The 67,442-nt window shown below is 40.2% G+C and overlaps 2 protein-coding genes and 1 pseudogene across 2 annotated transcripts; 2 read left to right on the top strand and 1 right to left on the bottom strand.

Annotated features, from left to right (window-relative positions):
- Nucleotides 1–17,802: 17,802 nt before the first annotated feature.
- LOC133758727 (glycine cleavage system H protein, mitochondrial-like) lies at nt 17,803–36,107 on the bottom strand. Its single transcript, XM_062189890.1, has 2 exons — nt 36,026–36,107; nt 17,803–18,532 (listed from the first exon to the last, which is right to left on the bottom strand). The coding sequence occupies exons 1-2, from the start codon at nt 36,105–36,107 to the stop codon at nt 18,039–18,041; spliced, it is 576 nt and encodes a 191-aa protein (XP_062045874.1). The 3' UTR covers nt 17,803–18,038.
- On the top strand, nt 18,513–18,635 carry LOC133758989 (U2 spliceosomal RNA; annotated as a pseudogene).
- A 429-nt stretch (nt 36,108–36,536) lies between the features above and the next one.
- NPBWR1 (neuropeptides B and W receptor 1) lies at nt 36,537–37,487 on the top strand. Its single transcript, XM_062189592.1, has one exon. The coding sequence runs from the start codon at nt 36,537–36,539 to the stop codon at nt 37,485–37,487; it is 951 nt and encodes a 316-aa protein (XP_062045576.1).
- The last annotated feature ends 29,955 nt before the right edge of the window (nt 37,488–67,442 follow it).

Raw genomic sequence — 67,442 nt, 5'->3', positions numbered from 1 at the left:
AGAGACAGAAATCCTCATTTACAAATGCTTATTGACTGGATCCTCTGTTCCTCTTCTACTAACTTGTGTAATTCAAAGAAAAACAAATTATAAATCGATTTGGGATTAGAAATGCATTTAGTTCCTTTTCCTCAGAATGAGTATATACTCTCTTAGGAGACAATAATGTATAATCTATTAAATAATTTTGATCAAGATACATGGAGAAAAGAACTTGGCTTACCTTTCATCCAAGAAGCTAGGTAGCTTTAAATTATTTTTCTGAGAGAATTATTAAATCAAAATGAGTGGTAAGGAAATAATAAAAACCTCTACCCACACATGCACTCAGACATTTTGAAAACATTTCAGACAAAAGCCTAAAATTCTTCCTTCTGTAACAGAGTACTGTCTATGAAATCAAGTACTTTTGTGAAAAATTTAATACTGCAAATCTCATTTGAACACAAATTAGTAGTTCTTTTCCTACATGCCAACTGATTTCTTTCTCTAATTTTTGTTCATTATATACTTCACAAGCATTACAAATTATTGGACTAAAAATTAAAGTCTTAGCTGTTGAAGCTATAAAAACTGTTCTCCAAACTGATATCATACACAGGCAACAGTTGTCCTTTGCCTTTAAGAAATGTGGATGTACAAATAACCATTTCCCCTGTGACCTAGGAAGGTGAAAACTTTCATGAGCTTCTGTAGCAGTCAGAGAAATTCAAAATAAGCAGCAAATATGAAGATGCCTTGCTTGAAAATGTTGGCAGTGGCCTGATTAGGTTTCAGGATGGATGGAATTGAGATTATTTCCTAGAGTGTAGGTAATCTCCCTACATTAAAAGATCACCATTTCTATAATTTCTTCACTAAAATTTCCACAATAAATATGATGTAAATGTTAATGAGTTGATACATATTATCTATATATTTAATATTGTTATAGACATCTTGAATTGCAAAATGAGCATTTTTGTACAACTTGGAAATGGGAGAAAATATAGGTTTAAAAAGGGAAGCTATTTGGTACTAGTAAGATAAAGGATGAGAGAACAAAAACACAGAGCGTGAAGGCTTTTACCCCCCAAATAGTGCAAGAATTTGTAGCATGTAAACATTTCTATAAAGTTTAGCCCTGTTAATTTTTTATAACAAATTTTATTTGAGAGGCAGACAGAATTCCCATTCACTGCTTCAATCCCCAAATGCCCACAACAGTTTAGTGCCAAAGCTAGGAGCTAGGAATTCAATCTCATTGTAGCAGGAACTCACTTACTTGGGCCATCACTACTGCCTCATAGAGTGCAATTAGCAGGAAGCTGGAATCAGGAGCTAGAGCTAGAAACCTGGGTCCTCCAGTGTGGAATGCAGGCACTGTAGCCAGCCTCTTAACTACTAGGTCACGTGACTGCCCTAGCCCTTAATTAATTTCATTGAAGATTTAATTGTAAAAAATGCAGTCACAACTTGATCAGCTCTTGTCCTGACTGTTAATGCACAATGCAATCTTTATCCATTTTAGTATTTTTTTTGTTCTACTTAATACTATTGGTTGAACTCTATAATGAACACACAATTATTCTTAGGTGTTTAAATTTTAACTGAAAAGTGATCCCTGTTAAATATGAGAGGGGAAAAAGAGAGGGAGGAGATGTACAATTTGGGACATGCTCAATCGGACTTGCCCCAAATGGTGGAGTTAGAAATGTGTCAGGGGATTCCAATTCAATCCCATCAAGGTGGCATGTACCAATGCCATCTCACTAGTCCAAGTGATCAGTTTCAGTTCACAATTGATCATAATGATAGGATTAAGACTCAAAGGGATCACATAAACAAGACTAGTGTCTGCTGATACTAACTGATAGAATCAAAAAGGGAGAGAACTATCCAACATGGGAAGCAGGAGACACAGCAGACTCATAGAATGCAGATGTCCTAAATAGCACTCTGGCCTCAGAATCAGCTCTTAAGGCATTCGGATATGGCTGAAGAGCCCATGAGAGTATTTTAGGCATGGAAAGCCAAGACACTCTGGAAAAAAGAAGAAGACCTAAATGAAAGATCTCTGTGAGTGAGATCCCAGTGGAAAGAATGGGGCCATCAAAGAAGGAGGTACCTTTCTCTGAAGGGAGGAGAGAACTTCCACTTTGACTGTGACCCTATCGGAATAAGATCGAAGTCGGCGAACTCAAAAGGCTTCCATAGCCTTGGCAACTCATGACTAGAGCCTAGGGAGATTACTGACGCCATAAACAAGAGTGTCAAATTATTAAGTCAACAACAGGAGTCACTGGGTACTTAACTTCTCATGTGAGATCTGTCCTTAATGTGTTGCCCAATGTGAAGTAATGCTATAACTAGTACTCAAACAGTACTTTACACTTTGTGTTTCTGTGTGGGTACAAGCTGATGCAATCTTTACTTAATATATACTAAGTTGATCTTCTGTATATAAAGAGAATTGAAAATGAATCTTGATGTGAATGGAATGGGAGAGGGAGCGGGAGATGGGAGGGGTGTGAGTGGTAGGGAAATTATGGGGGGGGGGAAGCCATTGTAATCCATAAACTGTACTTTGGAAATTTATATTTACTAAATAAAAAAAAAGAAAATATAAAAAGAAAATGCAGTCACAAAATTTTTATTTGGTTTTTATTTAGTCTTACATTTTTCTCAACACATTCTACTGGATGCACAATAACGAGATCCCTAATATTGAATGCTACAACTTTCTAATAATTGCTGCCATATTTAATCCAGTTAACTTCTACAGCCACTGAATATGTAGCCCAGGCAACACAGAGTGACAAGTGAAGGGGCCTTTATCTTGGAAGGATTTCACTTCCAGGATTTTCGCCCTCCCCACTCTGGGGGCTGAGAGACTATTTACTGTATATTGACTTGTTGGTTTATATATGGCAGGAATAGCAGAAGGGAAAAGGACAAAAAAACTTCAGATTTTAATTCATGACAAATATTTTTTGGAATTTTCATAATGCCACTTAAAATATTTAGTTGTTTATTTTCATTTACTTGAAAAGCAGAATGACACACACACACACACAGAGAGAGAGAGAGAGAGAGAGAGAGAAAATTTTCCATTTGCTGTTCCACCCCCTGAATGCCAACAACAGCCAGAGCTGGGCAATGCTGAAGCTAGGAGTCTAGAACTCCATCCTGAAATTCCATGTTGGTGGCAGGGACTCAAGCATTTGAGCCATCATCTGGTACCTCTCAGGATACATTAACAGGAAGCTGAATCAGAAAGGAAGCACCCAGAATGCAAAACCGGCACTCCAATTTGGCTGCAGGTGTCCCAAGCAGTGGTTTAACCCAATGAGCCACAAAAGTCCACCCAAATAATAACACTTGTGAAAGATTCTTTTAGGTAAACATCATGTTTGTGGAGTGGACTTATTTGCTTTTTTTAAAAAAAACATACTATTTCACAGACACACAGAAACTTGTCTTTGTGTCTTCCAACAATCAGGAAACTGGTAATGTTCTGGACAGAGAGGAGTCAAAGGTATTGAGGAAGGCTGTCACTGTTTCATATGGTCTTTGCCTGACTCAAGCACTAGGGCAGTGCCCTAGTAGACTAACAAGAACAAGTGCCATCACCCTTCTGCAAGGAGCTCTAATCTTTCCCCAGATCTTTCACTTTGGAGGAGAGCTATTATTTCTTTTAAAAGTTTTTTATTATTTAAAATTTTGAACTAACATGCAATAATTGTACATTTTTATGGAGTACAGGGCAATATTTCCACATATGTACATGCTATAAACCTATCAAGCCAGGCAATTAGTCTTTAATTTCCTTATTCTTTATTTATGCTTGAGACCTACCAGCACTTCTCTTTCTTTCTTTTTAAAATTCAGTTTATACCACATAAATATATTGACTTGGATGTGTCATAAATGTTTCAACAGAGTGGCCAGCATTGTGCTGTAGCAGGTAAAGCCTCTGCCTGTGATGCTGGCATCTCATATAGGTGCAGGTTGTTGGTGTCCTGGCTGCTCCACTTCCAATCGAGCTCCCTGCTAATGGCCTGGGAAATGCAGTGGAAGATGGCCGAAGTGTTTGGGCCTCTGCCACAGAGTGGGCAATCCAGATAAAGCTCTAGGCTCCTGGTTTTGCCTAGCCCAGTCTTGATTATTACGGCCACCTGGGCAGTGAACCAGTGGATGGAAGATCTGTCTCTCAAACTTCTTCAAAATAAATAAATCTTGTAAATCTTTTCTAAAAGATTTCAAAATAATATATATTTTAGCTTCCATTATTAGTAACATGTATGTTTTGTTCAGTTGATAATTCTTTTCTATTGTACTGTCTAATCTTGCTATCATATAATTCATAACTTCTTAAATATAAGACAATTCATTTTTGTAAAAAAGAATTAAGTAAATATATTTCCTATGTTTACTTTTTAGGAAGGTCCTGAAGAATAAAGAGTCTAGTTTTAGAAACATAAAAATAAATGGTACAGATTTTAAAATTTGAAGGACATAGCACTGAATAAAGTATATAAAATTATGTCATGTAAGTATTCATAATTTTTTAATGATGACCATTAATTTACATCTGATTGATGTGGATGTGCAAAATACTTAAGATGCTTGGAATTGAAGGAAGAAAAATATAATGGTTTAGATTATGAGATCCTAGAATAAGTTTTTCAACATCAGCCTTCTGACTTTTGGGGCATGAATAAAATACCATCCTTGTGACACTGAAAAGTAGAAAGGGAATTTGTAAAAAGATCAGGACAATAGACAATTACAGGTCTGAAAGCTCTTTCAGTCTGTCTTCAAAGTTAGTTCACAACAATTACTGTAAGGGTTCTATTTATTGCTTTTCTTCTTATTTTAATAAAAATAGGAAGGTTGGTTCAGAATTATCTTTCTGTCTAGCATGCATCTTGCCTATCATGATTATAGTATTTTTAGCTAGAGCATGAATATTGACAATATTTACCAAGTTACCAGATACCTTTTAAATTCATTTGAGAATTGCATAAATTACCACTCTACCAGGAGGCTAGAGCTAACATAGTTAAGGATGAAATACTTATAATTCCTGTTTTGGAATTAGTTTTATCATCATTGGCTCCTACTCCCCTCAAAACAGCAAGACTTTCCTTTAAGAGCCCAAAATTAAACAACTGAGAATATTTTATTTAACAAGAAAAATAACTCCAAGCGAGGATAATCCTATGTAGGAAACTTATATGATTGTCATAAATAGAAACTCTTTCCCTGATGCTTGCAAACCACCCTGGTCTTATGGTCAACTTGGAAATATTATAAGGACCCCATTACCCAGTGACTTTTCATTGAACCCTAGTTGGTTCAAGCATTTCAAAACATTGGTGGAGGATAGCAAAAATTTTGAAATCTGTATATATGAGAAGTCTGAAAAAAAAAGTACATGAAAAAAGTGGTGAAAAAGCTATGTGTGGGGCCTGGTGCTGTGGCTTAGTGGGCTAAAAGCCTCCACCTGCAGTGCTGGCTCCCCATATGGCCACCGGTTCAGGTCCCAGCTGCTCCACTTCCGATCCAGGTCTCTGCTATGGCCTGGGAAAGCAGTGGAAGATGGCCCAAGGTTTTGGGCCCCTGCTCTCATGGGAGACCCAGAAAAATCTCCTGGCTACGGCTTCATAATGGCTCACTCTGGATGTTGCTGCCAGTGAACCAGCAGATGGAACACCTTTCTCTCTGTCGCTCCCTCTCTCTGTAACTCTACCTCTCAAATAAAAAAATAAAATCTTTAAAAAAAAGCATTATGTATGGATTGCAATTTTTTGCACCAAAATAAATTGTCTTAATTAAATTTTTAATTTTAATTACATTTCTTCTAGGAACATTGTGAAGCATCCTGATGTAGGAGTCCCTCACAGGTCTCTTTGATCTGGAAGTTAAAACACAGAGGGCCTTGCACTGTGGCATGCAAGTAAAGCCACTGCCTGTAGGGCTGGCATCCCATACGGGTGCCGATTAGCGTCCTGGCTGCTCTACTTCCAATCGAGCTCTCTGCTATGGTTTGGGAAAGCAGTAGAAGATGGCCCAAGTCCTTGGGCCTCCACACCCACGTGGGAGACCCAGAAGAAGCTCCTGGCTCCTGGCTTCAGATCAGCACAGCTCCGGCAATTGCCGCCAATTGGAGAGCGAACCAGCGGATGGAAGACTTTCTTTCTCTCTCTCTTTGCCTCTCCTTCTCTCTCTGTGTAACTCTGACTCTCAAGTTAAATAAATAAATCTTTAAAAAAACACAGAATTACTTGATATGCAGAACTTAAAATGACCCTTATTGGTCAATTCTATCACTCAATCACTTAGCAGTTTCTGTCTAGAATGAAATGTTGCAGCTCCATTACCATCAAAATATTCTACCCTCTACTTCTAGTTCCCTTATGGCTTTAGTGTTTCTATTTAGTCTTCAAACTATCTTTTCACCATTCATGAAATACTTCTTGAAATTATAATAGGAGATAGTACCATTCAGGCATTTCAGGTTTAAATCTTGATTATCCATACAATTTATGCCTTAATTTGGTACAGATTCTTGCATCACAATGTTTCTGTTAGCATCCTTTGATTGTGATACATTTTCTTATTGAGTTTAGCACTGATGAAAAGCGCAGTTAATGTGATTATTGAATATCTATGTGTCTGGATTCAGGATTTTTTCTTACATCTTTGAAATAACAATGAAATACAGCAATATATGATCAAAATAGGTCCAGATGTCTGTCTCTTTCATCGACTTTTTTAGGTGTCTGGTGACAACTTTTCATCTGGAAACCCAGATATTTTCACTTTCACTTTTCTAATGGCTTATCTACCTTGAATCACGCAATAGATGGAATGATGCGGGATTCAGGTTGTTTGAGGGAATTATTTGCGAAGGATGAAAACAGCATTAGAAAATACTATCCATGTTTACTAATGTTAAGATGGGCAAACAAACATATAAAAGTATAAATGTTTACTAATGATAAGTATAGGCAAATAAACTTTGTTTATGATGAATACAAGTGCACTCTTATTTTTACTGTCAGTCTATCTCATTAAAGATCTCTCAGCCATAGTATTTGATCGTCAAGGTATTTGTCCTTTTTCTGCTAGGCAGCTTACATATTCCTTTTGATTCAGGGACTCTGACTTTCTTTGTATTAGCTCAACAACTAGATAAAGTGTTTCCTTTGCAAAATTGTTGGAAATTATTGCTATAATTACTGGCTAAGTTAAAAATCATGAATTGAATTCCTATTGTACTCTTGCTAGGATATGATACCCACTCTCAAAGAATTCACAGTTTGGCCATCAAGTCAGACATACAAATAAGGTGCATCCTATGCAATGATAGCACCAGCACATCAGACAAGAAGTGTGATCAGGGAGGCATCAGGACCACTTCCTGCCAAAGCAGAGATGTCTTGGGCCTTACACATTTCTGTGTTATACTGCTCAATTCACCCATTCATTCATTCAGTTTTTATGATGATTATTTATTTACTTGGAAGCTGAGGGGAGAGAAAAAGGGAGAGGGAAAGAGATGGGGGAAAGATAGAGATGGAGAGGGGGAGGGATAAATGGGGGAGGGAGAGATATGTAGAGCGAGATCTTCCATTCCCTGGTACCCTTGTCCACTCCCTAAATGTCCACAACAGCCAGAACCAGGCTAGGCAGAAGCCAGGAGCTAGGAACTCCATGCTGGTTTCCCACATGGGTGTCAGGGGCATCCAAGTGTGGGCATCCCACAGAGAAATTCACAACATGAATGGGTCAAAGAGTTCCCCATACACTAGAGAGAAGAGAATAACTAGAAACAGTACCTGAAATTTGCAAGGTCTGTGGGAGAACTGGCAGGCAGGAGTGGAGAAAAGCTCTGTTCCAGCACAGGAAAGTCGGGAGCAGAGACTTTTATCTTAATATGTGGCCTTCTCCCAGATGTAACAGATGCATCATGGGGAGGCTGGAGTTTTAATTGGCAAGTAGAAGGGTATATGGAGGCAGGGGAGAAGAGGGTAGGTTGTGACTCCCAGTTGCACTAACTTGGTGGTGACTCTGGCCCTTTGCATTCCCACATGAACCAACAAAAACAAAACCAGCAAATCTGAATTAGAAACGGCACCAATTAGAAACCACCAATCAACTTCTAACCAATTGAAATGTTCTTCTTTGTCTTTATTTAATGAAAGGTTTCCTTCTCGCCCCTGTCAGGGGAGAGTGCTACCCCATTCATGAATTACTGAATGCTCAAATAAACTCTTTAAAAATGAATAGGCAAAGTTTTCCTTTTATCAATTGCTATCTTTCTTCTAACATGCATTTCAGATGTTACTTTTTCTACTTAAGTCAGTTTTGGTATTTTTCTCTCTTGACTTAGAGAAGGAAGGAATTAACAAAATGATTTAGGTACACCAAACAAAATGTATTTTTTAATTTATTTGACAGGTAGAGTTATAGACAGTGAGAGAGAGACAGAGAGAAAGGTCGTTGGTTCACCCCCCAAATGGCCGCCACAGCTGGCGCTGTGCTGATCCGAAGCCAGGAGCCAGGTGTTTCTTCCTGGTCTCCCATGCCGGTGCAGGGGCCCAAGGACTTGGGCCATCCTCCACTGCCTTCCCCGGCCACAGCAGAGAGCTGGGCTGGAACAGGAGCAGCTGGGACTAGAACTGGCGCCCATATGGGATGCCGGCGCTGCAGACGGAGGGTTAACCAAGTGAGCCACGATGCCGGCCTCAAAATATTTTTTATAAATATTTTCACATATGTCAACCTAGGATTTGCAGAATTATCTTGATTGTGAGCATAACTTCAGAGCAAAATGAAATTAGAAGAGAAAAAGAGGAAAGATAATTTAAGTGATTATTTTTTTCATTAATGTTTTCAACTATAGCTTTTCAGAGTCCCCTCACACTACCTAATTCAAGTGTGCTGTTGGATTACTCCTGGGATTGAAACACACCCCACAGTATATTTCAACAAAAATCTCTGAAGAAGAGCTGTCTAAAATATGTCTAAGGGTAACATAAGCAAACTTGAAGTTTAAGCAGTTATATGTTTATTGATTTTGAAGGGTATCAGAGGGTACATGTTTAGCCAAACAGATGAGATCCCACTCCCTTATCAGAATCCCTGACTCCAAATTTTTGCTTATGCAGACCCTGGAAGATAGCAGTGATAGTTCAAGTAGTTGAGTTCCTGTCACCCGTATGAAAGACCTGGATTGAGTTTCTGGCTCCTGATTTCACCCTGAACCATCCTCTGCCCAGCCTTAGCTATTCTGGAATTTGGGGAGTGAATGAGCAAAGGGAACTTTGTCTGTCTGTCGCTTTTTGTTTGTCAGGCAAAATAGAAAAGAAAGAGAATTAAAAGTTGTCAGACTAAAAGAATAGACTAACTATAATGGAGAAGTTCTATTTCCTTAAAATTTGATTCTTTTACAAATCTATATATCAGAGCTTCTATTTTAGCTTCACTTAAGTTTAACATAAGCTTTATTTACAAACTTTGTTAGGAATGTCACAAAATATGAATGTAAAAATTATATCACATTGTGCTAATGTTGGTAACTACAAGTGATCATATCAGAATGCCTGACACTTAATAAATACTTATCAAATGAGTATACTGTTCATAATAGAAAGGACATATGGTAATTAAGTAAACTGAATGCACGTACAAAAGAACAAAACCATCAGAAAATTAAATTCTGTCAGAATTGAAAATAAATATGATTTTTTAGGCAAATTTCCTTCTGCCTACAAACTTTCAGGGTTATCTCTGACCAGAGATTTGAGGGGGAAACGGGCAGTTTAATTGGAAAACAGGTGATTACAAAATAGCTTCATAGTTTTCAATAATAGTTATTCCTTGACTTATTCCAGTTGATTGGGCACAATCTGGAGGCAAGAGGGTGAGTACAGTGCTGACATTTTAAGCACTATTGTGAACTAACATTTTAAGCAGCATTTTAGTTGCCAAACAGAAGTATTTGTCACATGGAAAAATAACTGGCAAATTGGTCAGCCTTATTGAATCAAATTCTATTGCTTATTTATTTCAATTCCAAGAATTTACCCTGTGCTACCTATTTATAAAATTCCTTTGACATCATATTTTGTTCCTGGGTCTCCTATGAGCACAACATAAAGGGAGATAGAGTTTGTAGGAGTAATTGGGTGTCAGGTCCTGGCACTAAATGGCCTATGAATTCTTTCTCCTCTGCTTCCCACTCTGTGACCTTAAACAACTGACTCCCCTTCTGCATGCCTCATTGCGCTCAGTCACAGAATGAGGATGGTAAGCACAGCACCAGTCTGAACATTAAATGAGTTCAAATAGGTATGCCACTTAAAACAGCACCTGGCACACTCCACGAGCTTTCAGTAAATAAGATCTTTCCCAGAAGTGATTTTTCTGCTAGTGCATGTCTTATTTCTCTGGCTATAACAGGAGGTGAAGTGAAAATATTCATGTTTTACCAGGCAAAAATGCAACATCTTTCGATCATTTCTTTAACATGAGTTAGTCATGAAATAAATCAAACTTTATAATAAGGTATCTCGGGCCGGTGCCATGGCTCAACAGGCTAATCCTCTGCCTTGCGGCGCCGGCACACCGGGTTCTAGTCCCGGTTGGGGCGCCGGACTCTATCCCGGTTGCCCCTCTTCCAGGCCAGCTCTCTGCTATGGCCCGGGAGTACAGTGGAGGATGGCCCAAGTGCTTGGGCCCTGCACCCACAAGGGAGACCAGGAGAAGCACCTGGCTCCTGGCTTCGGATCAGCGAGATGCGCCGTCCGCAGCGGCCACTGGAGGGTGAACCAACGGCAAAGGAAGACCTTCCTCTCTGTCTCTCTCTCACTATCCACTCTGCCTGTCAAATAAATAAAAATAAAAAAAAATTTAAAAAATTATAATAAGGTATCTCACAGGCTACCTTGATTCAGTTTGCCCAGGACAACTATGGTCTGAAACTGACATGCTGGAGCTCTCCCCCTACATGACATTTCCCGTTCCATTCCAGGGAAGAGCACTTTGGTTTTCAGAGCACTCTGGAGTACTTCTAGAATGATGTTGTCTTAGGACAAGACGCTGCAGTGTCTGGAGAGGAGCTGGGTCTTGTGTGTGTGACACCATTGTTATTTTTGCAAAACCTGTGCAATATTTTGAAAGGTGAAGGTCATCTGAAGAGAGCCTCCTCAGAAATCACCTCAGCAGGACTCTCTCAAAGCTCAGCAAAAAATGGGGCAGGCTGCTCCTTTGAACTGTTGCTTTCTATATCAGAGGTCCTGGAGTCAAGTTCTGCTTCTGATCCAGCTTCCTGTTAATGTATCCTGGGAGACGGAGGATGATGACTCAAGTTCTTGGGCCGTTGTAAGCGACATAGGAGGCCTGTATAGAGTTCTTGGCTCCTGGCTTTGTTCTGACCAAGCCCCAGCTGTTGCAGGCATTTGGGGGAGTGAACCAGCAAATGGAGGACTGATCCCTTTCTCTGTCTGTTTCTCACTGCTGCTCTGCATTGTTAAGAAATAAAAATAAATAAATAATATTCGAAAAGTATGGCAAAGAAGGGGAGACAGTGCCTAGAGATGGTAAAATCTGAGTGATAAGTTACTATGCAGATATTGCAGTTATTATGCCATCTTATATCTGTCCCAGTTCTCAAAGTAACTAAATGAAAACCTCTGTAGAATATCAATATTATCTCTGCGTTGCTATCATAGGGCCATTAAAGAAAGTAGGCAAATGATAATAGCTTTTAGCCTTTTATTAAAGTTACAAAATCTTGGGCCATGCATAAAATGCCAGCAAACCAAACTGACCTGGAAACAGAGTTAAGCTGTAAAAATGGCCAATTTTAAGGATAATCTTGCAAGTGACTTAGCTGGCCAAGAAGGATGATAGAGAAACCAGGAACAATGAAACACAGCCAGGATCACCTCTAAGTGAACACACCATGGGCAGCAATACATGGTTTGATTTGGGAGCCATCGAACCTTGCTTGCAAATATTTCTCCATGAGCCAGCCCAGTAACTGCAAATCTAAAGGCTTTTTGGAAACTGAAACACTTTTTTTAAAGTACTTGAAACAAGAAATATAACCAGACAGGGTCCATCACTAATTCACTAGTATACTTCAATATCTGAGTTTATTGGGTCATTTGTTAGACTTAATATTTTTTATTTGCCACTTAGTAATAATAATCAAGTTATACACATGTATGGAGTACAGTGTGAACATTCAATACAGGTATACAAAGAACAATGAGCAACTCAGGGTCAAGTAGCCTTTCTATCTTCTCAGACATTTCTTGTTGATCTATGATGGGAAACTGAACTCCTCTCACCTAGTACTTTATAAAATACATAATAAATTGATTAAACTATGGTCACCCCATTGTACTATACAACAGAACTTATTGCTCCTAATAATCTGTTTTGGTCTCCACCTTTCAGCCTCCCTCTAACCCCAATCCTATCTGATCCTCTTCTTAGCTTTTAGTAGGCCCTAGTCTAATCTCTCCTTTAAGGAAATCAATCTTTTTGAGTGACAACATGCAGTATTTGGTTTTCTGTGTTTGCCTTACTACACTTAACATAATGTCCTCTGGTTCTATCCATTTTCCTGCAAATGTCAGGATTTCATTTTTATTATGGCCTAATAATATTTCATTGTATACATGTTTTCTTTTTTAAAGTAATTTATTTATTTCTATCATTTATTTGCAAGGGAAGGGGAGAGAGAGACAGAGAGAATTTGGGGGGATATCATCCATTCATTGGTTCACTCTTCAAATGCCTACAACAGCTAGTGCTAGGCCAGGCTGAATCCAAGAGCCTACAACTCAATCAGAGTCTCTCATGTGGGTAGCAGGGATCCAACCACTTGAGCAATCATCTGCTGTTTCCCAACGTGCACATTAGAAGGAAGTTGGAATCAGAGTGGAGCCAGCACTAGAAACCAAGTCTCTCTGATATAGGATGCAGGTATCCTAAGTGGCATATAAACTACTATAACAAATATTTGCTGCACCTCACCCCAACACATTTTTTTTTACCAATTTATCTCTCTATGGACACTTCGGTTGATTCCATATCTTGGCTATTGTAAGTAATGCTGCAACAAACTCATTCATTAAACATTTAGTGAGTACTCACTATGTACTTGCACTGAAAATACATAAATGAAGATTACACTCATATTTCAGTCAGCACCCAACCTAGTTGGGAACCTGTAAGGGTACCAAACAGTGTAGGGTGAGAAAGGCCATGGAGAAGGGATTCAAGTGTCGAGAGGACACGGGGTGGGGCCCCTAGACCTGGACAGAATTAAGTATGGCTGCTGGGTTAAAGCATATGAATTCTATCTTACAAGTAATATGACTCACTTGAAAGATTTTAATCAAGGAACAATATGATCAATTTTGGGTTTGAGAACTATTGCTCAATTTAAAGTAGGGGGCAAAAGAAGTAGAAATGAAGAAATCAGGATCACCCTGCAATTTTCTGCAATTTACTATAATGATGTGATGCCTTGAACTCAGTTGCATTCATAGGAATTTAAAGGAAAGTTTGGATTCAAGAGGTATTTAAGAGTTAAGATCAGCAGGAGTTCAGCTGAGAAATTTAGGGAAAAGAAATGCCATTAGTGCCACTCACAAGGAGAACATGACAGTTTGGAGGGATAGAAAAGGTTGTGTGCGTGGCTGTGAAAAGCTGGATGAGAGCAGCCTCTGGATAGCAATAGCAGGTGACCATTAGGGACCTGGGCATGGATGTGTGGACCTGTCAAGAGAGGTCTAGACTGAGGGACAGATGTGCGTGTGTATCACCAACACAGAGAAGTGGCTGGAGCCAGGTCATTTTCTAGTTGCTAGGTTACCTAGAAGATGGTAAAATCTGGGTAGCAAACAATCAGGTGCTACATTGCAATCATAGCCATGTTATGTGCACGGACAACATGAAAGTACCGACGCACTGTGTCACAATACCGAGTTTATAGAGCATCATATTCTTTATTTTAAAAAAACATAATAGCTTCAAAATGACAAAAATCCAAGATTTGAGGGGAAGATTATAAGCCTGTTCTTATGGGTTCAGCAAAGTGTTTTCTGATGATTTTGCTAAAGTTATCTAAGTCTTCTTTTTTTACTTTTTAAAATCTTTTTAATTAATTTTATTATACACACATATGTGTATATACATATGTATGTATGTATATATATGTGTGTGTGTATATATATATACATATATATACTTACAACTAACTAGTCTAAGTGATTCTAGCTTAGCTACCTCTTTAAAAATTTCTTTCTGTTCTTTAATATTCTCAGAAACCAAGAGAGCTTATACTTCATCTAGTTATCAGGACTTCTGATAGAAACAGCTACTTCTAATTTAAGAGTATATATAATTGCAAGACTCATTATTAATGGACCATTTTTCTTCTTGGAAAAATGTTCTGTGTCAGCTCTACTGGAATATATTAAAAAAGAACAAGTGCTACTTTACAGAGTATTGCAAATGTAGAAGTTACAGACTTTGCCTTTTGGTTATTTGTGTGTATTTCTTGATATGACTGTGAAGCAACATATACAATCAGTGTGCCTGTGGAGGTAAAATTCAGTCATCTGAACTTATTTGGCTATATCAAGATCGTGATCAATATGAAAGAAAAATATAATTTAAAAGTTTTAATAAAATTAGAAAATAAAGTTTCTGAAAGGATTGTTTTTGGATTAATTCTTTACTTTGAGAATTTTAGAAAGACTCAGCAATTTGAGATGGATTATTTACACTGGTGTTCTCACTCATAGAGATAGAAACATGCTCTTTCTTGTTTTTATGGTGAAGACATGGGATTTTGTGCAATTCCCAGAAGAACTGGATGAAACTGGCTTTTGGAGAATCTGTCCTCAAATTGTTTGTATTTATATTGAACTTTGTTAGTTGCTATCTGTTAGTGCTTTCATCCTTGTAAAAATATCTTCACATGTAAAAACAATATATTCATAAATAATTAAGGAACTAAAATGAAATTCAGTTGAAATAGAATTGCAAAATAAAATAATAGAATAATAGAAACAAGTATTTCTCCCAAAAATAGAATTCATTCTCCTTTCTGGTTATTTATTAGACTTCTCTTTCCTTTAATCCTCATGATAGGCATCAGATCCTCATTAACATAGTTAAAAATACACAGATATGATTTGTATTTGAATCTGAACGTTGATTTGGCACTGAAATGGGATATAATAAAACTTTTTGAAACTTCATCTTTGATAATTCTTGATTGATCAATAAATTTAAAATATCCGCTTAGAATTCATTCCTTGGCTTATCATTACAATGCAGTAAAATTGGTGAAACATTAACAGCATACATGATCCAGACTGCTTTTTATCTTATTATTATTTTTTTATTTTTTGCCAGGCAGAGTTAGACAGTGAGAGAGAGAGAGACAGAGAGAAAGGTCTTCCTTTCCGTTGGTTCATTCCCCTAATGGCTGCTACAGCTGGCGCTGCGCCAATCCAAAGCCAGGAGCCAGGTGCTTCCTCCTGGTCTCCCATGTGGGTGAAGGGACCCAAGCACTTGGGCCATCCTACGCTGCCCTCCCAGGCCACAGCAGAGAGCTGGACTGGAAGAGGAGCAACCGGGACTAGTACCCAGCGCCCCAACAGGGACTAGAACCTGGGGTGCCAGCACCGCAGGTGGAAGATTAGCCAAGTGAGCTATGGCGCTGGCCCCGACTGCCTTTTTATGTATTTGAATATAAAGTCATTGTGCAATTCACTAATGTAATTACATTTGGAGATTTCATTGTTTTCTTTTCTTTTTTTTTTTTTCCTAGAAATGAATTTAATGACAACACAACATATGAAAACCTATGGGATACAGCAAAAGCAGTGTTAAGTTTAGAGCAATTAGCACCTACATCAAGAAATTGAAAAGGCATCAAATAAATGATCTAACAGTGCACCTCAAAGACCTAAAAAATAAGAACAAACCAAACCCTAATTAGTAGAAAAAAGAAATAATTAAAACTAGAGAAGAAACAAAATTGAAACAAAAATTAATAAAATGAAGAGCTGGATTTTTGAAAAAATAAACTAACCAGAAAAAAAAGGGAGAATACTTAAGTATTTTTTTAGAGGTATTTATTTTAAATTTTAAATTGAGACACAAAGAGAGCATGCTCCCATCCGTTGGTTCACTACAGTCCTGAAATCCCCACAATAGCCAGGAGGCCAAAAGTGGGAACTCAATCCAGGTCTCCCACATGAGTGGCAGGAACTTGACAACTGGCCTGTGTCTCCCAGGGAGACAGGAAGCTGGAGTTGGGAGCAGGGAGTCAAACCCAGGCACTCTAATGTGGGAACCTAATTTTCTAAGTGCAGTGCCAAACACTCCTATTTAATTTAGAGTAACATATGCCTAGGGATGATAAAGAGTAGACTAGGAAATGTAGCACTCCACATTTAACATGCAACTATTAAATCACTTACTGTCCCCATCACCTTTCTGAGAAATGGTGGTAGCAATGGATGTCTTACCTAGCTTGGGCAAAGCAATATAAGAGATCACCTTCAAAACAAAAAGGTAAATTTATATAATTATTATGCTGATTTTGGGGACAGATTATGTGTGACTTGTGTATTTCTAAAGCAGAGAGATTAGTTAACCCAATTAATAATTGCTCAAATAGGGAGACAATTATCTGGATACTCTATTGTTAAGAGTACAGATGTACAGTCCAGCTGTGATGTGGCCATTAGGACACTCCTGGAAAGATGCTTTCTTTTGCTAAAGAGCTAAGAAGATTGCATGTTATTTACCTTCCTACTTCCAAGTTCTCATATTTGCTGTTTGTTTACCAACAGAGGTAGTAATATCTGAATATTACCCTTTTTCTATAGTAACTAGGAAAATGATACAGGAGTTAGCTCCTGCTTTGTGTGTATGAATATCTATTTATTTGTACATGTATTTAACCCAGCCCCTAAAACTGTTATGGTTGACTAACTTAGAGACAGTAAGTATGCCCTACATATTAACCACTTGAAAATAACATTTGGCACCCTAACTAAGCAGGGGTTGACTAGTGTTGCAGCTCACAGGCCTTTGCTGCATGGCCACCTCTGTTCCCATGACTTAAGTAGAAACCTGCATATGGTTTCACTTCTTAAGAATACCATGTACTATGCTGATCAAAAAAAAGGTTCACATTTCCTTGTGTTTCCTCTTCTCATTTCTAATCTAGCGTGATGAAAAAGTCAGTGATTTCTTTTTGCCTGTATTAAAGATGACAAGTGTTTGATTCTACCAGAATTAATTTGCAACTAAAAGGAAACATTTCTTGGAAAATTTCATTGTTACAGTTTAATCTTTCTTTTAAAACATAACTTTCTATAAGTTAAAATTAGCATCTTCATAGATACTAGCCAAGTCACTTAACCAAATATTAACATCAAAACATGATATGAGGAAGTTGAAACTTTATTTATGTTTCTTATTTTGCTGTAGAGCTGCTGCTTCACTGCATAAAACAGCACCAGCAAATGTAGTATATTGCAAAAATTAAGATAGTATTGTTCTTTCTCTGGCACTGTACAACTAACAAAAACTGTTGTGTATTCCCAGTTACTTCCAATGGAAAGATCATTACATATTTTGACCCCAATCCAGGGATGAGTATAAGCAAGTTACAATATTACATAAGGCTTACGATAACAATGTTATCCTTGAATTAGATTATTTGTAAAACTAGTTTTTACCACAGGTAACTTCATGGATTCTGAATACCAGTGCCTAGGGCCTAGTATAAAAATCACAAGGTACTGTGAAAAAGATGCATATTGAGTTTTTCTGCAATCATTACAAAGTTAGGGTATATTTTCTTCCAGGAGCAGAGTTGAAAGTAGTATTTCTTCCATCAAGATTGCTAAAAGTTGCTATTTTAAGTCCTGTCCGCCACTAATTTAAGAGAAAACTGTGCTGGATTAAGTTATTCCATACTAGTTCATGTAAGGGTTCCACTGTCATTCCTCAATAGATTTTATGTATTTCTCATAGGCTTCTTCACTCATTAGTTCATCTAGTTCTGAAGGGTTACTCAGTGTCATCTTGATCAGCCAACCATCTTCATAACAAGATTTGTTGACAAGTCCTGGGTTTTCTGCAAGGGCTTCATTAATTTCAGTTACCTCTCCTGATAGAGGAGAATAGAGTTCACTAGCAGCTTTCACACTTTCCAAGGCACCAAAATCATCTTGTTTTTTCAATTTTGTCCCAACATCAGGCAGACTACAATAAACAACATCTCCCAAAGCTTCCTGTGCAAAATTGCTGATTCCCACTGCTCCAATACCATTTTCTGTTGTTATCCATTCATGTTTCTCTGTGAATTTACGCACCGAGAGCAGAGCGGGTCCAGTGCGCAGCGTCCGGACGGCGCCCGCCCGCAGCCGCCAGGGCAGAGGCGAGCAGGGTGCAGCGGGCGCCGAGGCCGCGAGCAGGCTTCTCGGCCTTTTGGCTAAGATCAAGTGTAGTATCTGTTCTTATCAGTTTAATTTCTTTTTTTATTTAGTAAATATAAATTTCCAAACTACAGTTTATGGATTACATTGGCTCCCCCCCCGCCATAATTTCCCTCCCACTCGTACCCCCACATCTCCCGCTCCCTCTCCCATTCCATTCACATCAAGATTCATTTTCAATTATCTTTATATACAGAAGATTGATTTATTTTATTTATTTGAAAGACAAAGTTACAGAGAGAGGTTGAGACAGAGAGAGAGAGAAAGAGGTCTTATATCTGCTGGTTCACTCCCCAAATGGCCACGATTGTCAGAGCTGAGCCGATCTGAAGCGGAGAGCCAGGAGCCAGGAGTTTCTGCTGGGTCTCCGACATGGGTGCAGGGATCCAAGGACTTGGGCCATCCTCCACTACCTTCTCAGAGGCATCAGAATGGAGCTGGATCAGAAGTGGAGCAGTCTGAACTCGGACCAGCACCCAAATGAAATGCTAGCGCTGCAGGCCTAGGCTTTAACCTGCTGTGCCACAGTGCTGGCCTCATTTTATTTTCTTTTTAATAGACTATAATTGAGCACAGAATACAGATAATCTCATATATACCCCTTCAACACCCTCCCATATTCACACACAATTTCTTCTACTATCAATGTCTTGCATGAGTTTGGTACATTTGTTACAATTGATGAATAAGTACTGATACATTATTATTAGCTAAAGTCCATAGTTTATATTAGGATTCATTCTTTGTGCTGTAGGTTTGCAAGTCTTAGCAAGTACAAAATTACATATTCACAGATACAGAACCTAACAGAATAGTTTCTCTGTCCCGAACACCTGTGTATCACTTATTCATCTTGCCTTGCTCCCCACCTCCCCACTCCCCAAAAGCCTGGCATTCACAAGTGTTTTCTCTGTCTTTGCAGTTGGATTCATACAGCATGGAGCCTTTTCCAACTAGCTTTTCAATAAGCATAACATTTAGGTTTCCTGCACGTCTTTGGGATATGGCTCATTTTGAGCTATTTTTGTGAAATATGCAAGGTTTGTATCTAGTTTTTTGTTTGTTTTTTTGGTATGTGAATAACTGTTGTTGCAAAGCATTTGTCAAAAAGAATACCCTTTCTCAGTTGGATTGTGTTTGCTCTTTTATCAAAGACTAGCCAACTATATTTGTGAGAGTCTCTTTCTGGGCTGTTTATTCTGTTCTATTGATCTGCTTGTGTGCACATTTACCAGTATCGGGGTAACTTGATTGCTGTAACTTTACAGTAAGTTTTGAAGTCAGTATAAGTATTAGTCCTCTACTTTGTTATTCCTCTGTTTTGTATTGACTATTCTGGGTCTTTTACCTTTCTATAAAACTTTAGAATCAATCTGTTGATGTATACACACACAAACACACACACACAAATCTAGCAGGGGTTTTTATTTGAAATTGCCTTGACTTTATAGGTCAACTTGGGAAGAACTGACTTATTAACAATATTTACTCTTCCTATGCAGGAACTGGACTCTCTTTTATTTATTTAGCTCTTCCTTGATTTATTTTATAAGTTTTGTCGTCTTCCTCTTATAGATTTTATGCATATTTTGGTAGATTTATGCCTAAGTATTAATTTTTGATGTTAATATATCAGTAAGCCATTTTAACTTTTTTTCAAATTCTAGTTGTTTCAATTGCCAGCGTATATGAAAGAAATTAACTTTTAAATATTGACTTGTACTTTGCAGCCTAGCTATGACTGCTTTTTTGTCAGTGTTGTTTGGAATTTTAATTATATTATCATGTCATATGTGAACCAAGGTAGTTTTAGTTTTTGTTATCAACATACTTCTGATTTTCTTGTCTTATTTCATTACTTGGGATTTCCAATAAGATGCTGCATAGGAGGAGTGGTAGAGGGAATATTTTTGCCTTTTTAGTTATCTTGTGGGTGAAGCATGTAGTTTCTCATGATGTTTACTGTAATTTTTTAAAAGATTTTTTTTTTGAAAGGCAGAGAGAGGGGAAGAGGGAGAGGGAGAGGGGAAGGGAGAGAGAGAGAGAGAGAGAGAGAGAGAGAGAGAGAGAGAGAGAGAGAAAGTGATCTTCTAGACTCTGACTCATACTCAAATGGCTACAATAGCCAAGCCAAGGGGCAAGCCAGATCCAGGAACTGTATCCTGGTCTCCCACGTGGGCAGCGGAAGCCCAGGTGTTTGGATCATCATTAGCTGCCTCCGCAGATGCATTAGCAGGATTGAAATCAGAGTAGCAGGACTTGAATTGGCATTACAATATGCGATGCTGGTGCTAATACTGCGTCACAATGCCAGCCCCTGAGAATTTTTAAAAAATAAACATTCCTAATTAAGTTGTTGAAATTTTCCACTGGGAATTATTCCTGCTGAGAATTATTATCACAAGTGGGTTTCAGGGTTTGTGAAATGTCTTTTCTGCATCTGTTGTTATGATCATGTAATTTTTGTTCTTTGGCCTATTCATCTGATGAATTGCTTTAATTGATTTTCAAATGCTGAACCAAGATTGCATATCTGGAATAAATCCCATCTATTCATGGTGTATAATTCTTGCTATACTGTGAGTATTTTGTTGAGGATTTGCATATTTATATTTATGAAAGGTACTGGTCTTCTGTTTTTCCTTTCTTATAATGTCTGGTTTGGATTAGGGTAATGCTGGAATCATAGACTGAGTCATGAAGTGTTACCTACTTCTATTTTCTGGAAGAATTGTAAGAAATTGTAGAGAATTGCTACCATTTCTTTCTTTGGCTTTTGTGTTTTCAATTTAATTTTATTTTATTTGGGTTCTGCTTCCTTTGGGTCTTTGGGTTTAATATGAATATATTTATTTGAAAGTCATAGTTACACAGAGAGAGGAGAGGCAGAGAGAGAGAGAGAGAGAGAGAGAGAGAGAGAGAGAAAGGTCTTTCATTCACTGGTTTATTCCCCAATTGACTGCAATGGCTGGAGCTGCGCTGATTCGAAGCCAGGAGCCAGGAGCACAGAGCTTCTTCCATGTCTCTCCACACCGGGGCAGGGGCCCAAGGACCTGGGCCATCTTCTACTGACTTCTCAGGCCACAGCAGAGAGCTGGATTGGAAATGGAGCAGCCGGGTCTTGAACCGGTGCTCATATGGGATGCTGGCACTGCAGGTGACGGCTTAACCCACTACGCCAAAGTGCTTTTCCCCCTCCTTTCCTAAGTGGAAACTTACATTGTTGACTTTAGATTTTTTTCCTCACATATACATTCAATGCTATAAATATACCTCTACACACTACTTTTATTTCAAGATTTATTTATTTATTTATTTGAAAGGCAGAGCTACAGAGATAGAGGGAGAGACAAAGAAAGAAACAGAGATATTCCATCCACTAGTCTACTCCCCAGATGTGTGCAATGATGGGACTGGGGCAGGCTGAAGTCAGAAGCCTGGGACTCCATCCAGGTCTCCCAGGTGCGTGGCAATGACCCACGCACTTAGGCCATCTCCTGCAGTTTTCCCTGGCTGGATCGGAAGTGGAGCAGTCAGGACTAGACCTGGGATGCATATGGGTTGCTCAGGTCACATGCTGCAGCTGCAGTTATACCACAATGCCAACCGCCTTAACACTGCTTTTACAGTATTCTACAAGCTTGACAATCTGTATTTTCATTTAGTTTGAAATATTGTAAAATTTCTCTTGAGGCTTTTTTGATCCATGTGTTGTTTTAAAGTGTGCCGTTTCATTATCAAATGTTTGGGAGTTTCCAGCAAACTTTCTGATACTGACCTCTAGGTGAATTCTATTGTGGTCTATGAGATACCTTTGAATTATTTATACGTTAAAAATTTTTCATGCATGTTGTAGGGCCCAAAATGTGGTCTTTCTTGATGAATATTCCATGTGAGTTTGAGAAGAAAACAGTCTTCCTTTGGATAAAGAATCCTGTGAAAGCCAATGAAATCTGGGTCATTGTGCGTGCTGTTCAGCTTGACTACAGCCTTGCCGATTTTTGCCTGGTGATTCTGTCAATTACTGAAAGAGGGTTTTTGAAGTCTCCAACTGCATTAGTGGATTCATCTATTTCTCTTCGTTGTTCTATCAATTTTACATCACACGTTTTTATACTCTGTTGTTAGGTTTATACATATGCAGGATTGTTATTTTCTTAGAGAGCTAACCTATTCATAATTATATAATGCTTCCTTTATCTGTGATCTTTTACCTTGCTAAGAAATCTGGTTTTTTTGGTTTTTTTTTTTGAAATTAATGAAGCTCCCCAAGCTTGTTTGATTAACACTAGCATGGTGTATCTTTCTTCATTCCTTTACCACTTCACTTTACACAGATACAATAATCTGTATTTTTATGATTAAATGAGTTTCCTGTAAACAATATACATTTAATGCACTCTGAGAGTTCATTCCTTTAATTGGTATATTTTAATCATCTACATTTAAGTGATAATTGATATAGTTGGGTTAATGTCTACCATGTCTTCTACTTGTTGCTTTTGTTCTCTGTGGGATTTTGTTTTGTTTTATTTTCAGTCTTTTCCTGCTTTGTCTGGCTTTAATTTTGCACTTTATGATTCCATTTTCTATCCTCTTTTAGCATATCAAGTATTGTTGAAAAATATTTAATGGTTGCCCTAGAATTGGCATGTACATTTATAACCAATCTAAAAACATTTTTTTCTTTTCTTTTCTTTTTTATTTTTATTTTTTTTGACAGGCAGAGTGGAAAGTGAGAGAGAGAAACAGAAAGGTCTTCCTTTGCCGTTGGTTCACCTTCCAATGGCCTCCGCGGCCGGCACCGCGCTGATCCGAAGCTAGGGGCCAGGTGTTTCTCCTGGTCTCCCATGGGGTGCAGGGCCCAAGGACTTGGGCCATCCTCCACTGCACTCCCGGGCCACAGCAGAGAGCTGGCCTGGAAGAGGGGCAACCGGGACAGAATCCGGCGCCCCGACCAGGACTAGAACCCGGTGTGCCGGTGCCGCAAGGCGGAGGATTAGCCTAGTGAGCCGCGGCGCCGGCCCAACCTGAAAACATTTTGAAGTTATACTATATTCCTTTAGTAAGCAGTATATTTGCCTTATAATAGAATATTCCTAATCTCTCCCCTCTCTTTCATCCTTTAGATAACTTGTTGTTAATTTTATTTATTCATTAAGCTATAAACACCCAGTACAATGTTGCAAGTATTGAGCTGAACAAATAGTCTTTTGTGTTAGATCAACTGAACATGAGAAGAAATATTTTATTTTAATTTAATGCATTCCTTTTCTAATGCTTTTCTGTTATTTATATTAACCCAAGTTACTGAACTATATCATTTTCCCTCTCATTGAAGAACTTCCTTTAACCTTTCATGCAAGGTAGCTCAACTGGAAACAAATAGCCTCAATTTTGGGAAGAGTCTAGTTCTTCCCTTTTGAAAATAGTTGTGCTAGATGCAGAAACCTAGACTTTGCTTTTTACTTTAAACGCACTACATCTTCCTGCTCATGTGGCTTCTGAAAAGCAGAAGCCTATTGGCATCTATTGGCAAGATTTTTTTTTTTTTTGCTTTTTTTATTTCCTACTAGGTTTTCTCTTTTTTTTTCCTGTAGTTTGAATACTATATACCTACATAAATATATTTACTATATACCTACATATTTACTCTACACCTACATAGAAATTTTTGGATATTTATGCTACTTAGTGTTCTCTGGAATTTCTGAGTCTTTGGCTTGATGTCTATCATTAATTTTAGAAAATTCTCAAACATTAAACCATTAAACAAACACTTGAAATATCATTTCCCTCTTTCTTTTCTTCTTGACATTCCTTTTATTCATAGGTTGTGCCGTTTGTCATTGTCCTGAAGTTCTTGATTATTATATCCCATTCCAAAAATGCCTCTTGCTCTTTGCTTTTAATTTGGGACTTTTATATTAACATGTCTTTGAAGTTACTTATTTCACTTCTTGGTGATATCTAGTCTATTGATGCCCGTCAAAGGCATTCTTCATTTCTCTTACAGTGTTTTTGATTTATATCATTTCCTTTACACAGTTTCTTAGTGTTTCCATGTCTCTACTTACTATTATTGAGGTACTATTCTAAATTCTTTGCATATATTTCTATTAAATTCTCAAAATGGCTTGTGAGATAAAATATGTGAGACACAAAAGATGAATTTAATTAAAGTTCATTAGAGGTACATACTGTAAAATCCTTCCAGTAATTCATAGGAAAAATCATATAATGATAGGAGTGAAGAGTATCTTTGCCAGAATAATAAGAATCACTAATTTATTTATAGCTCCAGATAGAAACTGAAATTGTTAATTTTCCCTTTTTTGGCATTATCTTGGGTAGGCAAAGGAAACAACTAAAAGTGAATAGACAACCTCCAGAATGGGAGAGGATACTTGTAAACTATTCATCTGACAAAGAAATAATACCCAGAGTATACAAAGAGCTAAAAAAATTCAGCAACAACAATAACAAGAAAATAATCTAGTTTAAAAATGGGCAAACGATCTGAATAGACATTTCTCAAAAGCAAAAATACAAGTAGCCAGTATGTATATGAAAAAATACTCAACATCGCTAGCCATCATGGAAATATGAATGAAAACTATAATGAGGTATCTCATCATCTCAATAACAATAGCTGTTATGAAAATGACAAAAATAAATGCTGGTGAGGATGTAGAGAAATGAAAACTCTTATACACTTCTGGTAGGAATAAAAATTATTATAAGCATTATGGACAACAGTATGGAAATTCCTCAAAATATAAAAGTATATCTACCATATGGCCCAACTATCTGACCTCTGGATATCTGAAGGAAATAAAGTCACCATATGCAGGAGATACTTGCACTTCCATGCTTACTGCAGTGTTAGTCACAGTGGCCAAAACTTGGAGTCAATCGGTATCTTTTGATGAATTAATTGATACAGAAAGTGTGCCATAAATGTTCAATGGAATATTATTCAATAATAAAAAACGAAATCCAACCATTTGCAGTAAAATGGGTGGAATTTGAGATCATTATGCTAAGTGAAATAAGCCAAACACAGAAAGACACATACTATATGTCATCTCTCATATGTGAAAGTTAGAAAAGTTTACCTGAATGTAAAATAGTGATCCTTAGAGGCTGGGAAGTATAGAAGGAGTGAGACAGAGAGAGGCTGGATAAGAAGTACTAACACACAGTTAGATAGAAGGAATACGTCCTAGGTCCTCACCAGAATGGCATGACTCTAGTTCACAGAAAGGTACACGTTTTATGAAGAACTGCAAAAGAGTAGATTGAAGGCACCAAACATAAAGAAATGAAGAGGAGGTTGAAATGTTAACCATTCTGACTTGATCAGCATACATTGCATGCATATATTGAAATATCACAATATGCCCCATAAATATGAACAATTACTATCAAAACTTAAAAAATAAATATCTAAATCAGGTATGAGTGAGACTGAAAGTAAATTTTATTTGGAGGCAGATAGCTCTCCAGCTGTGAATCTGTGAAATCAATCATGCATACATGAAAGCACATATGCTTTCAAAATACAATGAAAATAAAATAAAATAAAAACTACAATGGTAGGAAAGGCATAAGACAAACTGATTTCTCCTAAAATGGAGAAATTGGAAAGAAGGAAGACACAACATGTTTCAGGCAAGTCTAAATCACAATGGGGAAAATAACATTAAGCCTTAAGCTTTCAGAATAATCCTCTTTGGCTTCATGTTGTGCCCTCTGAACCTGCCAAGGCAAGGGTTTCCTACATTCTGGACCCACTAGGGCTGTACACCTGGTCCCATTGCTTTCAACAGCCCCACCTCTATGGTGATTCTGTGCCTAGGTTATGTCCTGGCTCTCTGAGGCTGGAAACACACACTAGTGGCTCTAATAGTGGGAACAGCCACTCCTCTACAGCTCTGTAAGACAGTGTCATAACAGGTAGCCTCTGTGGTAGATCCCTGTTTGCTGGGACCTTTTCTTTCTGGGCCTGTGATAATGAGGACTGTCCTGCTGATTTTTGAACTGCCTTCTTGCATGGCCATGGACAATAGGTCCTGGCTCTGTTTATGTGGATGACTAATTCAGTTTTCAGGCACTGGGGTTGTTTGGGTCACATCCATTCTGTTCTTTCTCAATGTGGATAGGCTGATAATTATCCAAATCTTTCAGTTTTATTTTTTGATTAGCAATTCTATGTTTAAGTCATAGGCATTTCTCTCTTCTCAAATGTTGCTATAAACCATCAAGAGAACTAAATTGCTCTGTCAATATTTTGTTCACATTTTTCTCCAAATACCTAATTTCATTACTCACAAGTTCTACCACAAAACACTGGACATGAACACAATGCAATGAAGTTCTCTGCCACTTTATAACAAGGAATGCCTTCCATCCAGCTTCCAACAGCATGTTCCTCATTTCTGAGAACTCACCAGAATGGTCTTCACTGTTTATATTTCTACCAACATTCTGTTGGCTATTAGTTAGGTAGTCACTTAGAAGCTGAAGGCTTTCTCCACATCTCCCATCTTTCCATTCTGAGCCCTCACCAGAACTGCCTTTAAAGGCCCATTCATAACACTGTAGGTTTTTTTTTTCAGCATGACCTCAAGAATTCTTCCAGCTTTTACCCAACTTCTACTTCCAAGGCCACTTCCACATTTTTAAGTGATTGCTACAGGAACACATCATGTCTTGGTATCAATTTTCTATTTTAGTTTTGTTGTTGTTGTTGTTATGCTATAGTAAAATACCATACACTGAATGGCTTATAAAGCAGCAGGAAATTATTATTCAGAATTCTGGACGCTGGAAGCCCAAGTTAAGAAAATTTGGAGGGGACAGCACCGTGGTGCACTGGTTAATCTTCTGCCTGTGGCCCTGGCATTCCTTATGGACACCGGTTCCAGTCCCAGCTGCTCATCCTCCAGTCCAGCTCTCTGCTATGGCCTAGCATGGCAGTGGAAGATGGCCCAAGTGCTTGGGCCCCTGCACCCACATGGGAGACCAGGAAGAAGCACCTGGCTCCTGGCTTTGAATTGGCAAAGCTCTGGCTGTTGCGGCCATTTGTGGAGTGAACCAACAGAAGGAAAACCTTTCTCTCTGTCTCTCCCTCTCACTATCTGTAACTCTACCTCTCAAATAAATAAATAAAATCTTTAAAAAAAGAAAATTTGGTGAGGGCCTGCTTCCTAGACAACCATCTTCTTTCAAAAAATATTTTTCAATTATTTATTTATTTACTCAAGATATACACACAGAGAGATACAGACAAAAAGAGAGAACTCCCATGTGGGTGGCAGGGTCCCAAGTATTTGAGTCATTATCTGCTGCTTTCCCAGGCAATTAGCAGGAAGCTGGATCAGAAGCAGAGTAGCTGGGACTCCATGAGGAACTCTTGCTGGTGTCCCAAGAGGGAGATTAATCCATTGCACCACAATGTCATCCTCATGGGCCCTTTGCTAAAAGTCACTAATCCCATTCAAGAATATTCACCCTCGAGGAGAACTGATACCAGCAGGATCACATTCCCTTCCTAATTCTGCCCCAGAAAGGAATACAAGCATGTATTTCAAAACATATGAGGGGAGAGAGAGTGGCAAGATGGTGGAATAGGAAGGGAGCACACTGATAGTCCAGGGAGAGACAGTTTAATAAAAGTGGAGATACTGCAGGGTCAAGGAAGAGTAGGGGAAGAAACAGCAGAGGAAACTCTTCCAGAACTAGTGATTCACAGGGTACATGCGTGGAGAGCGTGGGAGCCCACGATTTGGGACACCAGTGGCGGAATCAACACACTAGTGCTGGAACGTGAGGTGAGGTGAACCTCAATAGCCCGAGACACCCAGCGGGAAAGCAGAAAGAGGAGACTAGAGGGAACACGGCTTGAAACTCCGTGGGGAAAAGTTCACCTGGCTAACTAGAAGAGAGAGGAAAAAAAAAAGTGACCGAAACAGACACGAGTTTCTCTCTCTCCGCTCACCTCCCAAAGGTGAGCAAGACAAAGAGCAGGCGCCATTTTGTACATACGTCATAAGCGGGGCAACCTCAGGGCTGCACCAGCCCTTAGCCAAGCAGAAAAACCTGACTTGGGGGGGGAGGGCGGGGTGAAATAACAGGAGATTAGGACATAGTGAATGTGTGGTGCTAATGAACTGAGACTGTGAAAAAAGAGAAGGTGGGGGAGAGAACTCACGGAATTCACGTGAGTACTCTCCAGAGACGCTACAATTCGGTAAACTTGGCAACCCATTGGGAGACTGCATGAGAATTGGAGCCCACACTGAGGGCAGCAGAAATTCCCTGTGTGGCCCTTGGGAAAGAGCTTCCAATCTCTGGCTCCTGTGGGTATATCATTCGCCTGCTAACTACCTCCAATTACGTTTAGCTGTGCAGAATTACTTCCCTTCTGAATCAAAAAGAGAGAGAGAGAGAGAGAGAGAGAGAGAGAGAGAGAGAGAGAGATTCACCACGCCTAACCTGGGAGTGTCACCTTTGCCACACCCTTAATCTTGAGGAACCAAAGAGAGCTCTCAGGCCACACCCATCTCAAACCTCTAAGGCACCTCAAAAGCAGACAGTCAACTTAATACAGTCATAGTATAACAAGACAAAGCACCACAGTGAGGGAAGGAGAATTCAAAGACTATCTCTACAATGCCAAGCAACAAATGCAAAAACCAAGAAAACAAGAATAAGGATGACAGTATGACACCCCCAAATGAACCAGACCCCAAGCCAAGATTATGAAAATGATGAGATGGAAGAAATGCAAGATATGGATTTCAAAAAATTTATGATAAGAACAATTAGAAGTGTTAAAAAGCAAATGCTTGAGCTATGGAATTCCTTACTGGACAGGATAGAAAATCTCTCTCATGAAAATGAAATCTTAAGAAGGAATCAAAATGAAATGAAGGAACTAGTAGAACATGAAATTATGATAGTGAAGAGAAATCAAAATGAAATGAAGAACTCAATAGATCAAATGACAAACATATTAGAGAGCCTTAAAAACAGAATGGGTGAAGCAGAAGAGAGAATATCGGACTTAGAAGACAGAGCACACGGCCAGCGCCGTGGCTTTACAGGCTAATCCTCCGCCTTGCGGCGCCAGCACACCGGGTTCTAGTCCCGGTTGGGGCACCGGACTCTATCCCGGTTGCCCCTCTTCCAGGCCAGCTCTCTGCTATGGCCCGGGAAGGCAGTGGAGGATGGCCCAAGTCCTTGGGCCCTGCACCCGCATGGGAGACCAGGAGAAGCACCTGGCTCCTGGCTTCGGATCAGCGAGATGCGCTGTCCGCAGCGGCCATTGGAGGGTGAACCAACGGCAAAAAGGAAGACCTTTCTCTCTGTCTCTCTCTCTCATTATACACTCTGCCTGTAAAAAAAAAAAAAAAAGACAGAGCACAGGAAAGTATACAGTCAAAACAAAGAAAAGAAGAGGAAATTAGAAATCTAAAAAATATTGTTGGGAATCTACAGGATACTATTAAAAACCCCAACATTCGGGTTCTAGGAGTTCCTGAAGGCATGGAGAGAGAGAAAGGATTAGAAGGCCTTTTTAGTGAGATACTTGCGGAGAACTTCCCGGGTTTGGAGAAGGACAGAGACATCCTAGTACAGGAAGCTCATAGAACCCCTAGTAAACATGACCAAAAGAGATCCTCACCACGACATGTCATAATCAAACTCACCACAGTGAAACATAGAGAAAAGATTCTAAAGTGTGCAAGAGAGAAACATCAGATTACTCTCAGAGGATCTCTAATTAGACTCACAGCTCACTTCTCATCAGAAACCCTACAAGCTAGAAGGGAATGGCGAGACATAGCCCAGGTACTAAGAGAGAAAAACTGCCAGCCCAGAATATTATATCCTGCAAAGCTCCCATTTGTGAATGAAGGTGAAAGAAACACCTTTCACAGCAAACAGAAATTGAAAGAATTTGTCACCACTCGTCCAGCCCTGCAAAAGATGCTTAAAGATGTGTTACACACAGAAACACAGAAACATGGTCATCAATAGGAAAGAAGGTAAAGGAAGGAAACTTCACAGCAAAAGATCACAGGAAGCTCAAAGTATATATTAGAAAATATCTTTGGCAAATGGCAGGGCAAAGTTACTACTTATCAATAGTCACATTGAACGTTAATGGCCTCAACTCTCCAGTTAAAAGACACAGATTGGCTGATTGGGTTAAGGAACAAAACCCATCTATTTGCTGTTTACAAGAAACACATCTTTCCAACAAAGATGCATGCAGACTGAAAGTGAAAGGCTGGAAAAAGATATACCATGCCAACAGAAATGAAAAAAGCTCAGGCTAAAATTTGTGTTACCTTATGTAAAATGTTATCTTAATTGTTACTAGACATGATAGTTATCTTAATGAGATAGCTGCTAAAATTATTCAAAGATACATTTTAATTCGTGTGACCTGAATCTCTGTATCATATGTTTTATACTTGTTGGTAGAAAGAAACTAAAAACATTTTATATGGTTGTGCTTAAGTTTACTGGTTAAACAAACTACACCATGTTAGATATTTAAGAGGTGTTTTCAAATACATGATTCTTAAAATTTGTAGAAGGCATTGGGCCTTCTGGTAAATGTTTTCTTAAGTTGTTATCTAATGGTTGAAACTGTTTGCTAAGTATTCATGTGATATTGCTATTGTCAGCAAGCGATCTAGGACTTGCTCCCTCATTTCTCTAGTCTAAGCCCAACTTGTTCTTTCATTTCTCTATTCTCTTCAAGGTAGGAAACTAATTCTATTATAAAGGAATCTGTAGGACGCACAATTTAATCTTTAGACCTTATAAAAGAGATGGCTAACATTTTTATGTAATAGCATAGCCAAAATAAGAGCTTAAATAATAATCTCATAGCTAGATTTACTTCACCATCAGCGAAGTATACAGTAAGTAGAAAAAAACCTCCCTTTCAGACCAAAGGGAAAGAAAGTTTTAAAGTGAGAATATAATTTTCCTCATGGGCATTGTCTACCTTAGAAAAACTACTACAGACCATGCCTGTGACTATAGACTTGTAGTTCAGGCCACCGAAGATTAGAGATGGGACACGGGCACTCCCTTGACTTGCATCCTCTGGTCTGCTTTAACACAAACCAGGAGGAAAAGAAAGCTAGGCATCAGAAGCAATGGGTGGGAGGCCTATTACTGGCTGATCTGTACAGTGATCTGCCCTCAAGGAGACCCAACAGGCCAGTCTACTGCAGTGGCTTTCAAAGTGGTAAGCCTGGGCTTTAGCAGAAGTCAGCTTGTGAAGAGCCCTGGCAGCTCTGCCAAGAGTTGGATCACTGGAAATGGACCTGCCCTGTTGTTGTAGGATGCCCGGGTCAGAGTCACAGATCTTATTGGCTCTAAGCTGAAAAGCCCTTCACTCAGCCCAACTTCCAAAGTGACCACTGCAGCTGAGGGGATGGTCAAGTAGGGTCAGCAACATTGCAGGCAGAACTGTAAATTTCTTGTTAGAGATGCCCCCTGCCTTTACCTGGCCAGCTCTCCTCCCAGGCCAGCTAAGTAATGAAAGTCAACAGAGTGCCTTCCCCCAGGAGGTTCACACCTCCCTTAGGATATACCCCATGTGAAGAGATAGGTAGGTCTGGGCCTCTGAACTTACAAGGCCTAAAGCCCACCAGATTATTATCAAGCCCCTTCTGTCAGGTTCTATTTGCCTCTTAATCAGAAAACTTAATTGTAGCTTAGACAGCACCTTTCTTAGCTCCTCTAATAATGACTCTGTCCTGTGTTCTAGACCCTGTCTAGCACACTTGGGCCTCATTCCTTTGTAATCATAACCTCTACTCTACCACCAATGGCTCTACTCCCAACCTGTGTGTACTGATGGTCCTCTTCCCCACTTAATGCTGTATAATTGTTCAAAATTTCTCTACAGACAAACCCCTCTTCCTACAAAAGATGAGTGACTTTTCTTCCAGAATGGCTGGAATCAGCTTTCTGGTCTGTTGGTTGTTCCCCAATAAATCCTTTCCCTTAAAAAAAAAAAAAGAGGGAGGTGCCTTTCTCTGAAGGGAGGAGAGAACTTTCACTTTGACTATGACCTTGTCTAAATATGATCAGATTCGTCGAACTCAAAAGGCTTCCGTAGACTTGGCAATTCATGACGGGAGCCTAGGTTGGTTATTGTCGCCATAAACTAGAGTGTCAATTTGTTGGGTCAACAACAGGAGTCACTGTGCACTTGCTCCTCATGTAGGATCTCTGTCCTTAATGTGCTATACATTGTGATTTAATATTATATATTAATATTATAACTAGTATTCAAACAGTGTTTTACACTTTGTGTTTCTGTGTGGGTGCCAACTGTTGAAATCTTTACTTAATATATACCTAATTGATTTTCTGCATATAAAGAAAATTGAAAATGAATCTTGATGTGAATGGAAGGGAAGAGGAAGTAGGAAAGGGGGGGTTGCGGGTGGGAGGGAAGTTATGGGGGGGGGAAGCCATTGTAATCCATAAGCTGTACTTTGGAAATTTATATTCATTAAATAAAAGTTAAAAAAAAATGTCATATGGCCGGCGCCGTGGCTTAACAGGCTAATCCTCTGCCTTGTGGAGCCGGCACACCGGGTTCTAGTCCCGGTTGGGGCGCTGGATTCTATCCTGGTTGCCCCTCTTCCAGGCCAGCTCTCTGCTATGGCCCGGGAAGGCAGTGGAGGATGGCCCAAGTTCTTGGCCCCTGCACCCGCAAGGGAGACCAGGAGAAGCACCTGGCTCCTGGCTTCGGATCAGCGAGATGCGCCGGCCGTAGCGGCCCTTGGAGGGTGAACCAGCGGCAAAAGGAAGACCTTTCTCTCTGTTTCTCTCTCTGTCACTATCCACTCTGCCTGTCAAAAAAAAAAATGGCATACAAAAAAAAAAATTCTCCCTTATTACTTAATCTCTTCCCAAAGGCCCCAATGTCATATGCATTCAGAGTAGAAATTAGATTTCAATGCAATTAGATCCTGATAAATCTATTGTTGAGTTGAATCTACACAATATTGCAAACAAGGAAAGCAGTGTACCTTGGTGTACCAGTTGTTTTCCTCAGGACCTCAGGGCTGACTTGAATTTATTCTGGTTGTTGATGCCTAACATCATGAGACAATATTGTACTGCATATCGCTAGTTCAAGAAAAGGTCAATCCTTTGAAGTATAGTTTCTACTGCAGGCATATTGCTTTTGCACCATTGTAAAGTTGAAAAATCTGAATCTAACCATTATAAGTCAGAGTATCTATTTATGAACTTCATGGGAACACAAACATTCAGACCCTATCAAACCTAATATGTAACTACATTAATATAACAATAAATAAATACTCTAATTCAAAGACAAATATTGCCAGAGTAAATCTGACTACACTTTATGATATTTTAATTATATGAACCTAAGAAAATATAAAGTAAAATGACTTTTAAAAATGATATTCCATTATAATACAATTGGGAACACAGTTAGTGTAGCTGTAATGATATCAAACAAAAGAGTCTACATACACTAAGAGTAGGAACTGAGTAAGAAGATTACAATGATAACAGGCAGTCAAATTATAATGATAAAAGAATCCATTCCCTTGGAAAATATAACAATTTTAAATATGTGTGTATCCAATAAGATAACATCAAATTATATAGTAAAAATGGATGGAAATAAAGCATATTTAAGTCCACAATCATGGACTGAGATTTTTTAAGCACACCTTGTTCAGTAGCTTATAAAATTAGACAAAATATGAATAGAGAGCAGATTTGAACAACATAATAATAAACTTGATTAGTTGACATAGAGTGTTGCACTTAAATACAGACCACATTAATTTCAAGTACATGAGAAATAATTAGGAAAATAACTACTGGGCAGTAGTTTCAACACATGGCTATGAGTCAAAATCATATAATGTTCTCTATCCACAGTGTAATTAAAGCTGGAAATCAACAATGAGAAAGCTAGATCTCCAAGTGTGTGAGAATGATCAATTATCTACCAAATACAAATATATACATATACACACAATTATACATGCACATATGTATGGATGAGTTAATTCTTTATAGATTATGTATATGTAAATTATTTGTGTCTATATCTATCATAGATTTATAACCTTTCTTGTTTCACCTAACACTACATGGTTTTTTCTCATATAGTGTTCCTTAGTGACCTAGCTGGTGAAGGTTCTACCATTTTTCTTCACACAAAGCTTGAGGCTGCAGAGGAGCCAGGTCTACGTAAATAGTGATAGAAAAAAATGAAAAGAGGAGTGGGCAAAGGAAGGAACTGTATTTCTGTCTCTGCAGGCTTCTTCCACAAGCTGATTTATTTATTCATTTCTGAATATCTCAGAACCTGTACTCCAAAATGTATCAGAAAGGAGAGCAAATGCGTGTTATTTGTGCTTTGCCTGCTTTTCTGGAAGGTGGCTTATGAGATCACAGAATTCGGTCTTTCAATTTGATGGTTCTTCTAAAGGGAAGGTGGAGGAGGGAAAATATAGGAATTTGAGAGAACCAATTTTATTTTACTTCATTCAGTCTTAAAAAAAAATCTGGTGAGCTGCCTTAGATGACTTCCCCCTTCTGGAAGAAGACTCCTAGGTCCAGGGAGATAGCATCCTTGGAGTGCAAGTCTGCCCCTGCTCTCTGCCTTAGGTGGCAACAGCTCCTGCAGCTGCAGGGGCCTCATTAGCAGGATAATCTGGATTGTATGTGTGAGTCAGGAGACAGAGCTGAACAAGGTGCAGCATTTTATGAAACACACATTAAATCATGGTCCCTTAAAAGGATTTCAGAAGCAATTTGTCTTTATTAACCGTCTCTCTTTGCATATATTTTAAAAAGCATTTCAAATTGTTGGCCATTATTGTACACTAACAATTTTCTACCCCTGTGAAGCCCAGAGTATTAGAAAGCGGTGATTTGCATTCTAAAATTGGCTTCATTTTTCCCCTTCTATAGAGAAAAATAGTTTGCACGAAATTCCGAATCCCAACAGTCATTTGAGGTATAGTGTTTAAGAACTGGAATAGGACCCTCGATTACATTGCTCTTTCAAAATAGATTAGCAACACTTTAACTTTGTTTTCCTTACATTCAATTCTTTAAAGAAGGTTTTTTTTTTTTTTAATTATTATTATTTCAAATGGTTACACTCCTGGAAGGAAGAGAATACCTTACTTTTAAGGAATGCTATTGTCCGTTGTTCCAAGGCCCCCTGGCTCAGAGTGAGGAGGGGGTGGGGTGGGGGTCGGCAGCGCGAGTGCAGTCGCGGCTGCGCATCCCCGCACTTTGAGACTCGGCGGGAGAAACAGGCTCAGGCACCAGCCGCAGTCTCCAGGCGGGAGCTAGGAGGCGGACCCTAGGTGGTGGCGCGGCAGCCTCCTCCAGCGCCGGCAGGATCCTTTCCGCTCCAGGCGACAAGGTAAGCTAAAGATCACTGTTGCGCTTGCTGTTATCGCGCGCGTGGAACCCAAAGGGACCGAAGCATACCTCTGTCGATTTCCGGGGGCTGATCTTCATGGTCTGCCAGGGGTGTCCTAGAACAGGGGAGGTGGATTTGTATTTTTCCTATAAAGGCTAAGAACTCCTCTCTCTAGCACTTCGATCCATTGGTTGGAACGAGATTTCAACAGGTAGCAGATAGCACTCACTTGGGGGAGGTTTGGAGTGCCACCCCCACCACCTCCGGGACCACGCCCCTACCTGATGCTACCAGTCAACGAGCCTAACTCGTGCTTTCAATACCGTTTTACAGCCCCGGGAGTCAGCGGCGACCAGTGGGCTGTGGGGGAGCCGGGAACACCCCTCCTCTAGAGAGCCAGAGACCGGCTAGGAGCGCTGCGGCGAGTGCCCAGGAGCAGGTCCGCGGGGAAGCGGGCTTTTTGGATCGCTCAGCCCCGCGGAGAGCCGTAGGGGACACGGGGGGCGGGTTCCTCCATCCTTGCCAACATGCAGAACATGTCGTTCACGGAGCCCGAGTCCGCAAACGCGACGACCCCAGAGCCTTTGCCGCTGCCGCTGGCTGTGGCGGTGCCGGTGGTCTACGCCGTGATCTGCGCTGTGGGGCTGGTGGGCAACTCAGCGGTGCTGTACGTGCTGCTGCGGGCGCCGCGCATGAAGACGGTCACCAACCTGTTCATCCTCAACCTGGCCATCGCCGACGAGCTCTTCACGCTCGTGCTGCCCATCAACATCGCAGACTTCCTGCTGCGCCGGTGGCCATTCGGCGAGCTCATGTGCAAGCTCATCGTGGCCATCGACCAGTACAACACCTTCTCCAGCCTCTACTTCCTCACCGTCATGAGCGCCGACCGCTACTTGGTGGTGCTGGCCACCGCCGAGTCGCGCCGGGTGGCTGGCCGCACCTACGGCGCCGCGCGAGCCGTGAGCCTGGCCGTGTGGGCGCTGGTCACGCTGGTCGTGCTGCCCTTCGCCGTCTTCGCCCGCCTCGACGAGGAGCAGGGCCGGCGCCAGTGCGTGCTGGTCTTCCCGCAGCCCGAGGCATTCTGGTGGCGGGCCAGCCGTCTCTATACGCTCGTGCTGGGCTTCGCCATCCCGGTGTCCACCATCTGCGCCCTCTACACCACGCTCCTGTGCCGGTTGCACGCCATGCGGCTGGACAATCATGGCAAGGCTCTGGACCGCGCCAAGAAGCGGGTGACCTTCCTGGTAGTGGCGATCTTGGCCGTTTGCCTGCTCTGCTGGACGCCCTACCACCTGAGCACCGTGGTGGTCCTCACCACCGACGTCCCACAGACGCCGCTCGTCATCGCCATCTCCTACTTTATCACCAGCCTGAGCTATGCCAACAGCTGCCTCAACCCCTTCCTCTATGCCTTCTTGGACGACAGCTTCCGCAAGAGCATGCACCAGGTGATAGTGTGCAGGGCAGAGGCCTGACGCCCGGGTGCGCGCTGTCCCGAACAGGACCCCGAGCCGGGACCAGCGCAGGGAGAGTGGGCACTAGCGGCACTCCAGTGTGGCCCCGCAAAGACAGCTTTGGTGTCCCGGGGAAACCTCTGTGGCTGAGAAAGCCATATCGACTGCTCCCTAAAGGCGAAGAGAGGAGTCGACCCTCGAACTTGAAACAAACGGTGGAGGAGGAGGGCAGTATTGCTGGGAGCTGCCCCCTTCTAACCTCCAGCCCCTCCACCGTGCTCCGGGAGCTGGCTGTTCGTTAACGCTGCTCTAGCGGGAATCCTCCGCGCCATCCTGGGGAACACCTGGCGACGCCGCGCGCGATCCTAGGAGATGGCTCCCCGCTTGCGCTTGCGTTTTGTTTCTCTGCTTTAGGAAACCGCTGTCTGTGCCCTTGCTGCAGCGGGAGAACAAAACGGGCTGGTCCCCTAGTCCTTTTCTGCGCTTTCCAGACCCTGGGCCAGGGCGCCCCAGTTTGCGCCTGCACCCACTCCTCTGAGATGCGCCCGGCCTTGTGGAGCGCGCAGGAACAGCTGCCGGGGACAAAAGGCCTCTTCGCTTGGGGAAGACCGCAGGAGGTGGGGGTCGTGTGGGTGTGCGTGTGTGTGTGTGTGTGTCTCCCGTGTGTGTAGGTGTAGCGGAGGAGGCGTGAGATGGTCTGGAACAGGCAGGAGCCTGGCTATTCCAGTCCCTTCTTGCGTTGTCTTTCTCCTTTCCTACCCTTGATCGCACCTGAAAGCGTTCCATGACTGTCAGACCCAGCGGGGACCCTGCTTGCCCAGCGCAGGAAGGACTGAGAGCCCGGAGGAGTCCCTGGGCGCGCTGCTTCGGCGCCCCCTGCAGGAACCAGGCGCGCAGCGCTGAGCTTCCCAGTTAGAGCTTGGCTTTTGCACTGGAGCGCACCGCAACCGGCTCTTTAAGTGACCAAAGCGCTAATCAGCGCTGCTTTCTCACAGATTCGAAGCCGACCCCCCACCCCCACCCCCCAAACAACTTTCCCCAGTAGGCCTCTAGTACCACTTGGATCAATTCGTTGTTATTGTGTGTTGTTCCAGAGACCAAGAGCTGTATAAATACTACTTGTGTATCACAGATTTATCTTCCTGAGATTTCCCCGAAGAGGACATCTTTCACAGGGAGCTGTGGACTACCTGTTCCTTACTTCTCAGTCCCAGAAGCACCTGGTAGGTAGACCGTGTAAAACTGGTGGAGTCTGGCCTCACAAGGGAAACCGACCAGCACCCTACCTGCATTCGATCTCTGCCTAGAGAGAGAACTGACACCTGATTTGCTAATTCACCTGCAGTTCACGCCTCAGACCTGAACTAGACTCTGATAATCGATTATAGTGTTTAAAAAAAGTATTATTCTTTGGGATGAATTTCTAACAGATACGAAAATTTCTAAAAATGCTTGCTTCGTATGGTACCTCTCAGTGATTTTGTTTAAAAAGAGTATTGCTAGCAGGTTTTATTTACCTAGTTTGCCTGGGATTTTAAACCAAGTTCTCAATTATTTAGGTTCAAAAATACCTTTTAAAGAAAATATGGAAGAGAAATACTCTTCCTTGTCTTGCGGAGAGGAAATCTCTCTGACTTGGAATTCATTCCTTAGCTCTCAAAGGATAGTCAGGTAATTCCTAGCTATTTGTTTAGATAATATAAATTTAGAAATTTTCTGCGTTGGGTGGCAAACAATAGCTAATGGCTTACAGTGAGGAATTTCATGTGCAGGGCAATTTGAATGATGGGAGTCTTGACATTTGAACTGGCCTCTGTCTGTGGCTTTCAGAGCCCAGCTGCAATACAGTTCAGTGTTGTTTACATTTCTAGGAAACATTCTGTTGATTTCCCCGAAAACTCACAACATTCTTTAATGGCTCCTTGGTAACTTTTCTTTTTTTAACTTTTATTTAACAAATATAAATTTCCAAATTACAGCTTATGGATTACAATGGCTTTTCCCCCCCAATAACTTCCCTCCCACACACACCCCTCCCATCTCCCGCTCCCTCTCCCATTCCATTCACATCAAGAAACATTTTCAATTATCTTTATATACAGCTCAATTTAGTATATATTAAGTAAAGATTTCAACAGTTGGCACCCACACGTAAAGACAAAGTGTAAAGTACTGTTTGAGTACTAGTTATAACATTAATTCACATTGAACAACACATTAAGGACAGAGATCCTACATGAGGAGTAAGTGCACAGTGACTCCTGTTGTTGACTTAACAATTGACACTCTTGTTTATGGCGTCAGTAATCTCCCTAGGCTCTTGTCATGAGTTGCCAAGGCTATGGAAGCCTTTTGAGTTTGTAGACTCTGATCTTATTTAGACAAGGTCATAGTCAAAGTGGAAGTTCTCTCCTCCCTTCAGAGAAAGGTACCTCCTTCTTTGATGGCCTGTTCTTTCCACTGGGATCTCACTCACAGAGATCTTTCATTTAGGTTTTTTGTTTGTTTTTTGTTTTGTTTTGTTTTTGGCCAGTGTGTCTTGGCTTTCCATGCCTAAAATACTCTCATGGGCTCTTCAGCTAGATGCGAATGCCTTAAGAGCTGATTCTGAGGCCAGAGTGCTGTTTAGGATATCTGCCATTCCATGAGTCTGCTGTGTATCCCGCTTCCCATGTTGGATTGTTCTCTCCCTTTTAAATTCTATTAGTTAGTATTAGCAGGCACTAGTCTTATTTATGTGATCCCTTTGAATCTTAATCCTATCATTATGATCAATTGTGAACTGAAATTGATCACTTGGACTAGTGAGATGGCATTGGTACATGCCACCTTGATGGACTGAACTGGAGTCCCCTGGCACGTTTCTAACTCCACCATTTGGGGCAATTCAGATTGAGTTGTCCCATAGAATATATCTCCTCCCTCTCTTATTCCCACCTCTATATTTAACAGGAATCACTTTTCAGTTAAAATTAAACACCTAAGAATAACTGTGTGTAAATTAAAGAGTTCAACCAATAGTATTAAGTGGAACAAAAAAAAATTCTGAAAGGGATAAAGTATTAAATTGTACATCAACAGTCAGGACAAGGGCCGATCAACTCATTGTTTCTCATAGTGTCCATTTCACTTAAACAGGTTTCCTTTTTGGTGGTCAGTTAGTTGTCACTAATGAGGGAGAACATATGATATTTATCCCTTTGGGACTGGCTTATTTCACTCAGCATGATGTATTCCAGATTCCTCCATTTTGTTGCAAATGACTAGATTTCCTTTTTTTTTTTTTTACTGCTGTATAGTATTCTATAGAGTACATGTCCCATAATCTCCTTATCCATTCTACTGTTGATGGGCATTTAGATTGATTCCAGGTCTTAGCTATTGTGAATTGAGCTGCAATAAACATTAAGGTGCAGATGGCTTTTTTGTTTGCCAAATTAATTTCCTTTGGGTAAATTCCAAGAAGTGGGATGGCTGGGTTTATGGTAGGGTTATATTCAGGTTTCTGAGGAATCTCCAGACTGACTTCCATAGTGGCTTTACCAGTTTGCATTCCCACCAACAGTGGGTTAGTGTCCCTTTCTCCCCACATCCTCTCCAGCATCTATTGTTGGTAGATTTCTGTATGTGAGCCATTCTAACTGGGGTGAAGTGAAACCTCATTGTGGTTTTGATTTGCATTTCCCTGATGGCTAGTGATCTTGAACATTTTTTCATGTATCTGTTGGCCATTTGGATTTCCTCTTTGGAAAAATGTCTATTTTGGTCCTTGGCCAATCTCTGAAGTGGGTTGTTTCTTTTGTTGTTGTGGAGTTTCTTGATCTCTTTGTAGATTCTGGTTATTAATCCTTTATCAATTGCATAGTTTGCAAATATTTTTTCCCATTCTGTCGGTTGCCTCTTCACTTTCCTGACTGTTTCCTTTGCAGTACAAAAGATTCTCAATTGGATGCAATCCCAATTGTTAATTTTGGTTTTGACTGCCAGTGCTCCCAGAGTCTTTTCCAAGAAGTGTTTGCAGATGCCTATATCTTGCAGGGTTTCTCCAATGTGCTCTAATAATTTGATGGTGTCGGGTCGTAGATTTAGATCTTTAATCCATGTTGAGTGGATTTTTGTGTAAGGTGAAAGGTAGGGGTCTTGCTTCAAGCTTCTGCACATGGAAATCCAGTTTTCCCAGCACCATTTATTGAATAGACTGTCCTTGCTCCAGGAATTGGTTTTAGATCCTTGATCAAATGTAAGTTGGCTGTAGATGTTTGGATTGATTTCTGGTGTTTCTATTCTGTTCCATTGGTCTATCCATCTGTTTCTGTACCAGTACCATGCTGTTTTGATAACAACTGCCCTGTAGTATGTCCTGAAATCTGGTATTGTGATACCTCCAGATTTGTTTTTGTTGTACAGGATTGCTTTAGCCATTCGAGGTCTCCTGTGCCTCCATATGAATTTCAGCATCATTTTTTCCAGATTGAGAAGAAGGTCTTTGGTATCTTGATTGGTATTGCATTGAATGTATAAATTGCTTTTGGGAGAATAGACATTTTGATGATATTGATTCTTCCAATCCATGAGCATGGAAGATTTCTCCATTTTTTGGTATCCTTTTCTATTTCTTTCTTTAAGATTTTGTAATTCTCATTGTAGAGATCTTTAACATCCTTAGTTAAGTTTATGCTAAGGTATTTGATTGTTTTTGTGGCTATTGTGAATGGGATTGATCTTAGAAGTTCTTTCTCAGCCGTGGCACTGCCTGTGTATACAAAAATTGTTGATATTTGTGCATGGATTTTATATTCTGCTACTTTGCCAAACTCTTCTATGAGTAAATGCTTCCAACTTTTCCCCATTCAATAGGATGCTGGCAGTGGGTTTTTCATAAACTGCTTTGATTGTATTGAGGAATGTTCCTTCTATACCCAATTTGCTTAGAGGTTTCATCATGAAAGTGTGTTGAATTTTATCAAATGCTTTCTCTGCACCTATTGAGATAATCACATGGTTTTTCTTCTGCAGTCCGTTAATGTGGTGTATCACATTGATTGATTTGCGAACATTGAACCATCCCTGCATACCAGGGATAAATCTCACTTGGTCTGGGTGGATGATCTTTCTGATGTGTTGTTGCATTCTATTGGCCAGAGTTTTATTGAGTATTTTTGCATCTACGTTCATCAGGGATATTGGTCTGTAATTTTCTTTCAATGCTGCATCTTTTTCAGGCCTAGGGATTGAGGTGATGCTGGCTTCACAGAAAGAGTTTGGGAGGATTCCCTCTTTTTCAATTGTTCTGAATAGTTTGAGAAGAATTGGAGTTAGTTCTTCTTTAAATGTCTGGTAGAATTCAGCATTGAATCCATCCAGTCTTGGGCTTTTATTTGTTGGGATTGCCTTTATTACTGTTTCAATTTCTGTTTCAGTTATGGGTCTGTTTAGGTTTTCTATGTCTTAATGGTTCAAATTAGGTAGATTGCATGTGTCAAGGAATCCTTCCATTACTGATAGATTTCCCTATTTGCTGGCTTACAACTCTTAGTAGTAATTTCTAATGATCCCTTTTATTTCTGTGGTGTCTGTTGTTACATTCCCTTTTTCATCTCTGATTTTATTGATTTGGGTCTATTATTTCCCTTTTTTAGGTAGGTGTGCCAATGGTGTGTCAATTTTGTTTATTTTTTCAAAAAAACCAGCTCTTCATTTGGCTGATCTTTTGTAACGTTTTTTGGATACAATCCCATTGATTTCTTCTCTGATTTTAATTATCTCTCTTCTCCTACTAGATTTGGGTCTGATTTGCAGAAGTTTTTTCTAGATCCATGCTCTGCATTGAAAGCTCATTTATTAGGTGCCTTTCCTCTTTCTTGATGTAGGCACCTATTGCTATAACTTTCCTCTCATCATTGCTTTTGCTCTATCCCATAAGTTTTGATATGTTGTGTTGTTATCCTCATTTACTTCCAGAAAGTTTTTGATTTCTCTTTTGATTTCTTCTATGACCCAGTGTTCATTCAGGAGCATGTGGTTCAGTCTCCATATGTTTGCATATGCTCTAGGGATTCCTGAGTTGCTATTTTCCACCTTCATTCCACTGTGGTCAGAGAAGCTGCATGGTATGATTCTAATTCTTTTGAATTTGCTGAGACTTGCTTTATGGCCTAGTATGTGGTCAATCCGAGAGTAGGTTCCATGTACTGCTGAGAAGAATGTATATTCTTTAAATGTAGGATTGAAAGTTCTAAAGGTATCTGTTAGATCCATTTGGACAATAGTGTTGATTAGATCTACTGTTTCCTTGTTGATCTTCTGTCCAGTTGATCTATTTCTTAGAATGGGTATTGAAGTCCCCCAGTACTATTATATTGGAATCTAAGTCTCCCTTTAAGTCACTTAACATATCTTTTAAATAAACTGGTGCCCTGTAATTAGGTGCATATACATTTATAATAGTTACATCTTCCTGTCGAATTGATCCCTTATTCATTATATAGTGCCCCTCTTGGTCTCTCTTAACAGTTTTTATGTTGAAGTTTATTTTGTCTGATATTAAGATGGCTACGCCCGCTCTCTTTTCATTTCTGTTGGCATGGTATATCTTTTTCCAGCCTTTCACTCTCAGCTTGTATGGATCATTGTTGGATAGATGGGTTTCTTGTAAACAGCAAATAGATGGGTTTTATTCCTTAATCCATTCAGCCAGTGTGTGTCTTTTAACTGGAGAGTTGAGGCCATTAACGTTCAATGTGACTATTGATAAGTAGTAACTTTGCCCTGCCTTTTTTCCAAAGATATTTCTATTATATGCTTTGAGCTTCTTGTGATCTTTTACTGTGAGGTTTTCTTCCTTTACCTTCTTTCATATTGATGACCATGTTTCTGTGTTTCTGTGTGTAACACATCTTTAAGCATCTTTTGCAGGGCTGGATGAGTGGCGACAAATTCTTTCAATTTCTGTTTGCTGTGAAAGGTGTTTCTTTCACCTTCATTCACAAATGAGAGCTTTGCAGGATATAATATTCTGGGCTGGCAGTTTTTCTCTCTTAGTACCTGGGCTATGTCTCCCCATTCCTTTTATTTTATTTTATTTTATTTTATTTTTTTTGACAGGCAGAGTGGACAGTGAGAGAGAGAGACAGAGAGAAAGGTCTTCCTTTGCCGTTGGTTCACCCTCCAATGGCTGCTGCGGCTGGCGCACTGCGGCCGGCGCACCGCGCTGATCCAATGGCAGGAGCCAGGTGCTTATCCTGGTCTCCCATGGGGTGCAGGGCCCAAGTACTTGGGCCATCCTCCACTGCACTCCCTGGCCACAGCAGAGAGCTGGCCTGGAAGAGGGGCAACCGGGACAGAATCCGGCGCCCCGACTGGGACTAGAACCCGGTGTGCCGGCGCCGCTAGGCGGAGGATTAGCCTATTGAGCAGCAGCGCCGGCCTCCCCATTCCCTTCTATCCTGTAGTGTTCTTATGAGAAGTCAGCTGTGAGTCTAATTGGAGATCTCTCTGAGAGTTATCTGATGTTTCTCTCTTGCACATTTTAAAATCTTTTCTCTATGTTTCACTATGGTGAGTTTGATTACAACGTGTCATGTTGAGGATCTCTTTTGGTCATGTTTATTAGGGGTTCCATGAGCTTCCTGTACTTGGATGTCTCTGTCCTTCTCCAAACCTGGGAAATTTTCTGCTAGTATCTCACTAAAAAGGCCTTCTAATCCTTTCTCTCTCTCCATGCCTTCAGGAACTCCTAGAACCCAAATGTTGGGGTTTTTAATAGTATCCTTTAGATTCCCAACAATATTTTTTAGATTTCTAATTTCCTCTTCTTTCTTTGGTTTGAATGTATACTTTCCTGTCTCTGTTTTCTAAGTCCAATATTCTCTCTTCTGCTTCACCCATTCTGTTTTTAATGCTCTCTAATGTGTTTGTCATTTGATCTATTGAGTTCTTCATTTCATTTTGATTTCTCTTCACTATCATAATTTCATGTTCTACTAGTTACTTCATTTCATTTTGATTCCTACTTAAGATTTCATTTTCATGAGAGAGATTTTCTATTCTGTCCAGTAACGATTTCTGTAGTTCAAGAATTTGTGTTTGAGAACTTCTAAATGTTCTATCATAATTTTTTGAAATCCGTATCTTGCATTTCTTCTATCTCTTCATCTTCATAATCTTCAATTGGGGTGTCTTGTTCATTTGGGGGCATCATCATGTCTTCCTTGTTCTTGTTTCCTCGGTTTCTGCATTTGTTGCTTGACATTGTGGAGATATTCTTTGGTTTCTTTTTTTTTTCCCTCACTGTGTTTTTTCTCATTATACTATGACTCTAGATTAAGTGGACTGTCTGCTTTTGATGGATCCTTAGAGGCTTGTGATGGGTGTGGCCAGAGAGCTCTCTTTGGTTCTTCAGGGTTAAGGTTGTGCCATAGGTGACACACCCAGGTTAGGAGTGGTAAATCTCCTCTCTCTCTCTCTCTCTCTTTTTTTTTTATTCAGAAGGGAAGTAATTCTGCACAGCTGAGCAGAATTGAAGGAATTCAGAGTCTGAGCTCTGGCACCTGTGGGTATAATATTCATCTGCTTTGTCCCAAGGACCACACAAAGAATCTGTGCAGTCTTCAGTAAGCTCAAATTCCCCTGTACTCCCCCACCTGGTTGCCAAGGTTGCCAAGTTTGTGGCATCTCAGGCACTCCAATAGTTCTCTCACACACCCTCAGTTTTTTTTTCACAGTCTCAGTTCATTAGCTCCACACATTCACGAGGTCCCAACCTCCTGTTATTTCACTGTCCCCCTCCCCCACCCCGAGTCAGGTTTTTCTGCTTGACTAATTGCAGGGCCTGCTTTTATGTATATCAAAAATGGTGCCTGCTCTTTGTCTTGCTCGCCTTTGTAAGGTGAGTGGAGAGAGAGAATGATGTCCCTACTGGACCCTTTTATTTATTTATTTTTCTCTCTTCTACTTAGCCTGGTGAACTTTCCCCCATGAGGCTTCAAGCCTTGTTCCCTCTAGGCTCTTCCTGCCTCTTCTCCACCAGTGTCTCGTGCTACTGAGGTTTCACCTCGCCTCCCTTTCCAGAGCTGGTGCGTAGACTTGGCGCTGGGGTCCCAAGCCATGGGTGCCCATGCCCTCCTTGTAGGTCCACCACGTCCCAATAGTTCCAGAACAGTTTCCTCTGCAGTTTTGTCCATAACTCTTCCCTGAAGCTACAGGATCTCCACTTTTATTAAACTATCTTTTCCCGGACTGTCAGTGTGCTCCCTCCCTGTTCCGCCATCTTGGAGGAAACTCTCCTTGGTAACTTTTCAAAATGAAGGCTAAACTTGGTGATGGACAAAGAGCAAGGCAGACATTAGGGCACAGACACAGCTTGGTTTGATTACCTGGGTTGGAAATCTCATTTGTCTTCATAAACTCAATAACTGGACACAAATGAGGAAGAGTGGTGGGATCCATCTATCCACAGCATCATTCCTGCCTCAGAGTGACCTGGAACTGTCTCAGAATCCATGGGAGCAACTGTTGGAAACACAGAGGTCTGGGCATAGGTATGTCCTCAACGGCAAGGCATGGATTGGCATCCTAGCATGTACGTGCAATTAAATAGGACTCAGTGGTTCAATCTCTTCCTGGCTTTCTATGTCATTGGCTATGTGGTATGTTATTATTTCTAGGTGTGACCCTTTTATGAGTATGTTAACGTCAACATTGTATGCCTCACACTTTCTATCTCTTAGATATTAGAAGAAATGGACCATGAAAAAGTTGAATTTATTGACATCATTGCATTGAAAGGTTTTAATTCTGTGTTGAATTCTTGTAGTCTTTGTGTAAATCCTTACTTTTTGGTTTTACCATGTCTTATATTTAAAATGTCTCTTTGCTTTTATTCAGTTTTGGACACTTGTGAAATGTGTGTGCTTATGCTTTATGTTGAGAAATACTGAAATTCTGCTTGTCCTTGTAAAGGAGCTTGATATAAATAAAAGCTGAAAATAGTCTGTGTGATATTAAATATCATATTTCCTGAAAACATGGGATCTATAATCCTGTCACCTTATCATTTATGTATTGTGCATTTTATAAATACTGCCCTCATGGCAAAGTTATCTAATGAATAAGCAAGGAAGAATGGAATGGAAGTGTTTGACAGACCAAGATTAAGGGTTTAGTGCTCCACATCTTCAATCTATTTGGTTGTGAAAATGAAGCAAAAGTTGTTGACTTGTAGAGATTCTAGAACTTAAACTATATAAAGGATAAGCCTTTACTATACAATTGTAAACTTTATTTCTTGAATATTTGAGCATCTGTGTAGATAGTGAAAAGAGAAAGTGCTTAAATAATTAGCAAACATAACATTATTTCAGTTATCAGTATGTATAACCATGGCACAAATATAAGGATACTGGCAAGAGTTTGTGGATTCGCATTTCCCAAACCACAATGAAGTTCACCTCACCCCAGTTAGAATGACTTTCATACAGAAATCAGTAAACAACAATTGCTGGTGAGGATGTGAGGAAAAAGGTACCCTAATCCACTTTTGGTGGGAATGTAAACTGATAAAACCACTATGGAAGTCAGTTTAGAGTTACTTTGAATATAGACCTATTTGAATATAGACCTACCATATGACCCAGCCATTTCATTCCTTGGAATTTACCCAAAGGAAATCAAATCAGCAAATAAAAGAGCTATCTGCACCTCCATGCTTATTGCAGCCCCATTCACAATAGTTAAGACATGGAATCAACCTAAATGCTTGTAAACTGAAAACTGGATAAAAAATTATGGGATATGTACTTTATGGAATACTACACAGTGGTAAAAAATGTGATCTGGTCATTTGTAACAAAATCGATGAATCTGAAAAATGTCATACTTAGTGAAATAAACCAGTCCCAAAGGGACAAGTACCATATGTTCTCTCTGATCTGTGAGAACTAATAGAGCACATAAAAGTAAAAAGGAAATCTGTAGAAGTGAAATTGACACTTTGAGTAGAAATGACTTGAACAGCCCTTGTCTTGACTGTTGAGGAAGCTTTTTTTTTCTCTTAATGGAGAATGGGACTGGGAATGGGAGAAGGAAGAGGAGGTGGGGTTCGAGTGGGGGTGGGAGGGCAAGTATGGTGGGAAGAATCACTATCTTCCTGAAGTTGTATGTACAAAATTTGTACTCATTCAATAAAAGGTTTCTTTGGGGAAAAAAGAATAAAGACAAAGATTTGTAAAAAAAAAAAAAAGAGCTCGTGGAAAATGGAATAAAGGGATAAGTTTATTTTGCTGCAAAAACCTTTGAAATGCATTCATATGAAAGGTCTTTATAAAGTTCGTAGAAATGAATATTATGAAAAAACTACACATGGGTTTCACAATTTTTCACACCAAAATAAACTTACCTTTTAATTCCATTTTCCATGAACTTGTTGAAATACCCCGGTGTATGCAAGGTAGAGAAGCCTACCTGAAAAATCCCAAGGAATTACTGTGAACTATTTACTCAATAACACTCTGGGAAAACAACAAAACAAACCTCCATCTGCCTTGGAGAAGAATAATCTATGCATGATCATAGAAAGATATCAAAGAATTCTGCACATAATGGTCATTTGATAGGGCAGCTTTGGGTCTGGCACTTTGATCCCCATTTTACATACAAAGAAAGTGAACTACAAAGAAATACATTAAGACAGGGCCAAAGAGATCAAGGCCACTCAGAGCCATCTAGCTCCTTTTCTAGGAATTGTCTCATCCTGTTTCTATAGAGATGGAATTTGTTGCAGTGTGTGATTTGGAAATAGAAGACTACAGAAATCATTGATGTCTTTGAAATATTTAAAGGCTCAAGCAAGGTCTGCCTATTATTATATCATAGAGATAAAAGGAGGGTAAGATTTAACAATAGAATTTCAATCCTAACTCAGAGCCTTACAAAGTATTGGGTTGTTAAAAGTTATATAAGAATAAAAATTCTTTAACCAGAGCTAGTCTTACTCCTGAACTGCAAATGGCACCAGGTGCCCTGAAATCTAGACTTGAAATATTTCCACCTGTAAGAGAACCAATCATATTGCTTGCATTCTTCTGTGTAATATGGTCTTGATTCCTGTAGTCCTCCCTTCCTATAAAAATATTTCTCTTCATTGCTTCATTTCTACTTGTTCTCCTTACTGAGAAATTCCAGGGATCCTAGTTAAAAGAGAAGTTTTCACATAATTTCTAAATAGTAGTTAATTTATTATTACAACTTTTTATTTAGGTTAAAGAGTGTAGTATATGTTTAAACCTATAAATTTAAAATGAAAACATTTTAAATGTACAAAATATGTTAAGTAATTAAGTTTTTTTTTTTTTTTACAAATTTTATGCTTCTGCAGTCCGCACAGCAGATTCATAGACTGATAATCACTTTAAGTAATACTCTGACTTCAGAATCAGCCCTTAAGGCATTTAGATGTGGCTGAAAAGCCCATGAGAGCATTTCAGGCATGGAAAGCCAAGACATTGTAGCAAAAAATATCCTATGTGCAGGATTTCTGTGAGTGAGACTCCAGTGGAAAGAAGGGGCCATCAAAGAAGGATGTAGTTTTTTTCTGAAGGGAGGAGAGAACTGCCACTTTGCTTATCATCTTGTCCAAATACTAATGGAGTTTGTGGTCACAAAAGGCTTCCATAGCCTTGGCAGCTCATGGCAAGAGTCTCGGGTGATCACTGACATCATAAATAAGATTGTTAATTGTTAAATTAACAAAGTCACTATGCACTTACTCCCTATGTAGGACCCTCTCCTTAATGAGTTGTGCTATGAGAATTAACTGCAAAACTTGTTCTCAAACAGTACTTTATACATTGTGTGTGTGTGTGTGTGTGCTAATTGTCGAAATCTTTACTTAGTATAGAGTTGGTCCTCTGTATATAAAGTTAAAAATGAATATTAATATAGAATGGGATGGGAGTGGAAGTAGGAGGTGGGATGAGAGTGGGGGTGGAAGTAAGGGTATGGGGGGAAGAACCACTATATTCCTAATATTGTACCTATGAAATTTGCATTTATTAAATAAAAGCTTTAAAAATTTTTTATGCTTCTAGCTTAAAGGAAGAATAAAACTATATCTTTTCTATTCTATTGGACCTTTCAGAAATAGTAAAACAATATCCATCTGAACTTTCATTTTAAAAAATTGAGTTTCTTTTGGATTTAGTTTTTTATGTTTGAAAAAGTTCTTGCCAAAGTAGTACATATGCACTTTTTACAATTTTAGAACTCTGTACCAAAAGACTATATATTAGCAGTTTCCTGCACAGTCCTTCCAGCCTGAGTTCTTCTCAGAGCTACTTCAGCAATTTATTCTGGTTTTGTTGACTTATTGCTAAATTACTGATTTGTCAGTTAAGACACTGCTTGAGATGCCTGTGGTCCATACTGGAGTCATTGGTTGTGAGTCCCTGCTCCAACCCTGTTCCAGTTTCCTGCTAAAATGTGCCCTGGAAGGCAATGGATGGTGACTCAAGTACTTGTGACTCTGCCATCCATGTATGAGTTCTGGATTGGGTACCTGGCTCCTGACTTCTGGCTTTTGTCTGACCCAATGCTGGCTGTTGTGGGCATTTGGTGAGTGAAACAGCAGTGGGTGGGATTTCTCTCTTCCTGTCTCTCTCCTCCTATCTTTAAAATAAAATTAATGAATAAATAAATACAGATTTAGACCTCAATATTTTAATCCATTAATTTTAGACATTATGATGGAGAATATTTGGGGAGGAGGAACTTTTGAATACTAGCTGTATTTGAGAGATCTCTCCATTCATTCTTTTAAAAAGACATCTTGCTTCATTTCCCTACTTTTATTTTAGTACTTTGCTCCTGTCTTTGGCAGCACTTGATTCCCTGAGTCCAGTGCTACACTGAGTCCAGTTTCTCCAGACTGTGAATTTACTTTCTCCGGGAGGGTTGGGAAGAAGGTGTAACCTGGCTGCAAGTTTTAAACATGGGAGTCTAACCACTCCTTATACTAACTTTCATTCAGGGTCAGTCCTGTGGCACAGCAGATTAGGCTGTTACCTGGGACTTTTGCATCCTATGTTGCTGTGCTAGTTCAAGTCCCACTACTCTGCTTCCAGTTCCAGCTCCCTGCTAACCCATCCTGGAAGGCAGCAGATGATAGCTCAAGTGATTGGACATCTGCCACCCACATGGGAGACTCAGATGGAATTCTAGGCTCCTGGTTCTAGCCTGGCTCAGCCTTGGCTGTTGGAGGCATTTGTGGAGTGATCCAGCTGATGGAAGATTTCTCTCTCTCTCTCTCTCTCTCTCTCTCTCTGTTTTGCTCTTCCTTTAAAGTAGATGGAAAATAGGGACCAGCTTTGTGGCATAGCAGGTTAAGCCTCTTGGAATGCCAGCATCCTATATAGCTGCTGGTTTGTGTCCCGGCTGCTCCATTTCCAATCCAGCTCCCTGCTAATGAGCTTGGGAAAGCAACAGAAGATGGCTCAAGTCCCAGCTGTTGCAGTCATTTGGGGAGTGAACCAGTGGATGGAAGACTTCTCTCTCTCTCTCTCTCTCTCTCTCTCTCTCTTTCCCTTTCTCTGTGTGTATGTGTATGTATCTTCTCCCTACCCTATAACTCTGCTTTTCAAATAAATGAAATAAGTATTTGAAAAAAATGAAGTCGATAAAAAATAAATATACATTTAAAACTTTCATTCAACTTTCCAGTGACTGACCCTGCTGCCAGTCCCCGCCCAGCTCCTGTAGGTGTAGCTGGACTCTTGGGATGCTCTGGAAGCAAAACAGATTGCACAGAGTGGGTGCCTCCTTATGTAGCCTTCTCTCTAGGCTGCTGTTTACTACCTGTCCTTTTGCTTACCAGCCCCTCTACATCACTGATACTGCTCATCTCTGTCATCTCTTACCCAGCTCTTTGTTCATCAAAATTTTTCCTTTTCTTTTACTATGGTAAGAGTTTAAGAGAAAATAGCAAAAAATATTATATCATTATCATCATCATCATCATCATTTTAACTTATATATGCATACGTTAATGTGTGTGGGTATGCATGTGTAACAGGCTTGATGAAACTTTAGTGAATTTCATTGGCCTAGAACTCAGTAAGAAATCAGTTACTTGGGGGGCCGGCACTGTGGCTCACTTGGCTAATCCTCCGCCTGTGGCGCCGGCATCCCATATGGGCACTGGGTTTTGTCCTGGTTGCTCCTCTTCCAGTCCAGCTCTCTGCTGTGGCCCGAGAGGGCAGTGGAGGATGGTCCAAGTACTTGGGCCCTGCACCCACATGGGAGACCGAGAAGAAGCACCTGGTTCCTGGCTTTGGGCTGGTGCAGCACCGGCTGTAGCGGCCATTTGGGGAGTGAACCAACAGAAGGAAGACCTTTCTGTCTGTCTCTCTCTTCTACTGTCTATAACTCTACCTGTCAAAATAAAAAAAAAACACATTGTTCATAATAAATGAATGTATGATGTATATATATTTAAAAAAGAAATCAATATTTGGAAGAAGCTTAGTGTATAAAGGTGGATAAATGTCTGTGAGTAAAATGATAAATTCAAACCATCTTAAACATCAAGTCTCTCTGGCAACAAACATTTCAATATCTGGAGATATAAACCTGTATCTATCAAGAAAGAATAATCCACTCGCACCAGAATGGTATCTCTGTAATACAGCATCACTCAGTGCCCAGGGGAAGTGGACATGGTGGCAATCATTATCCAAATAAGTCCAGACTGCTTTTTCAAAAAGGATGTATTTTATTTTATCTTATTTGAAAAGCAGAGTAACACACAAAGAGATAGTTTACTCCTCAAATGACTACAATGGCTGGAACTGGGCCAGTCTGATATCAGGAGCCAGAAGCTCCATCCTGGGGCTATCTTCCTCTGTTTTCCCAGGCACATTATCAGAGAAGCTGGATAAGAAACAAAGCAACTGGGACACCAACCAGCACTCTGATATGGGATGTCAGTGTTGCAGGCGGCTTAATCCTCTTTGCCACAATGCCAGATCCTAGACTGCATTGGAGACTCATTAAATCAAATTCCCTGGCTAGCATCAAGGCATCTGCACCTTTTGTTTTTTAAAAGATTTTATTTATTTATTTGAGAGGTATAGTTACAGACAGTGAGAGGGTGAGACAAAGGTCTTCCTTCCATTGGTTCACTTCCCAGATGGCCGCTACAGCCAGAGCTGTGCCGATCCGAAGCCAGGAGCCAGGTGCTTCTTCCTGGTCTCCCATGTGGATATAGGGGCCCAAGCACTTGGGCCATCTTCCACTGCTTTTCCAGGCCACAGCAGAGAGCTGGATCGGAAGAGGAGCAGCCAGGACTAGAACTGGCACCCATATGGGATGCCAGCACAGTAGGCAGAGGATTAACCTACTGCGCCACTGCGCCAGCCCCAGGGCATATGCACTTTCAAAATTACCAGCCACACAGGCACACACATCTCTGCAAACAGAAGGATACAAGCTGGTGCTGTGGTTTGGATGTGTTGTCAAAGAGGTCATGTGTTGGAAACCTGGTCCTCAATACAGCAATATCAAGAGGTGAGATCTTTGGGATGCAGTTGGGTCACAAATGGACTAGCAGATTCATGAGTTATCATGGGAGTGACATTGCTGTAAAACCAGGTTCGTTTTGCACACTTGCTCTCTCACCATGTGGTGCCCTCTCCCGTGTGATGCTACCATAAGAAAGCCCTCACCAGTAGCTGAGCAGATAATGGCACCAAGCCCTTGGACTTTCCAGCCTCCATTCCTGTGAGCCAAATAAATCTCTTTTCTGTATAAGTCACCCCGTCTCAGATATTCTGTTATAGTCGCCGAAAATGGACTAAATCATCATATGTCACTGAGATATGGGGCATTCTTACGGTAAAAGCTGAAACACTTGACACAATTTTATTTTCCCACCTATTGTTACACCATTAACTTATTTGGTGCTGCTTTTAATGAATTGCATTCAGCAGGCTGCACTCTTTCTTGCCTGATCATTGTTTAAGTTATATTTTGTAATAATAATCATTTGAGTAACAAATAATAGTATCATGTCAAAACTGTGATTATTTAGATATCCGGGACACAGGTCTTTGATTGTCATGGTTTTTAATCCCATAAGAATTATTTGTTTGGCCTGCTTCAAAGAGCTGTTTTTTTTTTTCTCTGCCATAAGTATTTTGAAATATAAATAACCTCTCCAAATAAACATTCTCTCTGTAAACAATAGTTTATGCTCAATGAGTGAGAAAGAAAACTGGTTTAATTAATTTTGTTTGCTATTCTCAGTAGGGGAAGCCAGATTGATAACATAAGCCTCCAGGAGCTACTGAATTTATGTTATGCTTGTTAAAGGACTTACACAAACTGGCCTGTCCTGCCACCTGAAGGATGAGATACACAGAAAAATCATGCTTTGCAGTGCAGCCGTAACTTTTCTTTAAAACACAGAACATGTCTTACTAAACCCCCCAAATGTCAATATGATTCAGATAGTGTCCTGGGGTAAAGGAAAATTAAAAAAATGTAGTAATCCTTGTACTTTGACTGGATTCTGATTTGAAATACCAGCTTCAAGAGTTTCAGAGACACTTGGGAAAATTTGAATATAAATTGAATTTTAGAAATTATAATAGATTTTTAAAATAACTGCTCATAGAGGTAGTCTGAGAATTCCAATATCAAACATAGTATTTCCCATCAGTTTTTAAAAGCTGCTGACAAAAAGTGCTAATCTATTTCTTTTACTTTTAAATGCATAAGGACTTCTAATTTTATAAGTATAATGTTTAAGAACTTGTCCATTGTGTACCCAGTGATGCTAAATAAAACCACACACATGAACAATGTCTATATTTTGTGGTATTCTCTAAATATGACCATTTGAATTTATACTTTTCCCTCCTCACTTCTTTATCTCTGCCTCAACCCAGCAGATAAGTACAGGCATGGATAATATTTTGAAATAGTTGTACTCATTCACATCAAAAAGTCATTTACAGAGGACAAACATTTCTTTGAATTTTAACATGAGTAGTACAAAGTGTGTTAATTTTACTAACTCCTTGCTAATATATTGGCAACTTCTTGAACATTTAAGGACAAGATGTTGCAAAAATAGGACTCATTTGTCCATTTCATATATTATTTACAATAGCAAAGCAAAATACACGAAACATGCAGAACAATGAGTCTGAAAATGACCAAGTATGCACACTATTATATTTTTGCAAATCCTTCTTCCCGTCGCCTCCAAATTATTGAAGCCAGGCAGTTGGAACTCCACTGCTTATCGATGTGGTTTAACAATTTCATTCCCAAAAGATAATATTGCATAGAAATGCTGGAAAAAAGATTTTACATCTAGTGTACATTGGGTATTTCTTTACATCTAGACAGACTGTTTCAGGTAAGGACTTAATTTATCCATTACATATACAACAATTTTGAATAAACTGCATACATGTAATAACAAATTTGAAAGTGTCTTTCAAATATGAACATTCTGGCTTACAAACCTTCTGTTCTCCACCCACCCAATGAGTGATAATGCTCACTTTTCTTTTTTTTGACAGGCAGAGTGGACAGTAGAGGGAGATAGAGAGAAAGGTCTTCCTTTTTGCCGCTGGTTCACCCTCCAATGGCCGCCGCGGTAGGCGCGCTGCGGCCCGCGCACCTCGCTGTTCCGATGGCAGGAGCCAGGTGCTTATCCTGGTCTCCCATGGGGTGCAGGGCCCAAGAACTTGGGCCATCCTCCACTGCACTCCCTGGCCACAGCAGAGAGCTGGCCTGGAAGAGGGGCAACTGGGACAGGATTGGTGCCCCGACCGGGACTAGAACCCGGTGTGCCGGCGCCGCAAGGCGGACGATTAGCCAGTTAAGCCACGGCACCGGCTTAATGCTCACTTTTCAGAAGACAATTTTCCCAAAGATTTTTTATATAAAATGTGCAACATGTATTGGTTCATTATATCTACTTTTGTCATACACTGGCAAACTCTTTAACATACAAAAATACTAGATGTTCTAAAGTAAGATTCATTTTGCGCTTTATAGAAGAATACTTCAAAAAGTTCATGGAAAATGGAATTACAAAGTAAGTTTATTTTGGTGGAAAAATTTGGAATCCATGCATAATGTTTTCATAGTACACATTTTGCATAAACCCTTTGAAGACACCTCATGTGGATGCATTTCAAAAAAATTTAGACCAAAAACAAACTCAATTCCATTTTTCCACAACCTCTTAAAGTATCCTTATATGTATTTTATACACAGCAGAGTAAAACAAAATACACAAACATAAGGGACAGTAGTTGATCTCACCTCACCTTAAGCACACTGGCTTAGAACTGAGCCTTTCTTTACTGTCCATCGTACCTCAAACAAGTGCACGAAACCAAGGTGGGGTTTGATCATTCCCTCCACAAAAGTTTTCATATGAATGTTAACAAACTTGCATTTACAAACTCTGCCATTTTATTGCCTCTATTTTAACATGTATCAGGCATTTCAGAATATCTGGAAAGACTGAGCATGCTAACAAAGTATTTAGCATTGCCAACTATACATGTAGTACTAATAAAATACATACACAATGATGTCACATGAAAATACACAATGATATACACAACGATGGTCACATGAAAATGCCTCTTAAACAGGGTGTCTGGCACAGAACCTTCTTTCCCACATCCAAATTCTTCCAGTCCATGTCTTCAAACTCATCAAAAAAATGTGGGTGTGTTGTCCTGATGTGGCTTCTAGAGACGGTCTAATGACTTCATTTCAAAACATCACTTTCAGAAGATATTTCTGAAAAAAACAAAGATTTTTTTAAATTAAACAAACAGGGTTTACAATTTGTAACTTTCTAACTCTACCATACATTGGCAACCTCTTTATATCTAGAGTGCCTAGGTATAGCAAAAGTTGTCTTTTATAACATGGGGAGGAAAGTTGAAAGCAGTTTTTTATACTCTTCGCCCATTTTCTATGAATGGCTGACAAATCTTCCCAAGGGGTGGCAGGCACTTCCATTGGCCAAGTGTGGTGAGTTACTCCACCAGGTCCCTCTTCTAATATCAAGAGCTGATACATCACCGACCAACCCTTTCCTGCAAAGTTGTCTCAGACTCCGCTCTCTCCAAGCCTTTAAGGCCTATTAGTAGACAAAATTGCAATAAATCTAGTTTTGCATATATCCATTGGTTTTGTTTGCAGTTCTATAATTGGGCAGCTTTTGTGACAAACGCTGGTTCACCATTCTTCACCTTGAAATTGGAATATGGCCCCCTAAAATTCTCTTCGAAAGTCCCATCTGGGGTGCCATATGATATCACCGTGTGCTTATTAATAGATTGCCAATATTAATAAGCCTGTGTGGGTTCTTGCGTAATATTCAGAGAAGAATTCTGAATATAGGCATAAATGAATGAGGCAGCATGATACATTTTAAGCTTTTTATTCAGTGAGAAAAATGCATAGGAGAGCGAGGGCCCTATCCAAAGGAGAGAGGAATCTGGATTCATATGGAGCACCAGGAGCCAACCATGTGGAGGAATATGCAGGCCAGGAAGCATGGGGCGGGTGGCCCAAAGACCACAGGCCCTGGAGGTGCAGGGGTAACAAGCCCCGCACTGGCAAAAGGCCAGAAAATGAAAGGGTCAAGGGGCTGGCCACAACGTGTCCCAGGCTTTTAGTTCACTTTCGGAGGGGAGTCGTTATTTTGGCCAGTGGACTCACAGGTGTGGCCAGGTAGGGGCATGAGGTCACACAGGGGTGTGGTGGAGGCATGGTCTTCCAGCTCACAAACCTGATCAATTTTATCCTGTATGCCTGCCTACAACAACCTCACCACCTAGAAAGGTTATAGTTAAACCTGAGAAGAGGAAATGACATGCAGAAAAAGAAGTGAGGTAAGACAGTCTGATTGTTTACAGTCTGTATTATTGGAACATGGTTTGAACTGTTGACTGCTTATGATTGGCTGAAACTCAGTTATTCATCATGAGAATATGAGGTTAGATTCTTTTTGCGTATCAGGCTGGGTTACAGAGAAACATTTAGGCCAAACTAAATAGCCTTTGGGGTTGTCACTTTCCTCCAACTGGAACAGAACAGTTACTCTGGGGTCCAGATTGGCATGACTCTGTGGCCTAAAGCGATGCCAAGTTTGGTGCATGCATCCACCTTCTCCCCGTGTTGAACCCCTTGTGGCCCTCCATAGCATTTAAGCTGCTGCCACTCTTCGCTCTGCCATGCCTGCTGTCACTCAAAGCATGAGGTCCTGGGCAAATTGGCAGGGATTTTTCCCAGGCTCCTCAGGGTTGGGCTGGAGTCAGAGGAGAGATTTGCCACTGCTTCAAGGCCTGGACTGGGTTGGTGGGTGGCCACAGTCGGGGGTCCTGGTGTCTGGAGGGCAGAGATTATGGCCTGACCCTTGGGCCCCAGCTCACATGCCCCCTGGGCCAGAGGACCATGCCCAGCGTCACATGGAACTCTATCAAGGAGGTTTTGTTTGTTATGTAGAATTTCTCGAAGGATATGAAGGCACAGTCATGGAGGGAAGAAGTGTTGTGATGCAATTTAGTTTCACATTACTTAGCAAAATATTCGTCTGTCTGTATAAATCTAGATAATCAAAGCAAACAAATCAAATCACTTACAGTTGGAGTACAGGTGTTCATTGTGCTTCTAACTTTCCTCTATCTTTGAACATTTCCATATTAAAATTTGGAAGTAAAATAAAACCTTCAAAATATTCTTTTGCCACATATTTATCCTGAAATCTATGGATCCTTCATCTACATTCCCCTATGGTCAAAATGCTGACAGTTGTATGTTTTGTGTCCACTTCCTCCTGCTTGTCCACTTTTCAGGGCACTCTTAACCTTATGTCCCCTGTCTTAGTCCATTCAGGCTCAGTCCATCACAATACCATGGAATGTGTGGCTTAACAACAGACCTTAATTTTTCACAGTTTTGGACGTTGGGAAGTCCAAGATCAAGGCATTGGCAGCTGTGGGGTCTGATGGTGTTCATTGACTGATAGCAGTCCGTTTGCTCTGTTCTCAGTTGATGAGAATGGGCAAGGGCTTGTTGCCGTTGAATTCTCAACAATGTTGCAGTGGGTTCATTTCTGAGAGGAGCAGCGTGGTGGGGGCAAGAGGCGCGGAGTCAACACACAGACTCTGGGAGTCGGGTGAAAGCAGGCTTGAGGCGAGCAGCCAGCAGACTCATTTATTACAGTTGGTACAACAGCTTATATAGCCAAGACCAGCCAATCTGGTCAAGGGGTGGTCTATACCCCAACCAATCACAGCCTGTTGCCAGGCAGTTTCCAAATCCATCCAATCACAGCCTGTTGCCAGGCAGTTTCCAAAGCCAGGTGGGTTTTAAAGCCATTCCTGACCAACTGACGTTCGCTTGCCAGTGGCCACCTTGGCATGGCCTTCTCATTCCACCACATTTCCCCCTTTTCGTTTATTTTTGAGCAACGGGAGGCATGATTCTTGGCCATACCATTGTTGACCCCGTTTCCATGTGGTCTCCATACGCAGCTGTGCCTGTCTTAGGTTGTCCCCCAGGGGATCTTACCCGTCATTGACTAACCAGCGCTCAAATCGAGAGACCACAGGATTGCTTGCTCAGATAGGGGTAGGAATGAGGAATAATGGTTATCAGGAATGGCATGACCACACACAGGCTGTGGGCCATTTGAGTGGCTGACCAGAGCTAGTGGGGTATACAACAGTAACAGATATGGCTTTGGGCCGAATCTCAGGGTAGGATGATAGGGCAGGTGTGTCTGCTAACAAGGCGTAGTCTCAGTCTTGTTCAGCTGGTTCTGGTTGGCTGTCAGTTGCAGGCTTGATGTTTCTGGCTGGTACTCAAATGGGCTGTTCCGCATTCTCTGGAAAGACACAAGCATATCCTCGACCCTTGGATAATAGAAGCCTTTTTACAGGCGTTGGAATCCAGGGCCTGAATTTTGCGTACACTTCGACATTAACAGCAAAGATGCTGGTGGGACGGGGTCTAGCAGCTGCCTTAAGAGCTTGGGGTGTCCGAGGACTTCCACAAATGTGGGGATCCTCACTGGGTGCAGATGGGATGACATTGCATGAGTTATTGTGTAAAGGTCCTCTTAGTTCATCCCACGGGTATGTGGGGGGTGGCTGACTAGGCGTTGCTACAAGGGCTCTCTCTTGAGCCTCGTTTAATGGAACTAATTTCTTTAATGACATGACCTAATAACCTTCTAAAGGGCCCTCCTAAGACCATCACCTTGCAGACTAGCATTTCAACATAGGAAACTGGGTGATGACACAGACATTGAGAGTGTTTTCACCTCCATGCTGTTAATCAACTTAACCTTTGTATTTTTACCTAGATAAAGATCTGCTTGTTTTGTCCAACATCTCAGCAACATCTATTGATAGTATTTCCTCCTTCACATCTTCTTTTAAATACAGATTCCTGGTTCTTCCTTCTTTACTGGACTTCTGGGTGTTGGCATTCCTGTTCTGGCTTTTCTCTGTACATTCCCTCTGTGTGTACTATACAGACCTGAAGGGTCCGCTACCTTGAATTCACTGATGATGTCCAGATTTTCTATCCAGCAAACACTTCTGGTCTTTTTTTGACTTGTATTTCTAACTCCTACATAACAACTTTTTTAAAAAAAATATTTATTTATTTACTTGAAATGCAGAGTTACAGAGAGGCAGAGGTAGAGAGAAAGAGAGAGAGAGAGAGAGAGAGAGAGAGAGAGAGAGAGAGAGGATATTTCATCTGCTGGTTCACTCCGCAGATAGCTGCAACAACCAGAATTGAGCCCATCAAAAGCCAGGAGCCAGGAGCGTCTTCCAGGTCTCCCACATGGATGCAGGGGCCCAAGGATGTGGGCCATCTTCTATTGCTTTCCCAGGCCATAGCAGAGGGCTGGATTGGAAGCAGAGCAGTCAGGTTTCAAATCAGCACCCATATGGGATGTCAGCACTGCAGGCGGCGGCTTTATCCGCTATGCCATGGCACTGGCCTTGTATTTAACATCTTTACTTTAATGCTTCAAAACCGTATCTAGTGTAGCAAGTAACTTAGGGAGACCAGAGTAGCTTCCCCACAATGTGAAGGGTGATTGAACTAAAGGCAGTAAAAGAGATTCAGATGCCAGAAAGCTCTCTGCTTTCCCTCTCTTGCCTAAAAGCCAAAGATTTAAGATTTCTTAAAAAATAGTTTATGGATAAGGTCAGAGTTTGTGAACTAAAGAGGCTTCCATAGTCTTGGCAGCTCAAGACAAGAGCCTTGGGTGATTACTGACGTCATAAACAAGAGTGTCAATTGTTAAATCAACAACAAGAGTCACTGTGCACTTACTCCCCATGTAGGATCTCTGTCCTTAATGTGTTGTACTATGCGAATTAAGGGTAAAACTACTATTCAAACAGTACACTATACTTTGTGTATCTGTGTGGGTGCAAACTGTTGAAATCTTTACTTAGTATATATGAAGTTGATCTTCTATATATAAAGATAAATAAAAATGAATCTTAATGAAGAATGGGATGGGAGAGGGAGGAGGAGATGGGATGGTTTGCAGGTGGGAGGGAGGTTATAGGGGGAAAAACAGCTATAATCCAAAAGTTGTACTTTTGAAATTTGTATTTATTAGATAAAAGAAAAAAAGAATTTAGCAGTGAAAAAGTAGTTTATGGAAAATGTGGATAATAAAAAAGTTATGCATGGATTTTAATTTTTTTGCACCAAAATGAATTTGTATTTCATTTTTTTTACATCATAAACAAATGAAACAAAATTGAATTGCTTCCTGAGGGACTGAATCATAGACTAATATCCTTTGGGGAAAGCCATACTTTATTTTTTTTAAACAAGATTTATTTTTTTCCTTTTTTTTAATTTAGTAAATATAAATTTCCAAAGTACAGTTTATGGATTACATTGGCTTCCCCCCCATAATGAATTTTTATTTCAATTCCATTTTTCTATAGACTTTTTGAAGTTCTTTTGTGGATTTACAAAGACAAATGGTTTCCTTCCCTACTTTCTACAAGAGAGAACAGAAGGTAACCAGTGAAGATACCTGTGGATCCTTACTGACCTGGAGGTATTTCCAGAAGAATCCACATTAGAATCTTTATCAACTGCCTTTTGTCTGTTAGTTATTTGCCTTTCCCCAAGTTGGCCCCCATAAAGAGTCAAAGTCTTTCTCTTTTGATTTATCACTTCTCTAAAAATTACCATTGTTTGTTGAAGATGCTGTATAGACTGGAGTTGAAAGTCTCTTCGGAAACTACTCATTTCCTTGAATATCTCCTACGTGTAAATTAAACATCTGTATTAATAAGTTTTATTTTTCTCTTGCTAATTTGTCTTTTGTAACAGGAATCAGTTTCAACTAGGAACCTATGATGGTTGTTCTTCACCCCTGCACAGAACATCTGCCTCAACCACACCCCAAACCTGTGCATTACCACAGAATATAGGACATTTGTCTTTCATTTCTTCCTCTATTATATCATTAGAAGTTTCTGATCTTCAAAGCAAATAGTGAGTACTTTTGCCTTCTCACTGCAGTCACTAGAATGCAAACCACTGGCATTTCTTGCCAGCATGATTGCAATAGCCTTGTATAATTGATACTCGACCTTCCACTCCTGCTTTTGTTTTTTATTTGACAGATAGAGTTAGACAGTGAGAGAGAGAGAGAGACAGAGAGAAAGGTCTTCCTTCAGTTGGTTCACCCCCCAAATGGCCACTACGGCCTGAACTATGCTGATCCTAAGCCAGGAGCCAGGTGCTTCCTCCTGGTCTCCCACGTGGGTGCAGGTGGCCAAGCTGGACCATCCTCCACTGCCTTCCCGGGCCACAGCAGAGAGCTGGACTGGAAGAGAAGCAGTCAAGACTAGAACCTGGTGCCCTTATGGGATGCCGGTGCCTCAGGAGGAGGATTAGCCAAGTGAGCCACGTGCCGGCCATCCACTCGTGCTTTTCTTTGATCCATTCTCCATGTAGCACTAGAGTAATGTTTCAAGAATACAGATACAATAAGTATTTTAATTTTTTGTTTTCTTGACCCAGTCTGTCATTCTCCTGGTTGTTAAGTCCACGAAATGAAGGTGTCACGTTTCCCAGGTTACTACTGAAAGCCTGACCTCCGAAATGCAATCTGACACATAGTAGGTACTCAACAAATATTTGAATGCAGGATAAATCAGGATAAGTGAATGAGTGTCTGTAAGGCCAGGCATTTGTATTTCAGGCAGCTTCATTGTATAATTTTTTCATTTATGCCAACAGTTTAGAGTTTTAGTAGCTTTTTTTTTTTTTTTGAAACTTAAAGTAGCCCTGAAAACTGCTTACACTTAGAGAGCAGGTAAGTCTGGTTTTGAGAAAAGCCACCAGAGGGAGCACTGAAACAATTTTTGTGAGAAAATAAAATATCCAGGAATATTAACTATGTAAGTCAATTGGGTCTTTTATATAAAGTTCTCATGCTTAAGCATAATGGTGCTTCTTGATAATGGAGGTGGAATCATTTATGTTAACAATAAAAACCTCACTATTGTGTATTCTGGAAAACAGTTACGCAGAAATCTCAGACAAATCATTTGAACATAAAAAAATCATAGAGGATCTCAATCATGCACTTTATCATAAAACCATGCTGTTCATATATGGTTGATGCCTAACAAAATCCTTAAGATGCACTTGTCCAATACTAGGGAAAACTATCAAACTATGGTATAATTCAGAACTGAAAATTCTATCCTGACTCTGTAAATGTATGCCTTTGTATTAACCAGTTTTACAAATAATTGCTTTTGAGAAGCAGATATTTGCACTGCTCATAACAAACTCCAAAATATCTCAGAAAGGTTTCCACACCTTTGGGAGAAGGGCCATATTAGAGATACTATGGTGTTTGCAGGATCCACAGAAGGGAACAGTGTGCTACCTGGAGTGCCGTGGTGCTCTCTAGAGGCTGGTTAGACACCTTACTAGAGATTTTGCTGAGTCGATGAGACTTAGGAGCCACACGTTCAGGGGTTGTGTTAAGAGGAGGGTGCAAGGGGGTTTGCTCTCAATATTGTATGTGTGTTGAGCTGTTTGTCCCTTTTCACTGTACAGTTCAATAATCTTTGACTGGAACTTACAGTTGTAGATCCTCTATCTCAGTCAAGATGTAGAACATTTCCATCACCCATAAGATGTTCACTCATGACCCTATCCAAGCTTCCCTAAGTCACTAGCCCCAAAGATCACCCATCTATGTAGTTGTGCTTTTTCTACAGCAGCATATAAATAGAATTGTAGGGAAGTAGATTTGCCTGGTTTATTTTACTTAATGGAATACTTTTGAAATTTGTCTGTGTTTTTACATGTGATCAGTAGTTTCTTCCACGCTTATTGCTGAGTATTGTTCTATTGTATAGATGTACCATACTTTGAGTTGTTCTTCCCCCACTTTTACCTGTTATGAGTAAAGCTGCTATATTAATTAACATACAGATTTTGTGTGGGTATCTGTTTTCATTTCTCTCCAGTAAATACTTAGCAGTGGGGGCTAACCACCCAGGAGACAGCGGCTAGAGACATCGCCCTATGCCAGCGAAGAGTACCTCGTCGCCCCAAGTCAGCAGGAAGTAGCTCTAAAGACAAATCATCGTCCCTCTACCCCATAAAAAACAAAAGAGGGGAATGTTAGGAAAATGGTGCAGTTTTATCTATGGTGTGATCTACACCCTGACACCATCCTAGGCTCTAGCCCCCACTGCCATTGCTGGAAGCCAAGTGGCCACATGGCCCAAACAGCAGTGTCAAGCTCCACCCCCATCCTAATGGGCTTTGCTGCTCCTGCTTCCCTGCCCCTCCTCCAGCAAAGTTTTAAAAGGACCTGTTCCTGAACATGTGGCTCTCTCGCTTTCTGTTGTCTGCGCTCTCTGCTCTCCTCTCCCCTTCTCTGCTCTCTCTCTTCTCTTCTCGATAGCTCCTCTCCTCTCAGTCTACCTCTCTCTTACACTCTCCTTTCTCTTTTTCCCTCTTTGCCCCTTCCCTCCAGTCTGCTGGGTTTTCCCCAATAAACTCTTTCCCTTAAAAAAAATACCCAGCAGTGGGCTTGCTGAGGTGGATGGTAAGGATGTGTTCTACTTCATAAGAAGCTGTCAGTTTTCTTTCTAAAGTGGCTATGTTTTGAAACGCATCAATAATGGCTGAGCTTCCCATCCTCAGCAGTATTTGGATTCTTTCTTTCTTTTAAAATGCTTAAATTTTCATTTTCTTATTGCTTAACAATAAGCAACTTTTCATATAATTTTTCATCCCTATATTTTTTTGTGAAAATCTTTTGTCTATATTTTATTGGGTGGTTTAATTTATTTTTTGAGTTGTAAGAGTTCTTTTTATATTCTGGAGACAAGTGATGTATCAGATATTTATTGGGCAACTGTTTTATCCATTTTTCTTTATATTTTACTAATAGTACCTTTGAAAATGTAGAATTTGATGAAATCCAATTATTTATGTGTTATTTTCTTTCATGATTGATACTTTTGTGTCTTAAATTTTTTTTCCATAACCAAAGGTTAACACGTTTATATCTTATGCTTCTTCTTCTAGAAATCTCTTCTAGTAATTTCATAGTTTTAACATCTACATTCTTGTATTTTATCCATTTCTAGTTAAGATCTTTAAACTATTTATTTATTTGTTTGTTTTCATAATATTTGAAATCAGAGCAAAAGAGACAGAGAGGGATAGATAGAGTTTGAGAGAGAGAAAGAGAGAGAGAGAGAGAGAGAGAGAGGGAGAGCCTCCATCCTTTGCTTAACTCCCCAAATTCCTTCAATAGCCAGTGCTGGGTCATGCTTAAGCCTGGACTCTCGGACTCTATTTCTGCCTCCCATGTGGATGGTAGAGATCCTAGCATTTGAGCTATCACCTGCTGTTTCCCAGGATGCAAAAGTAAGAAGCTGGATAGGAAGCTGAATTGGAAGCAGAGTAGCCAAGATTCAAACCAGGCACTTCAGTATGGGATGCAGGCATCCCAGGTGGTAGTTTAACCTGCTGTGCCATTTGTTTATAAGCAGGGTAATGCCTAAGTGACAACTACTCCTCTTCTTTCTTTTTTCTTCTTGGGTTCTATTTTAGCTTAAATGTTTTGAGTTCGTGTATTCTTCCCTCTGTGTCTATTTACCAATTAAGTTCTTTGCAGTAGTTCTTCATCTCTGGTATATTTCTCTCGTGGTATTTTCATTTGGCTTTCTTTATATTTTCCATCATGCTGAAATTTTTCATTTCTTCAGGTACATTATCTTACTTCTCACTAGTTCCTTTAATTTGTTAATCAAAATTATTTTAAAGTTTCTATCTGGTAGTTCCAACATCTGTGCTGCCTCTGTTGTCTGGTGCTGTTCATTTTTTTTTTTTGTTTATTTCCTGACAAGGAGTCATATTTTCCTTGATTTTTTGGATATGAATACACTTTTAAAGTGAATATCAGATATTGTTGCTGTTTTGTTGAAAAATAAAAACTGTGGTAAATGCTGTTTGCCTTTGGAAATGCCGTGCCTTTTCCCCTGTCCATGGTAGGGTTTGGGTCTGAGTTAACTTACCTGTAATTTGGCTGGTTTGGAGTTGGTTCTACATTACCCTCAATGTACCATAGATTTCAGATTTCAGCAATGGCGGGCTGCTGCTATGTGATTCTAAATGTGGAGCCTGAGTGATGGAGGATTTTTCTCAGTATTCCTGCAGAATCTCAATATTCATGAGGCTAGTGCACAAGTGGTACAGTCTTGTCTTCCTCCTGTGATAAGACTGCTGAGACGGGCACTCAATGCAGGTGACTACTGTAAATGTTTCACATACACTGTCTGCTTTCTGCTTCTAGCCCAACCTCCCCCTGACCAACATTCCGCACCAAAATGACACTTGGATTACAAGAGA

The sequence above is a fragment of the Lepus europaeus genome, chromosome 4 (assembly GCF_033115175.1).
Source record: "Lepus europaeus isolate LE1 chromosome 4, mLepTim1.pri, whole genome shotgun sequence".
NCBI lineage: Eukaryota > Metazoa > Chordata > Mammalia > Lagomorpha > Leporidae > Lepus > Lepus europaeus.
Note: the sequence above shows the minus strand (reverse complement) of the source record. Positions and strands in the feature narration are given on the sequence as shown.

Bases quoted from the DNA above. Each gene is read 5' to 3' on its own strand.
- LOC133758727 (XM_062189890.1), bottom strand. From the start codon at position 36,107: ATGAAGATCAGCCCCCGGAAATCGACAGAGGTATGCTTCGGTCCCTTT. The intron at 18,533-36,025 runs GTGATCTTTAGC...ACTTGATCTTAG, and splicing joins CGATAACAGCAAGCGCAACA to CCAAAAGGCCGAGAAGCCTG.
- NPBWR1 (XM_062189592.1), top strand. From the start codon at position 36,537: ATGCAGAACATGTCGTTCACGGAGCCCGAGTCCGCAAACGCGACGACC.